At 45.1% G+C, this 69,695-nt stretch overlaps 13 protein-coding genes across 13 annotated transcripts; 7 read left to right on the top strand and 6 right to left on the bottom strand.

The window, feature by feature from the left end:
• Positions 1–3,542: 3,542 nt before the first annotated feature.
• Positions 3,543–4,577, bottom strand: PtA15_1A364 (uncharacterized protein; the record flags this gene model as incomplete). The annotated part of the gene is made up of 2 exons (XM_053165384.1): positions 3,543–4,191; positions 4,261–4,577. 2 exons carry the CDS (start codon positions 4,575–4,577, stop codon positions 3,543–3,545), a joined length of 966 nt encoding a protein of 321 aa, XP_053016581.1.
• Positions 4,578–5,579: 1,002 nt separating this feature from the next.
• PtA15_1A363 (uncharacterized protein) lies at positions 5,580–6,182 on the top strand (the record flags this gene model as incomplete). Its single annotated transcript, XM_053165383.1, has 2 exons — positions 5,580–5,805; positions 5,875–6,182. The coding sequence occupies 2 exons, from the start codon at positions 5,580–5,582 to the stop codon at positions 6,180–6,182; spliced, it is 534 nt and encodes a 177-aa protein (XP_053016580.1).
• Positions 6,183–6,955: 773 nt separating this feature from the next.
• On the bottom strand, positions 6,956–8,606 carry PtA15_1A362 (uncharacterized protein; the record flags this gene model as incomplete). Its single annotated transcript, XM_053165382.1, has 4 exons — positions 6,956–7,185; positions 7,291–7,783; positions 7,851–8,435; positions 8,538–8,606. The coding sequence occupies 4 exons, from the start codon at positions 8,604–8,606 to the stop codon at positions 6,956–6,958; spliced, it is 1,377 nt and encodes a 458-aa protein (XP_053016579.1).
• A 5,088-nt stretch (positions 8,607–13,694) lies between these two features.
• On the top strand, positions 13,695–16,365 carry PtA15_1A361 (uncharacterized protein; the record flags this gene model as incomplete). The annotated part of the gene is made up of 9 exons (XM_053165381.1): positions 13,695–13,782; positions 13,878–14,353; positions 14,442–14,554; positions 14,640–14,999; positions 15,076–15,158; positions 15,250–15,336; positions 15,430–15,894; positions 15,959–16,016; positions 16,110–16,365. 9 exons carry the CDS (start codon positions 13,695–13,697, stop codon positions 16,363–16,365), a joined length of 1,986 nt encoding a protein of 661 aa, XP_053016578.1.
• A 1,264-nt stretch (positions 16,366–17,629) lies between these two features.
• Positions 17,630–21,384, bottom strand: PtA15_1A360 (uncharacterized protein; the record flags this gene model as incomplete). Its single annotated transcript, XM_053165380.1, has 7 exons — positions 17,630–18,604; positions 18,693–19,202; positions 19,259–19,367; positions 19,434–20,246; positions 20,309–20,744; positions 20,841–20,975; positions 21,045–21,384. 7 exons carry the CDS (start codon positions 21,382–21,384, stop codon positions 17,630–17,632), a joined length of 3,318 nt encoding a protein of 1,105 aa, XP_053016577.1.
• Positions 21,385–31,469: 10,085 nt separating this feature from the next.
• Positions 31,470–35,982, bottom strand: PtA15_1A359 (uncharacterized protein; the record flags this gene model as incomplete). Its single annotated transcript, XM_053165378.1, has 9 exons — positions 31,470–32,154; positions 32,253–32,793; positions 32,869–33,277; positions 33,382–34,978; positions 35,046–35,123; positions 35,199–35,300; positions 35,404–35,497; positions 35,589–35,757; positions 35,830–35,982. 9 exons carry the CDS (start codon positions 35,980–35,982, stop codon positions 31,470–31,472), a joined length of 3,828 nt encoding a protein of 1,275 aa, XP_053016576.1.
• A 672-nt stretch (positions 35,983–36,654) lies between these two features.
• Positions 36,655–38,104, bottom strand: PtA15_1A358 (uncharacterized protein; the record flags this gene model as incomplete). The annotated part of the gene is made up of 2 exons (XM_053165377.1): positions 36,655–36,676; positions 37,914–38,104. 2 exons carry the CDS (start codon positions 38,102–38,104, stop codon positions 36,655–36,657), a joined length of 213 nt encoding a protein of 70 aa, XP_053016575.1.
• Positions 38,105–38,363: 259 nt separating this feature from the next.
• On the top strand, positions 38,364–39,222 carry PtA15_1A357 (uncharacterized protein; the record flags this gene model as incomplete). Its single annotated transcript, XM_053165376.1, has 6 exons — positions 38,364–38,478; positions 38,570–38,599; positions 38,762–38,779; positions 38,875–38,888; positions 38,998–39,082; positions 39,170–39,222. The coding sequence occupies 6 exons, from the start codon at positions 38,364–38,366 to the stop codon at positions 39,220–39,222; spliced, it is 315 nt and encodes a 104-aa protein (XP_053016574.1).
• A 790-nt stretch (positions 39,223–40,012) lies between these two features.
• On the bottom strand, positions 40,013–43,581 carry PtA15_1A356 (uncharacterized protein; the record flags this gene model as incomplete). Its single annotated transcript, XM_053165375.1, has 19 exons — positions 40,013–40,140; positions 40,236–40,335; positions 40,417–40,545; positions 40,614–40,680; positions 40,745–40,876; positions 40,948–41,054; positions 41,122–41,257; positions 41,328–41,499; positions 41,560–41,711; positions 41,807–42,147; positions 42,230–42,347; positions 42,413–42,501; positions 42,582–42,669; positions 42,760–42,867; positions 42,961–43,045; positions 43,131–43,162; positions 43,243–43,340; positions 43,455–43,485; positions 43,565–43,581. 19 exons carry the CDS (start codon positions 43,579–43,581, stop codon positions 40,013–40,015), a joined length of 2,130 nt encoding a protein of 709 aa, XP_053016573.1.
• A 179-nt stretch (positions 43,582–43,760) lies between these two features.
• On the top strand, positions 43,761–44,939 carry PtA15_1A355 (uncharacterized protein; the record flags this gene model as incomplete). The annotated part of the gene is made up of 3 exons (XM_053165374.1): positions 43,761–44,284; positions 44,391–44,617; positions 44,869–44,939. 3 exons carry the CDS (start codon positions 43,761–43,763, stop codon positions 44,937–44,939), a joined length of 822 nt encoding a protein of 273 aa, XP_053016572.1.
• A 197-nt stretch (positions 44,940–45,136) lies between these two features.
• PtA15_1A354 (uncharacterized protein) lies at positions 45,137–51,037 on the top strand (the record flags this gene model as incomplete). Its single annotated transcript, XM_053165373.1, has 6 exons — positions 45,137–45,183; positions 49,459–49,642; positions 49,849–50,007; positions 50,121–50,157; positions 50,288–50,794; positions 50,922–51,037. The coding sequence occupies 6 exons, from the start codon at positions 45,137–45,139 to the stop codon at positions 51,035–51,037; spliced, it is 1,050 nt and encodes a 349-aa protein (XP_053016571.1).
• Positions 51,038–55,260: 4,223 nt separating this feature from the next.
• PtA15_1A353 (uncharacterized protein) lies at positions 55,261–55,982 on the top strand (the record flags this gene model as incomplete). Its single annotated transcript, XM_053165372.1, has 6 exons — positions 55,261–55,267; positions 55,308–55,335; positions 55,428–55,523; positions 55,609–55,686; positions 55,770–55,866; positions 55,941–55,982. The coding sequence occupies 6 exons, from the start codon at positions 55,261–55,263 to the stop codon at positions 55,980–55,982; spliced, it is 348 nt and encodes a 115-aa protein (XP_053016570.1).
• Positions 55,983–57,542: 1,560 nt separating this feature from the next.
• Positions 57,543–58,822, top strand: PtA15_1A352 (uncharacterized protein; the record flags this gene model as incomplete). The annotated part of the gene is made up of 4 exons (XM_053165371.1): positions 57,543–57,805; positions 57,944–58,103; positions 58,168–58,338; positions 58,436–58,822. The coding sequence occupies 4 exons, from the start codon at positions 57,543–57,545 to the stop codon at positions 58,820–58,822; spliced, it is 981 nt and encodes a 326-aa protein (XP_053016569.1).
• Between the last annotated feature and the right edge of the window lie 10,873 nt (positions 58,823–69,695).

The raw sequence follows: 69,695 nt of genomic DNA, 5'->3' as shown, positions 1-69,695 counted from the left end.
GTTCAAACTCCTCTCAAGGTCCAGTTTTTGTAGTTATCCAGAGTCAACGAAGGGTAGTTACGTTACGTTGCGTTATCCGCGCAATTTTGGTAACGTAACTACCCCCGTTATCCAGGGCCCCCCGTTACTTTACTAGTAACGGGGTCATTTCAGGCCCCGCGCATAACGTAACGGGCCTCAAAAATGAGGCCCGTTATCGCGTTATCCCCCGGATAACGCGATAACGGACCATTTAAGGCTTTTTAGCCTCATTTTTTGCCCGTTCTCAAGGGCTCTGCGCGCCCGGATAACGCAACGAGCATAAAAAAAACTGGCTCAACGTGTTGCAATAACGTAATCGCACTGCCGTTACGCATAACGCGTAGATAACAACAAAAATTTTGCTACATTACCGTTATCTACGCGTTACGCGTAGCGTAACTACCCTTTGTTGCCAGAGTGCATTATGTTTCACTTGATCATGACTGTATCATGTATGTGGTGAGTTTTTGTCAATGGCCAGGACTGACCAGCCGTATACAAGAGTATAAGTGTATTGATCAAGATTCCATTTATGTGGCAACCATTGAGAGACCATAGGGAGGTATTGTTCTTTTGACAGATGTGATTGTATGTTTTGGTCAAGTCTTTAGGAGAGGAAGAGAGGATCTGTGGAGTGGATATCTGGAGGTTCTGGATCCAAGATGGTAGATTGCAGGATGAGGAAGCAGTCTGGGATCTCCAGGCTCTTGAACCTTGAGAGTGCTGCATGTGACATGTACGTGTAAGCTATGTACATGAAAGCCTGCGCTGCGGAGCCCGTGCCATGGCTCATAACACTGGAAGGGTGTATGTATTTGTACTGCTCTGGGCATGAAGAGTGTATATGTAATTTCGGATCTGCAGATATTGATTGTGTAAGGAAAAACCTGGAACAGCACAGGAAGCTGTCCATCTGATATGTGAACAAGAGGATCTACAGTGGTGAAGATGATTTTAGTCCTTTCAAACCTCATTCTTCTTCATTTTGTCATAAATTCCCAACCATCATCTTGCACCAAGTGACAACAACACTTTAGTCTATCCAAAAAAACAACATTACAATGAATGAAAGGAAGGAAGCAAAATAATTTACAGACTCACTTCGCACACTGTGCAAAGCTCTTCGCGCACTGTGCAGTGCGCGAAGTTTGCAAACACTTCACGCACTGCGCATGAAGGGCGCAGCTTTTTCAAATTATTTTTTGACCAATCAATAGAAAAGCTTATTGTTGTCCTCTGGGAATTTATCTGGAGTTTTTTGAAGCTTCTCTGTATACTTAAAAATTCCACCAATAAAAAGAACAAGTACAGTCACTTGGGGACCTGGAATCCATATTCCCACCAGTCAAAAAATCCAAATAATTTAGTGAATCATGATACATATGAATTCGAACTTTCTAGATTTTTTTGGCCACTTTGTGCAAGAATAAGGCTTTCACAAATTAGGAAAGTTCACCACTTACTGGCGCATTTTGGCATATCTTGAGAAAAAGTTACTGGTTTTTGAAAGCCTTGTCCTTGTACAAAGTGGCCAAAAAGTTCTAAAACTTTTGGATACATATTTAATATGATTCACTAAATTATTTGGATTTTTGGCCTGTGGGAATATGAATTCCAGGTCCCCAAATGGCTGTACTTGTTTTTTTTATTGGTGGGATTTTTAAGCATACAAGGAAGCTTCAAAAAACTCCAAATAAATTCACAGAGGACAATAATAAGCTTGTCTATTGATTGGTCAAAAAATAATTTGAAAAAGTTGCGCCCTTCACGCGCAGTGCGCGAAGTGTTTGCAAACTTTGCGCACTGCACAGTGCGCAAAGAGCTTTTTGCAGTGCGCGAAGTAAGTCCAAATAATTTATTAGAAAACCCCACAAAAATCAAAGAAAGGGAAAAAACAGGATAGAAAAAGCTGTGGATTCAGTGCTGTGTAGAACTTATTTTTTGCTTGTTTCAAAGCATAGAAAAAAAAATCATTTTTGAAACCTTAAATATTGTTATTTTCACTTTTCCAGAAAAACCAATTGTCCCTGTATTCAAATAGTCCATCCTCCATTGAATCTAAAGCTGATTTTGGTTTTCTGTCAGCTTAAATCCCCCTTTCATTTTAATCTAGAGCCACAGCATGCATACCATTGCATTTATTTAATTTGAAGAACATCCTCAAGCTAGTTGATTTAACCTATGGCCTAGATCTGGCAAATACTTCATAATTTTTGAAGTTGCCAAGTATGCTAGAAGTTTTGAAGCATTGGGAACACCTTTTTTTGTTATGAACCAATTTGACAGTCTTTGTGGTGTAATTTTGATGGCCCATTTGATCCATATTGATTTTGTCTTGGCTTTGTTTAACATGCGATTAATTTTCTCTGGTGTTGCTTGTTTTTCAAGTTGCCTCTCTATTTGTAAACGCAGGAACTTCTGTAATTCTTGTCGAAATATTTGCACTAAAGAACACAGCAGTTTTTGAAGAAATAAAATCTTGTTAATTTGAAGAGAACTTCCACACTTCCTGGCAAACTGTTCACCTTATGGGTGCATTTTTTTATTTTAAAGATTAGATAAAGAACCTTACTTGGAAGAATCTTTTCTGAATCTGGAATTTTTTTAACCAAATTGTTTCCAACTGTTGAATATTTGAGACCTGTTTTAGTTCTGCTTTTATTACTATCCAGAAGAAAAAATCAGTGCACACCTAAAGCTTGCTTAACTGTTGCATCTGAGTCTTTTGAGGAAGGAACTCTAGATGCCAAATTTTGACATGATTTGCATATTCCCTGGGGTGCCTTTTCCTTGGGTGAAACTGAATGGGAAAAATGATTAAACAAAGTGATTTAGTCCCTCAGCTCTTGCCTCATGCAATGATTGTATTTAGACATCTTTTCTAACTAACCAAAACGCTCAGGCACAAAGGTTTTAGCCTTATCATATAGAAAGCTCCAGGTATATGATGGGATGGCCTTCAGTCTTGATAAATATGAATCTGATAGAGAAGCTACATATTGAATGGTCAATGATGGAATCATGCATGTGCAGTTTTATATTTTGTTTCCCAAGCTGATGAACAGGATTTCTCACCATCAATTTCACCCACATGGTGGACTGAAAGTGCTTCTTTTCCACTTGAATCATCAATTAGTCCCATTTTTTTGATCAGAGAAGGAATCCCTTCAATAGACTCAAATTTTCTATCAATCAGTTCCACTTTTTCCACTGGAGCAGGAAACAGTTTAATGGCATCAAAATTTCCGTGTCTGTTGTTTTTTACCTGTTCCCCAAAATTATTTGAAGCTGTTGTCAAATTTTAAAGCATGAGTTAACAAAATCAGAGCTTTATTTTCCCTATTATTATTTGATACTTCATCTTAGGAGGAATATTTATTCACTGACCATGAACACGATGGAAGTATTGTTTGACTTGTGTGAGGCGTCTTGCAAAAAAGTTATGAAGTTTTTTGAATAGTTGCTTGAGTACTAGAGATCCCAGATCAAGACAGGAGTGCTCAATAATCTGAATCTCAAAATTATTTGGAGTTTCGATTTCGAAATGAATGCTCACAGTGTTTATTTTTAAGATTGCCTTTGAAAGGTTCAGATGGGCCCGAGTGCTCCAGCTTATCCGGAGGCTCGGGTTTTGATGATCTCATGACTTCATCCGATATGGCTTTCTGATTCTGCGATGGAGGTGGTTTCAATTTTCTGGATGGGTTTTCTTCGGTCTCCAAAGTAGAGCTCTCTTTCAACAGTCGATAGCCTTCTGATCCTGAGGCAGGGACCGGGTTTTCTTTGCCAAGAAGGATTGGTTTTCTCAAGTCATTGGGGGCTAATTTTGATGTTGCTATTGAGTTGGATCCAGAAAGTTCGATATTTACGGCTCGCACATCAGAATAGCTTTGTGATGCTTCAAGGAAAGTCGAGTCTGGGAGACCAACGAGCGACTTCGGATTGAGTGGAGCTGCCCTCAAAAATGCTGGGACAATCCATACGAACCAAATCTGGAATATTAGTAGCGAATCCATTCCTTCACAGTTCGGGGGGCAATATGGAAGGTGTAGGCGTAACCTTTGAATCAAAGAGTAGGAGACAAGAGCTGGGTCCTGTCTTTTGTCTCTGCGATGAGAATTTGCCCTGATATTTTCACTCTCTTGACAGAGGGAGTGATTGGGCAAGTGTCTTTGATGAAACATTTCAAAGCTGTACACATTTTTCAAGGTGCCGGATGTGACATGACACCCGAAGTACGAGGTGCCCTCAACGAAGCAAGCCACGGGGCCACTTTTTCCACAGCCGAGCTCTTCGAGGGTCTTGTCAATCTTGGGAGTCGCAGCGATTTCCAGTCGTTTTTGTCGCGTCGGAAGTGTTGGAAACCGCTGAACTTTGGCTCTGGCGAACTCTGTCGCGCCTAACTTGAAGACGACGCAAGTCCCTCGAGAACACATTCCGATGGCTTGTGTACAACGGCCATCGGCCAATAGCCGCGAAGAGGTTTGTAAGCCAGGAGTCTCGCAAAAGTGGGACTCGAGATTCAGCCCGATTGCTTTGCACAAAAAACTGTGCATGTCGAGTTGCCAATATCCAGGGCAAGCTTAGAAAAACGTTATGTACTTTTATTGTGGCCCAGGTGCTCGAGTGACAAATAGGATGATGATTGACAAGCTCTCAGCCCGGACAAATGTCCGGGATGAGGTGAATACTGTGGAGAAGCAAACGGGCAACACTGCAGGCGGTTAACTACCGCTGCGTCCGGTCCCGGTTTCCCAAATCGGTGAGGAAGGGAAACCGGCACCTCGCGCGGTGCGTCGGACGCATCTTGGACACTTTGGGGGGAAGGAGGCCGGTGCACCGGTTGCCCCAGTGGACGATGAGTGAGTCAAGTAGCCCGAGAAGCTCTGTCGACGCCTGGACGCAGTGCAGGCTGATGGCACGTGGAAAGGCATCATCAATGACAAGAGCAACACCATTGACATCCATCAGCTGAGCCTTTTGTGGGAGAGAGAGAAAGAGGACGGACGGACGGCGCCCCTGATGGGGAGTGCGCCAGCCCACTAGTGATTCAGTGCACTCTTGCTACGGGCGAAAGTCAGATCGCTCGCCCACTCATCCAAGCAGCATCGGCAGCTGGCTTGAGCACATCAATGAGCGTCAGGCTTCGCTCCCTGCTCTATGCCCTTAAAGTTCCTTGATTAATTCTTGTTTAACCGGCCAGTTTCTTATGTGAGGCATCGCCGTCCTCCGAAAAAAAGCGGGCAAAGTAGGTCAAACAATGGATGTCGTCCTGCGCTTTCGACCTGGACGCATGACTGATGGGGGAGGAGAGGCACTGTCGCCGTACCAGCTCAAGCTAGCAATTGTCGGGATTGATGCAGCAAGAGGCTCGAGATGAAGGATCAGGCCAGCTGGGTTCTCCGAGCTCAGCCTCTCAAATAAGGAACCACCCCATCAGCATCCCTCATCGCTCATCCTCAGTCGGACTTTGTGCTCCAGCAGATTGACAAGTATAATTGGATCCATCATTGCACCTTCTCGACCTCTTCCCATCCCTCACATATCATCACCACAAGATGCCTCATAATTACATGTTTCAAGTTCAGTCTGATGTTGTTGCAAACCCCCCTCCCGCTCCTGCTCCCAATTCAGACACCCTCGACGCCGCTGCCTTGCTTTTTGCAGGCTCGGTGTTCAACAGCCAGACACATAACCTCACTTCTTCCCCGCCAACACTTCAACTACTCGGCCAAAACCTCCTCTCCATGTCCAGAATTGCTAAACGGAAGTTGGAAGAAGAAGGTGAACTTGTCCCCCTCTTCTCTTCCCTTTTTTCCACTTGCTGACTTATTTTCTTTTTCTTCTGTCAAGACCCACGCGAGCCTGTTTCCCCAGCCCTTCGAAAAATTTTGAAAGACCTCGAGAACAAAATGGATGATGGATTTAAAAAAGTGGACGATGGCTTGAAGAAACTGGACCGGCGGTCAAAACGAAGGTTCGGAAGGATTGAGAAAAGGCTCGATAAGATCGAGGGTATCCTGAACGACCAGATTGAACACGTCAAGGACCATCCGTACAACAACCTCACCCGCCTGGAGCCCTCTCCCGCGCCTGGTGGTTCCAGCGACGCTTCAACTCCTTCTTCGTCTCTCTCGTCGGCCATGGGCTCTGATCCTTAACCTGCGCCATCGTTTTTTTTCTTGGTTTTTTTTTACCCATTTGATAAGCTCAATTCCCCATTTGTTGGTTTCCTTTCATACTGTTTCTCACACATCCATCGCACACACATTACAACATAGAAGGTATTCTGGATTAAGTCTTGTATGCTGCGGTCCTGTTTGTCCGTTCGATCACTAAATTAACGATTCCACTTGCTTACGATTTGAAATGAGATACTGGGTGGTGACTCCATCTGAGCTCATCTCGGCACACTAAACAGCCACACTGCATGTTTTTTCTGCTGATCAACATAATCTCGACATGTCTTTTGCTACAAGAATAAATGGGAGAAATCCACAATTTCTTTCATGTTATGGCATGTCTGTATAAAGTACCTCCGCGGGGCTAGAATTCAGGATTAATTGAAAGGCTTGGGCTGGTCTGCATCACACAAAAATTGCCCAAAATGGCACAGAAATTGAAGCGGTGGTAACCAACGGGCAAATGGAGAAGGTAGAAAATGAGGGATTTCTCTGGTTACATATTGCAGAAGAAAAAAACGAAAATCAAATTTTGAATCACATGAAGCACGTTATTGCAAACATGGTAATATCAATTGATTTTTGTGGAATTATTCTCACATCCAGCACAAGAACAAAGATGAAGATGCGTATGTTCAGGTTAACAGACATAACTGTAACGAGTGGAGAGAGAGCGAGATATGGAGCATTATCCAAGGGAATGGAGGTGAATGTTTGAATGCAGAACGATCGAGATAACTTGAGGAGCAGATTCATTTGACGCGACGAGCGGATTTGCCAACGGCTTTGAAAGATTTGGAGCCTTTCTTCTTAGCGCGAAATAAGGAGCGATTGTACCAGGATTTCTTGACGACTTTCTTGGCCAAGGAGGCGTTCTTCTTAGCGCTTTTTCCCAGTAACAGGTCCCAATCTTCGGCAGCTTGGGCCTGATCTGCTTCATCGGTCGGACCGTCATCTGAACTCAAGCCTGCCATCTTCAGAACTGCCAAGCAAAGGATAGCAAAACACATACACATCCTGGTTAGTCTTTTGTACTTGCTTTTCACGAAGGATCAGATGGATCAGGGAAGAAAGAAACGGCACAAACATATGCCTCGTTTGGACGCAGGCCAAGAGTCCATCAGAGGCGCGATTCCGGAATTCAAACTTCCATCCTCATCCCCGCTGTCGTCAATTACAACGCCAATATGCTTTATTTGGTCTTCCTGGGACGCCAACAGAAGCCTTGGCTCTTCTTCTTGGTGAAAACTTGAGCCGGATTCGATCGGGTGGATCGTCGATTCATCTTCCCATTCACTAAGATCTAATATCGTATTCTTGGCTGAACTACAGCCTGCGCTTTTCTTCCACTTATCCCCATCCTTAGATGTCGATGCTTTCGCCTCGACCCCTTCACCAAGCTTTGTTGTTTTCGCCGGCCGAATGATCTCGATTGGCGAAGAAGAGAACGGTACACAATCCTTGGGTAGCACTTCTTCTACTTCTCCCTCAAATGCCAGCTCAGCTAACAGTCTTTCTCTTTTGTCCTCTTCGTCATCTGTTACGTCTTTCGGCTCTTCACAGTTATCCATTTCGCGAGCCTTGACATAGGAAAAATGATATGAGAGATCTCTCTAGCGGGTGGGTGTGCAGAGAGAAGCCACATACTTTTCCTTTGGCTTTATCCGAGCTATTCACATGACGCGAGACAAACTTGGGTGGAGAAGGGGAAGAGTTGAATAGTTTTTGCTGAACGGCATCATGATCATCGTAAAACTCATTGAAATCGCGTTCTGGTTGGGGGTCTGAATCCGAGTGAGCTTGGTGAATGTCTTCAGAAGGATAATAGGGGAGCTCCTGAGGCGGCGAGTCAGTCGAATCAGGCACTAGTACCCGACTTGTTGGCTCGATTTGAATACAGGGGGAAGGTGGCTGTCGAAGCGGTTTCCGGACAGATTTCCGGCTATTTGGGATTGATCCTAGATTTGGTTTTCGGATGGAAGATGGGACGATCGAGGGAGAGACGGTGGTTGATAGGCGTGTTGAGGCTAAAGATCTTATTGGGGAGGAAAACTCCAAGGGGGGTGGGAGTGGAGGTGGTGATGAAGTAGAGATCGATCTGACAGGGGAGTAAGCGTTGGGTCTAAGGGTCGTGTTCGAGCAGATCGGGCTTCTTGGGGCGCTAGTCGAATAGGGATGTAGACGGCTTGGCTTGGTTGACCGTGCTTGTTCCTTGGGTCTTCTAGGTATCGTCTCAGCCCAGATCCGAGGGGTTGTCGGTGTCTGGTTGATGGGTGTTTCTGTTCTGGGTGTTCTGGTTCTGGCTGCCGTTGTTGTTATTGTTGATGGGGATGCGGTTGATGGTTTTCTAGTGATTGGCTTCCTGAGGAAGAAATCGTCGATCAGGCTGCTGTCTTCGTCCATCGCCAAACAGTTTCGAAGTTGTTGGTTCCCCTTGAGTCTGCTCTGAGGCTGGGTGATGGCCTATGTACACCGCGGGTGACCACTCGAACGGGGGTCCGGGGGACCCGCGCGGAGCGCTCTCCGTAGCTCAATTCCAGTCGGAGCGGAAATCATATTCAGTACATATAAAAAAACAGCTCTCCCAAGTTGTAGAAAGGGATTTTTTTGATAAAAACTACGAATAGGCAGTCTTGTATCCTTGATCTCTGCGCACATTTTGCTGGCTCTTCTAGCCTCCCAGTCAGAGAACTGCACTCTCTAGTACCAAAAGTGTTAAGAGGTGTTGAGGAATTTATGTGAAAGCAGCAAAACAAAATTATAGATCATGGGTATAGTTTGGACGTATTTTCTGCCTAATATTATATTTATGTGGTCCATATGTGTATTTATCTCTTCCCTCAGCTCTAGATTTGAGTGAGTCTCAAGAGGATTGAAGGCCAGAGGGCTTGCACTTGCAACTGAACTGCCAATAAGAAATGTTGCGGCCGCAGAACTTGAAGCGGTGAGGCCACAGTCTTCATCAATCAGTAGGGACTGAATGCTGGAAAGTGGTTCACAGAAAAGAGTGGAGCATTAGGGGGGTTCACATTAGCCTGATTTTGGCTGCTGGTCACAGATGGTTTCAAATCTAATGCACCCTTCCTGCATAAAATTAAAAAAATACTGCATAAGCATTCCCTTCAGCAAGGCTTTTACAGGGGAGTTCTTGCTGAGAACTCTATTTATTTTCTAGAATATCCTTGCATAGACCTGCATGAGCAGCCATCAATTTTTAGCAAGGTTTTTTGACTGATTTTGAAATCAGGCTCCCCTATTATTTGAACCAGATGCAGTATCTCCAACATGTAAAGCCAGCAAGTACATGGATTCACAAGCAATGGACCCTTGTGAATCCCAGTGCAGATCATCTTCTTTGGAGGTCATTTTTTAGAAAATTTATTACAAATACATTATTGGTGATGGAGAAATTCTGAGGAGACAGGAATGTAGAGGAGATACCAAAGATTTAGAAAGCTGTGGTTCAGACCTATAGGGGGGCTGAAGGCAGAGCTATTAAAAAGTTGAAAAAGCTTACAGACAAATGGTAATTTCTGCTCCCCTATGAAATTGTGGGATAATATGCAAGTCCCTCCCTGGATGGGTGGTGCAAGAACCAATGGCTAGCTCAACCACCAAGACTCAAGAGATCAAAGACCTCTCTTCAACGTTTATCAAATTTCAGAAGCACTGAAACCTAAAAGCCGGGCTTGCACACCACATTATGATTCAGGACGTACTCAGCAAGAAGTTTCTAGAAATCCCGCATCCAATCTTCAACCATGTAGAGGGGATGAAAATTTACAAACTAGACATCAATAGCTGTTTCGAAGAAGCAAATTTGTTTGATCCTATCAAGACTCAGGCTCTCTTGTGGGAATGGTTTACAAGGAAATGTAATTTTGATATCTTCTACAACACCATGGAGCTATTATAATCATCCCATTTTTACATCAGGGAAGGCAACCCACAAATGAGCTTCATTGGATTCACACTTGAAGACCCAAAAGCATACTCAATCTCAACTTCATGCCTCTAATACTGAAGGATTTTTAACCGGAGGCAAGCGAGGCGGAGCGGAAAGGGAAAAAGTCGGCTTAGCCAATAGCAGACAATAAGTCTGAAAAGGACCGGATTACTCACTCTCAGGGGCTTAAGTGCCTAAGTAGGGAGACTCGAGGTGGGGCTAAAGTGCCAACTTGAGGAACAGTTTTGGTCAGGACTGATGACTTTGATTTCTTGGAGTCTAGCGGTTTTAAGTAGACTACATACAATATGATTAACTTGTGGGCGTGGATTTAATCATAATGAATGAATAGAAAAAAAGGCACATGCATGACAGACAAACAAGAAATGGTGACATGTTTGTGTCAGGGAGGAGAAAGAAGATTGGGAAGAGAAAGAGCAAGAACAAGTGAAATTCCAACAAATACCACTTCTAGATGCTTCTGAAGAAAATGAAATACTTCCAACAAACAACTTGCAGAGCTTCTTGTGATCAAAATGGACAAAATGAGGAAATCACAAGGCTACTCTTCTCTAATATTTTTACAGGGCTCTAGTGACTTACTCAGCCAGTCATCAGGCTAAGTAGGTCCACCATTCTTCCTCTATCCTCTACCTTTATTGGCTAGGCCACTGACCCAAACTATTATTCCTAGAATTCTATGTTTTCTTTACAGATTTCTTCTGGTATCATCATTTTTCCCTGTCCATTTTTTTGATTACCAATCCCCGCTGGATGTATGCAATTCTTCATTCTTTTGCAAAGCCATGCCACCAGGAAAAATAAGTTGTCAATCAACATAGGGTGAAATTGTGCAACTTTGGAGCTGCATCCACTCCGCTCTTCCCACCACTTATGCACCTCAGCAGCCCTGAAACTCCCTCTTGGTTTGGTTGTTACAAGCACTAAACCTGCTAGATGACTGGCCCTGGTCTTCAGCAGCCCTCCTCATGCTCATTTCAATATTTCTCAACTCAAACACTGCTATTGAAGAGACTTAAACACTGGGTTGGGAATTTTCAGAAATAGATATTGACATTAAGTATAAGAAGAGAATTGATAATGTTGTCCTGGATTCTCTGTCTCAATGTAGTGACCTAATGGTTCTAAAGATGGTTAAAGATGAGATACAAGATTCTGATTGGCCAATGATTGTGCCTTAGTTAAATTTTGGACAGAAGCTTCCCGCTTTGATTCCTGATGCTAATTTGATTCAGCAAGAAATTGTCTTGACAGAATTTTTTGAAGTTGGCGGGGAAGAAGAAAACCTGTTTTATGTTGGACAACTGGGTAATGGTGAACATTCTTCTTTTATTGAATCAACTTACAACCATCATTTGTTGAGGCAAGTAAGTCCATGATGATTCTGGCCATCAAGTCCAGGATGCAACACTAAACTTGTTATATTGTAGCAAGAGAAAGTGACCAGGAGTTGGTCCACTCCTCTGCAAAATAATCATTGAGTAGAGTAAAAATGTGCTTGATTAACGGCAAAGCCAAGGAGATTAAAAACTCATCTTAATGTATGTTTTTTGCTGTTCATCAAGGAAATGAAGAACTCCCATCAATGACCATTATTTTCTGGTCATTATGACATAAAGGTGGGTAAGAAATACCTTGAACATCAGTTCAGCACTGGTAATTGAGGCAATTAAGAAACCCCCTCAAGACTTGACCAAATGGCATCTATCAGTGTTTTGCACTGCATACCTTTGTTTAAATAAATTATGGTGTTCAAAGTTGGTTTGCATAATTTTATGCATGCATAAATCATAAAATCATAAAATCTTTTTTGCAGGGGATATGACTGGCTGATTATGTAATACAAAATTTCCTCACCAAAATGTTTGTATGATTTTATGATTTATGCATGCATAAAATTATGCAAACCAACTTTGAACACCATAAATGTTTGGGGTAAAAAAAATGTTTTAACCCTGTTGCTGCTGGGTGCATTTTTTGGGGGAAGACAGGTACAGAACCCGGGTACCTCTTGCACCTAAAAGGACTAGGTGGCAGGTGATGTGAAGCTAAATCCAGCCTTTAGGCTTTACTCCAACAATTCACTGAGGGAAAAGTGGCAGAACCCCCTGATGATGACAAAGAGGCCATTTTTATTCAAGGGTAGTAATTTTGAAGTCACCACTGGACTTTCAACATATGTTACTGAATGTCACCCAACACCCACTCATTTTTTTTTTTTTCATGGTGTTGTCAAAAGAGCCAAAAAAAATTCCCCCAGGCTCTACATTAGCACTACGGAATAAGAAATTCCTATATGGACAACACTGGAGCACTTCCCGTCGGCATTTAGAGAGCTCTAGATGCCCCTCTAACTCCAAAATTAATACCTCTACCAAATCAACAATCAGTGCACATGAAAGTCATGAGCTTTAGGGTTAGGAAAACATTTTCCCTTCTACCAAAAATTAAGATTCTGGGTGTGTAAATTGAGATCTGGGAGGCTCCTAGGCTCGACGGGAAGTCCTCCACTGGGCAGTTACAATATGTTACATCATTGGTTGTATGTTTGTATTGTAACAATTCCCATTGGTTACAACGTTGGTACAGGGAGAACGGTGGGGAGTGAGGAGATGAAACCAGTGCCAAATAAAAGCTGAGGTGTACAAGTGTCATTTGGCTCTGGGGCAGGTCCTTAGGAGCTGAGAGGGAGGCTGGCTTAATATTTTCCCTCCGGCCATTGGCCATTTCTTTCCCAGCCACGCAAGTCAAGTCCCTCCCTGCGGGAGGGGCCGCTTCGCGGGCGCCACAGCGAGCCTCCCAGCAGGAGGGAATTGTGTTGAGTTAGGGGGTAGAGCCTTTCACGCTACTTTTAAGGACCTCGCAAAGCTCTTTGGGTGGGGGACTAAAACTGAGCCGAAGTCGCGCGAGTTGGGTCGAAGCAGTGGTCCAACAAGTTCTGCAATGTGTGGGGTCCGGATTGCGGAACCCTTCGGGCACACTCTTTCCGACAGCTTCCCGGACAGTCTTGTCAGAGCAGTGAGTTGACGTTGTGCAGAGTGTCGACTCACTGCCTGCCATCAGGTAGGGAGGTTCAGATAATTATTGTGGTTTTTCGAGTTGTTCTTCCGAAGCCATCCTGTCCGTTTTCGATAATTCAGTGTGCTGCAGTTACATTTATGTATTTATGTAGATGGCCGTGATCGCACCAGGCACAAACATTGGATGTTCTTAGTGAGAACTTCGGCCCAGGCCCAGGGGATAACTCTTGCAAATAACCAAGAGGGTACTCGCCCACACCCTTCCGGTTACCGTCGTCAGTTGGTGCCAGTGGATTGAGCTCAAATTTCTCAAGCTCATGGTTCAGCAGCATTTGCGTTTTCTTCAGTCATATGATAATATCAGAGTTCAGAGGCCACCATCGACTCTCCGGTATTTTTGCCTGCACTGTAGTGGAAAGTACATATCTCTTCCTGTTCCTCGATTTCTTTTTTCCATTATCCACATTAGAAAGAGCTAGCTTTTCGCCGTAAGGATTTCAAAAAATGTGCTCACCTCAGACAGTCTACTTGCACGAGTCAATCGAAACCATTGATCCGGAAGACTTTTTCGACGTCTTAATAATTGGTGCAGGTAAAGTTCTGCTTTCCTTGGATGATGAGTTCTGTGACTGTAGATTTTCACAAATGTCCCGAAATGCTCACTATCTGCTTCATCCCGTCCACAAGGACCTCACGCACTTGGTTTGGCAGCACGATTGAGGGAACCTCGTCCAGCAGCGCTTTACACGGATATAGAGCACTCCAGATTAGCATTCCTGCAGCGACCGGATGCCGTCAAGCTGCCCCGTCAACCGAAAAAACCTTATAACCTTCGAGCTCCCAATCCCATCAAGCTTAGAGAGCAAGCGGGAAATCATTTTGATGACGATTCTTTTCCGCGATTATTGGCACTGGATGGAAGCTCCCCAGAATGGCTGGGACGATGGAACGGTTTCTTCCACCATCTCGATATCCCACATCTAAGAAGCCCCATGTTTTTTCATCCATCTCCTGCGGATGTGGATGGGTTGGAGGCATTCGCTCGAAGGATGGATCGCGAGAAGGAATGTGTAGATTCAGGCGGAGTAGAGGATGTCCTACCTACTGTGGGTCAATCAAAAAGAGGTGGAGATAAGATACGCAAAAGGGCAACTAGAAAAAAAGTCGGTCATCTAGATAAATTCATGCTGATGCATAATAAACGAAACCCATCTGATTGATTCTTCCTCCACTGACCATGTTCATCCGAAGGGTTGTTTAAAGTCTTCGCTTGGCGCTGAAATAAATGAACGAGACCGCAGTTCATACGCGAGACCTAGCTCTGGAGTTTTTAGAGACTTTTGTAAGAAAGAATTGGTGGAAAGGTGATTTTGCATCACGACGTATATGCGTTTCCCCCAGATCAACAAAACTGAAGCTAGTTTACTTGATTACTTGTTGAATTACAAGATATCAATTAGATCCAGTGTTACGACAAGAGACAGTCGAATCATTAAGTTTTGGTGATCTGCACATTAGGACAGAGGGACGTGGACGTGGGTTCCGGGTGATGACCAAAGAAGGAAAAAGATATGGCGCCAAGTTTGTGGTCATGTCCATTGGAGGTCAAGAGTGTCCAGCGATACCGAAATGTATCAGTGAATGTACTGCCCAACTGGAAAGCTTGACCGCAAAACGTCACGACTCTCATCAAGGTCCTGGATGGTGCCACTCCAGATGTTTTTCTTACGGGGGTACCAAAGAGTTCAAGCAAGCCATCAAGGCGAGTAAATCAACAAACCAAGGCACCATTCTCGTGATCGGTGGAGGGTATGTTATCTTGGTTGACGTATATGGGCGTAGCTGGCCAGTGTTTACTGACTGATCAGTTTCGGACTGGTTGTAGACTTACCTCTGCTCAAATAGCAGATCTGGCCATCCGAAAGGGCGCCGCAAGAGTAATCTTAGTTTGCCGTGGCTACCTGAAAAGTGAGACTTGTTACTCGTTTTGTTATCTTTGATTCAATGTCACCAGTGATGATGGCTGAAGGGTGACTTCGATTACAAAATGCTTTGAAAGCAAAACATTACGATTTCCCATTGTCTTGGGTGACGAAGTACAGCAACCTGGAAAAGATGTCGTTTTGGCAAGAGGATTGTCCGATGGGTGAGTGTAATCTACGTGGAAAAGAGGTATCCTTCCTTTTTGGACCCCAGACTTTCCGTCCATTGACAATTTCATATTTCCCTGATTCTATAGCACGCTTGAAGATGGTTCGACAGGCAAGGAATGGAGGCTCGGTGAATCCATCGACTTTGCTTTTGTTGAAAAAACGCATAGCCGAAGGGACCCTCAGTTTACGCACGCACACAACTGTTACCCAAGCGATGTGGGACAAAAATACCGGACGCTGGACTGTTCACTTAGTTCATCACCCAGAAAAAGCTGCCGATCCTGTGGAGAAACCCAAGCCCGAGATCCTTGAGGATGTGACATTTATTGTAGCTTCGACGGGCGGAAAGTTGGATTTCGGCTCTATTCCGTTCCTTTCTCCGTTGCTGCACCCCGAGCACGATCAAGGCAAACAAGACGACCACCCGTCAAACAAAAAAACGGCCAATGTACCAGGAATAATTGAAGGTCTTCCTTTACTGACGGAAGACCTTCAGTGGGGGAAAGAACTTCCTTTGTTTGTGATGGGCGCATATGCTGCATTGGAGTTAGGTAAGAAATTAACCCATTCAGGCCTGTTTCCGAGAAGTAATGCGAATAATTTCCTTCAACTTAGGTCCAGATGCTGCAAACCTCAGTGGATCAAGGGGCGGAGCCGAACGGATTGGATCAAAGTTAAATGAGTTGTTGGAGAATCCATGGTTTTTGGATTCTCAACTTACTCCATCACTTCCTGCAAACCACCAAAAATCAACACCTCAATCTAGAAGCACGAGTAAGCCGATCTTGTCACCGGAACCACCGGCCGACAGCTCACCTGAAATTGAATCGACACTGAAAGAATCTGAAGTACCTACCGCCGTGAAAGGAGTAATCGAACATCATATGCCCGACATTTTCCCGGAAAAACCCCCGAGTTGTTCAACTAAGCGAGGTCGATGTGCTTTCAAAATGGGTGCTCGAGAGCGGAGAGCCGGAAATGTCGGTGGCTGGTATGCTGGATTGGAAGAAGTTGTGCTTTGAAGGGGCAACTCCCTAACCTTCATTTCTGAAAACCCGTTTTTGTGTTAATTTCGCGTTTTGCATTCTGCACTGTTGTTATCAACATTGAATGTCTTCACACCCAACTGATTGTCATAAATTACAACATAAGGCTTAGAGAGAGGACTGATGAGAATGATGTGTCAAGAGTTTCCCGGGTCATCTAGAATTGGAGGACTGCCGTTTAGACCCGAAAAGTCTAGATTTTCACAGGGAAATCTAGCTTTTTGGGTTCTAGATCACTTCTGGGAGGCCCGCAGATCTCGACAGGAAGTGATCCATTGGAGAACTTCCCGTTGAGTCTGGGAGCCTCCCAGATCTCAATTTACACAACCAAATTCTTAATTTTTGACAAAAAGGGAATTGTTTTCCTAGCCCTACAGTTCATTACTTTCATGTGCACTGGTTGAATTTTTGATAGGTGTCTTAATTTAGGATTTAGAGAGGCATCTAGAGCTCTCTAAATGATGACGGGAAGTCATCCATTCTATATTTCCGAAGGAAAAGCTACTTTTGAGTAAGCCAAGTTTCACTTTGGCTGCAACAAAGCCCTTCAAGAGGCTTGACTTGGGCGCTGTCCCCCAGGGGACGGGACCCGGAGGAGGACCTACGGGCTATGTTGACCCCGCGGGAGCCTTTTGGCAGGGACTTAAATCAATCTCAACCATGAGTGCCTGCATCATTTTTGCTCATGTTTTCATGTCTATTGCCTCCGATCGATGTACAAGTCCCCCTCAATCAGGGGCAGGCGGTGCCACACGAATCCAGCCTGTTTGAGAGGCACAAGATGCACTCAACCCCGGCAGGCAATACGCACCAGTGGCGCTGATGAAGGACTCATGAGGAGTTTGACCTGAGCTATCAGGACAATACTCACAGAGAAAAGAGAAGAGGGCCCATCGTCAACAGGAGGAGGAAAAAGGGTGTATTGAGAGATAAAGTAATAAAACCAGTGTTTGAGAAGTAAAAAAATGGATTACAACATCATCAACAGGGCGAAAGAAAAGAAAGAGAGAGAACAGCAAAAGAAGATGATGAGTGACGAAAAAAGCAGGCTTGGTCTGTCTGCCAATCGTATCTTGCTGGCAAACTCGGTCGTTCATTTGGTTAGTAAAGTGTTTTTTTATGGTGCTGTTTTTTTGTTCTCTCTTCTAAGTGTATCAGTAAAAACGGCGGCCAAAAATAGTCACTGGGGGATTTTCGGTTCTTCTTTTGTCTTGGAGTCAAGTCGTTTAATCTGAAGAGATTACTGATTGAAGAATCGATCAGATGCAAATGTAAACGGGTCTTTGCGATCATTCGCACCTTGTCCGCCTCCAGAAGCCCCGGTGGGAGCCCCAGCGTGATGGGAATGCTGATGATGTCCGGATTGACGCGAGACGTGTTGCTGCTGAGCTTGATGGTGGTGATGGTGGTGATGGGCGTTGTTTGCCGAACTACTCATTCCACCACCGCCTTGTTGAGTCTGTTGTGGATCTGCGCCGTAGCCGCCATAACCGCTTCCGTAATACGCATGTTGTTGGTGCATCGAGCTTTGCTGTTGGCCAGTTGGCATCCCACTACTGCCACCGGATCCCACCAAGCCTGAATTTCCTCCGACGATTCCTTGACCAGCTACTTGCCCATTAGGCATTTGGCTTGCGCCAACGCCTGGTTGCGAAACTTGCCGGAAGCCAGCGTTGTTAGTAACCACACCAGCACCTCCGAGACCATGTTGAGACGCATGTTGCTGCTGGTGACCATGGGAGATCGGCATGGAATTCGGAGCTGCGGCCACGTTATTGCCAGGACCACCTTGCATTGGATACTGAGATTGGCCTGCCCGGGCGTTTCCAGCTTGGTACTGTTGCGAGCCCTGAACCGAGTAATATGGTGAAGGGGCTTGCAGCGCATATGGGTATGCCGGGTTTTGATAGTTCGGCGGCAGTTGACCGTATTGTTGATAGTAGGGATAGTACGGGTAGGGCATCGGGGAAGGCTGCATACCGGGGTACTGTTGGGCGGCAGTACTAACAGATGTTCCAGCAGGCTGTTGTTGTTGTTGTTGAGTTTGCTGGGGCGGGTGGTGTGGATGATGATGTCCGACTTGTGGCTGACTTGGAGGCGGGGCCGTTGGGGCCGCAGCCGTAGGTTTCGACGAATCATCGGCGCCACCATGAGGAGAGCGGCTTTGGAAAGCGGCTTGAGCGGCTTGAGCATGAGCATACGAGTCATAGTATCCCTACAGCCCAGGCGGATCAGCGACGGACAGTCATATAATTAACAAAATAAATGATATCGGTACAGCCTGGTATGACAAAACCACTCACCAGAGATCTGAGCGCTTCTTGGCCGTAAATTGCTGCATAGTCCGGTACCGACTGGGGAGCTTGGCCGAAGGAACTTTGGGCGGGTTGCTGACTTTGTTGTTGTGGCACTTGCTGATTCATGTGATTAAACGTACCATATGCCGCAGGGGATTGGCTGGCAGGGACTGGACTGGTCGAGTGCTGAGCGAGGGCTGATTGCTGCTGCTGCTGCTGCTGCTGCTGCTGCTGCTGAAAGTACGCCGCCATAGGGTCTTGCCTAAATCCGGAATAATGTGAGAAGGCGTCCTGCTGTTGTGGTTGAGGAGCTTGGGAGCTGGCGTTGGCTGGTTGGGCTGCACTGGGCTCTGGGGCAGCATACTGATTCGTAGATTGATATCGCGAGTTGAAACTCGAGGAATGAGGTTGGGAAGTTGCCGTTTGGACTGGAGTAACAGCAGGTGGGTTGAGAGGCTGAGGTGGAGCGTGTTGCACGGGTTGTGTAGGTTGATGACTAAGCTGTTGAGGCACCGGCTGTCATGAAGAGTCAGATGATACGTATTGATAAGTAAGAAAAGAATGTTACTTACAGGCTCTTCCACCGCTGGAGGGGCCACTGGGGGGCTCGGTGACTTGACTGGCTCGGCAATCGCCTGAGGGGCTAAGGACTTTTCGATCTGGCTATCATCACCTTTCATGCTAAATAATCAGAACTGTTAATTTTTGGCCAGGAGGTTACCATTTAAAAATTGCAAATCTAAATACCTGGCTTCCTTGACCAACGGCTCCTCTATGGCAGGTATAGGAGGGGATGGTGCGTCGAGGGCCGGAACCTGTGACGCTTCGGCCGATTCAGCGGTGTCACCAAACAAGCTGAGACTGCCAAATTTCAACCCCATTCTATCCATAGTGGGAGTTCCACTGCCCGGCATGACAACTGCAGCTTCTTGGCCCTTTCTCGTGCTGGCCCGTTTGGTCAATCCAGGCGGTGCAAGAATGGAGCTGGTGGGAGGGGGGTTGGACTGATTGGAGCCTGTGGATAAAAGTGATGCTGGCTCGGGTACTTGAAGGCCGCGATCGGTAACATTTTTCGGTTGAGCCATGGTAGTTTCAAGGACTGGAGCTGTTACTGACGGCGTTGTCAACTCGATGGGTCCAATGTTTGGTGCGTCAGAAGGAGTGAGCACAAGTTTACTGGCAGCTTGCTGATCGAAAATGCTAGTGGCGTTCTCGTTCGGTTGTGCAAGAACAGCTTCAGCCCACGCCTCACCAACACCAAGAGGCTGGAGGACAGGATCGTCGTTCCAGACGTTGGGACCAGTGCCAGAAATGTTGGCTGTCAGTTCCTCAATAGCTGGTACTGGTTCGGTATGCCACACGTCCGCAGTCGCATCCGGGATGCTTATCGACACTTGGCCATCATGTAGTGGGGAGTCGACAGCGGTTTGGGTGGACAGCGTGTCCGTTGGTACTGCTTTCTTTGTGAGATTTGAATTGACATCGGCCCCGGATAAGATAGCGATGGATGGTTGTGCTGGCACAACTGGGACGACGGGAGGCTTAGGTGGGTCGAGCGGTCTGTGGCGACAAGAACTGTCAGGCAAGCGCAGAGAAAATCATATTGAGGAAAATAACGAAACCTGGCGATTTGAGCCCAACTCATTTTAGTCCCAGGTGTTATAACACGACTCGCGGGCTTCTGGGAGAGCTCAGCCATCAATTTCGGCGGTTCGACTACGCCATTCTGGTTCGCCTCGTGAGTTGGTTGGCTATTTTCAGACTTAGCCTCCGCAGATGGCAATGTGCCAATGGATTGACTAGTGGATCCCAGGTCAAGCGATTGGCCGAAATCGTTGCCGATGGTAGCCAGCGAGGCGGACGGACCAGACGGATTGGACCAGTCGTTAGAAGGCGCGGTGACGGCTAAACTCCAGCTCGAAGGGGTTGTTGTAGCGATTGACGGGTCGTCAGCAGTAGGATGGATGCCGCGAGCAAGGTTTGTGGACGATTGACCACGTCCGGTACCTCGAGGGGCTGCCCCGCGACCGCCACCGCGCGATGAACCTCGAGGGACGTCTGAATGAAAGAAAGAAAAAAAATCAGCCAGCAAGCACCAAGTACGATGAATGTGGAAGAGGCAAGAGGGGCCAAAAAAAAAAAAAAAACACTCGCCACTTCGACCACGACCGCCACGACCATCGACAAGGTTGCTAATGGCAGCGCCATGACCGCGAGAGGAAGGAAGGACAGGCGAGCTCGTCTTTTTATCTTTTTTCGTCTTAACCGAGCCCCATTTTTCTGCAAGGCCTGGAGATAGTGAAAGACCCAGTCAGTGTTGCCCAGTGGAGCGAACGAAGTTTGAGAGACAGGACTGACCTTCACTGATGCGAGCAGCTGCCAACTCTAGGTCACCAGCAGCCTCGTTGAGGGCCATGAGTAGGTCCTCATCAGTCCAATTGGGAAACAACTCTTTGATGGTTGCAAGGTTGTGGCCATGCTTTTTTCGGATGAGCTTGAGTTCTTCGGGTTCGTCGACAGCCGAGGACCTTTCGAGAGGGGAAGCGTGTCCGTTGATCTTGTGCTCGAGACCGTTGGCGACGGCCGAATGAGAGCCCGAGAGAGCCGAGTTGGATGCCCCACGCCCACGACCCCGACCTCTTGTTCGGTGAGGAGCACCACGAGGTAGACCACCTCCGCGAGAGGTGACTTCGGCCATTTGGATTTGGAGAGTTGAGGAAAGGGAAGCTGGATGGTCAAGAGGGAGGGCGAGCTCAAGTCGGCTGGGGGAGGAAAGGGCTGTGTAGCGTGTTAGGTCAGGATGGCAGCAGGCCAGGGGGCGGGGACGGTCAGGAGGAAGGCTTTGTGGGCTGGGTAAGACTCAGCGGGGTGTGGGTGTCAGTGGAAGTGGAGAAGCTAATTCAACCGAAGACCGTCTGGAAGCGATGACCGATCAAAACTGGCTGACTCTGCTGCAGGATATGGCAGATCACAGAAGATATGGGGCTTGGCCAGGCCGAGGAAAAGTTTCGATGGGAAAAGGGCACGATAAAACCAATTTAATCGGGGATTTAAAACGATTTGGTTTTGTCTCGATCTACACACACCCCTTGGGATGTCAGTTGGGGGTTTGTTTACATCTTACAGGCATGTACAGCTAACCCAGGAGAGCTTGCAACTTGGCGCGCAAACTCCGAGACTTTGTGCCGCAGCGGCCAGACTTGTCCGCAGCTCCAGACATCCGTGCGCGCGGACCGTGCCCGGGGGAACCCGGGGGAGGAGCCTGCAGGAGAGCTGCCTGCCGCCGACCCAAACCCTGCCTGCCGCCACCACCAACCCACCACCCACCACCGCCGAATCGACTGCCGAGCGACGCCAGCCTGCCACCGCCACCAATTTCATCCATCCCCGTTGTCCATTCCATCCACCGCCGCTGTCGAATCCAGCCACCACCACCATCATCAAACCCAGCAGTCGCCACTGACATTGCAGCTTGGATTCTCTCACAGGTATGTTCCTATTTGATTTCCCTTGAATGTCACAAAGCTGATCCCTCCTCTAGACACCATGTTTGTCAAGTATTCAGCCTCCTTCAAATTCATCGTTGTTCGGGCAGCCCTTGATGGAAAACCACTCGCCGAAATCAACGCGGCAAATGGATCTGAGGTTAGTTCTGATTCCCTCCAACGGTGGTGTGTTCTATACGAAAAGACTCGTTCGGTTGTCGTTGATCCCGAAACGTACGAAAAAAGGGGGCGCCCTTTGGCTCTCAGTGAAGAAGAACGATTGTTTCTCTTGGAGCTAGTCACCGACAACCCAACGATCTACCTACAAGAAATTCAGCAGGCACTATCCACCGAATGCAACCTCCAAATCTCAGTCCAAACCATCTTGAACGAGCTTCATGGACGCCTCCAAATGAGTCAAAAAACTATGCGTAAGGTAAATCCGAATCAAGACCAGACTCAACGAGCCAAGTACCTCCTTTTGATGGCCAACTTTGAGCCTGAATGCCTCGTCTTCACTGGTCAGTTTTATTTCTTCTCTCTCTGAATTTTTATTTGTATATAGTAGCTAACACCCTCCCTCTCTGAAAGATGAAAGCGGGGTATGTTTGGATGCAGTGATCCGCACTCGGGGTTGGGCTCAAGTGGGTGAGAGGACGTCACGGCTCCCGGTAGCGCGGGCTACCCACCGCTTCAATTTAATCCCAGCGGTGGCCCTGAGCGGGCTGGTTGCAGTGATGATACAGTCTGAAACTGTCAAGCGAATCAATTTCGAGACATACTTAGAGCATGCGTTGGTGAGTAGCTTGATGGATTCTGCGCGCAGCATCCTAACTGACCACTTTTTTTTTTGAAGCTTCCAAATATGAATCCATACCCAGGACCCCAAAGCATCGTTGTGATGGATAATGCGCAAATCCATCACAACGGGAACATCGACCGCATAGTCGAGGATCACGGCTGTCTGCTGATCTATCTTCCGGCCTACTCCCCCGACCTGAACCCAATTGAAAAGGGTTTTAGTGTGTTAAAATCATCACTCAGACAATATGGCGAACTTGATGGGGGCAAAACCGATGGGGAGGCAATCAAGGCCTTTGCAAGGCTTGTTTTCACCGACGAACTCATGCGAGGCCTGTTCCGAGGGTCTGGTTACACCGATTAATGGATCCCCGGACTACCGGCTGCCCGTTTTTTTGACTACCGGCTGCCCGTTTTTTTGTATTGATAAACAACTTGCTCAATTCTTTGTAACATTACTTTGTAATCAATGTGCTCGATTCTTTGACTTAACATTTGGTTTTTCTGCATATTTATCTGACTCCGGATGTAATTAACCACAAGATTGAGACTTCATTGGGAAAACGGGTCTGCTGAGATCCACCACAAGATTGAGACTTCATTGGGAAAACGGGTCTGCTGAGATCCTCCCGTTCCAAGAGACCCATGTGATGCGCAAACTCATCTTGGACCAATCAAATGGACTATTGATTGCTCCTTCAAATGGACTATCGATTATAACAACGTTAACCAGTTTTATTTACAAAAAGAGATGGTCGGAAGGAGGTTAGAATTTACATAAAGAGATGGTCGGAAGGAGGCTAGAATGCTGGAGCTACAATGTATTGATGACTTTGAAACAATAAGGAAAAGGAGTACATAAGAATGGATCGGGGGAGTAAGATACTTATTGGTTTCTAGAACCCTGGTTTCTAGAAACCTTCATTAAGTGATGCGCATATTTCTTTGCAGATGAGACAATGGATCGGGCGGGGCCTTCGGGGATACCTCTGCTGGCAAGCTTGTCAGAACTGAAGGACTTGAACATAGTCCAGTGAGTGATCCCAAGGGTTCCGATCCCCTCAATGACTCCGGGGGAATCTGGATTGACGTGTGCAAATTCAAGGAAATCCTCGAGGCTGTGGTCCTCGCCGCTTGGAGGGGTTATTGGTGACAAAGCCCAGGTGGGATGTTCTGGGGTGCTGGGGCCGGTCGGGCCGGTCATTGAGTTCGAGGCGGCCAGTTGCGAGGCGGCCAGTTGCGAGGCGGCCAGTTGCATTGGGTTCAAGAACACTCCCGGAGGCATTGAAAATCCAAACTGTGTTGGATATTGGAATCCGGCCGACGTTGTTGGATACTGAAACGCGGCCGAAACGGGAGCTGGAAGTGTGGGGTGAACTGGAGCTTGAGGCGGCGGTACATCCTCCTTGGTCTGAAATTGAAAGCTGTCCGATTTTGGGGGAAAACGGAGGGTGACTTGGCCGGGGTTGGTCTTCTATGAATCTCATGAGCAGTCAGATCAGATCCTCAGCCATACATCCCAAGGGAATAAAGGGAATAGAACACACTCACAATTGCTTTGGCCCACATAGCAATTCGCTTGGGAGTCATCTTGAAAAACTCGTTGGGGTTCTCGGGATTGATGAACACGCCGACCTCGTGACTTCTAGTCAGGTGTTCAGCGGGTTCGTGGATACAGCCAAGTTGCTGCACCAAGTCCGTGAGGGAAGCCGCTTCCTGTGCACCTGCGGAGGGCCCATCGGATGGAGTTTCTTCAGAGCTGGGACCGGCATGCATGGTCCTGAGGTGTTTGTAGGCAGATTCTTTCTAAAATATCACACAAAATGAGGTCAATGAGACATTCCGACTGGGTTGAGGTGGACAGGAAAAAGCCACTTACCTGAGCTACAACTATCGGATCTTTCTGGACCAAGCGACATATAATCTGGCGGCTTTCCGGAGTGCCCTCGGCAACCAGGAGGAACTGGGTGAATATCTCATTGGAATCAATTCTTTTTTTTTGGGCTGCTGAAAACACGCGTCCATTTGGGATAATTGCATTCCAAACAATGTTACCTTTTAGAGCTTGGGCTCGGGCAAAGAATCCAAGCCCCTCGTCTTCGCTGTGTTCAATCTCATTGATTGCCGCAGCTTTGAAACTCTCGAGATTGTAGTTGTGAGTGTCCCAGTTGATCATCAGCTTGCCAGGTTCCGATTCGACTTTATTGTATTGGGGGCCAATGGAACCAGCTAGGCTTCGTCGCTTGCGGGGGTTTGCAGCAGGAGGTTTGGGAAGGGGCGTAAATAGGATGAACTCGATACTTATGGGAACCTCAGGGCGGCCCGAAGTAGATCCTGCACGATTGGGAAGTGCCTGGCTGTGTTGTTGAGAGTTGGTAGCCAATGATTGAGATAGTATCAAGTCGCTCGATCGGCTGGTGGCTGCGCTCGATCGGCTGGTGGCTGGTGAAGCTGGAGGTAAGCCCAAGAGTGATGGGTCGACGTGAGACGGTCTTTGCTGGCTTCGTATGAAGGCGTCCCGGCGGCGGTTGCGATCCGCGACCAAGTGAGCAGTGCCATCAAAAAGCGAGGGCACGTGTCTGTTGGCAGGCGGCGTCAGTGGGTGGTGGAACCATTCGCGGTATTCGGACGGTGAAACTGAACGATAACGGGAGTTATTGTCCATCCCGAACCTGCTACTTTTACGGAAATGATCAATTGCGGCATAGAAATTAGTTCGTGGTGAGAAAAGGCCCACACATGATGATGATAAACCAAAATAACTCACGCGTGTTGGATTGTTCCCCAATGGCACAATGGTTCCAAAGGACCGTTGGGGTTGATTTTACTGGGGGTGGCGGTGGCGGGGTTGATGGATTCGGCGGTGGTGGGTGGTGGGTTGGTGGTGGCGGCAGGCAGGGTTTGGGTCGGCGGCAGGCAGCTCTCCTGCAGGCTCCTCCCCCGGGTTCCCCCGGGCACGGTCCGCGCGCACGGATGTCTGGAGCTGCGGACAAGTCTGGCCGCTGCGGCACAAAGTCTCGGAGTTTGCGCGCCAAGTTGCAAGCTCTCCTGGGTTAGCTGTAACATGCTCAGCTTGGGTGCACCCCAATTTCCAAACATCCACCACACTTGAAACACATAACAACCAAACTGTACTGGGGATCGGCTTGTCAAGGGTTGAGGGTGCGTTTCAAGTACTGTGTGTGTATGTATGTATGAACCCCAAATTCACTGGGGGCTTACATATTTATTGTGAAAACCTGTGGAATAATTGGCATGTAGGTCCATTATGAAGATAATTGGTCTTGTATTGATTACAAGCCAACACAGTTAAGGAAAACAATCAGGAAAAAGAACAAGTGGATAGAAGAGGAGAGGCAAAAACTGATATGAGAGATGAGTGACAAAGGGGAGTGGATGTGAGTGAGGAGCTGGTGAGGATTGAAGTCAAGTGCTGAATCTTGAAGTTGGAGGTTGCTACAATGTTTGAGATTGAAGGAGAAGAAGGAAGGAGGACTAGGTGAGTCAAGCTGAGTGAAGCAGAGGAGTTGACACAGCCTTTGCCCGTTTTCTATGTATTGTCTTTTCCAAGAAGGTTGGACCCTTTCATTTTTTTTTCTTTGGGTGTATGGATTTATTTTTTATTTCTAGATTAACTTCTAGCTGGAGTATCAATTGAAAAAATAAAATGCAATACAGGTATTGTCCAATACTGTGTGTTGTACTATTTTTCCAATAGCCCGGTTCACATTGGGGCATTTTATGCCCAACTAAAATTGGTGTTGCTGATCAATAAAAAAGTAAGCTTAAAAACTTAAAAATGGCCGTGGGAGTCCGACTTTCAGCAAGAGCTGACATTAAACGTGCATGATTGTAATTAAAATCTTGCTAGTCAAAGCCCAATGTGAACTGGGCTAATGCCTAGAACTTTATAAGATGCATTGTAGCAAAAAATAGATACAATACCACATATTGTATTGAAAAATAGTTCCACTTTCTGGCCAATCTGGGCTGAATCCAACACCCCTTCCCAAAGATAAAACCAATATTTAATGCATTGGCAATCCAATACACAAATTTTGATACATGTGGATTGTAGTCTCTTAAGTGACGGGCGGACAAAAGGTTTAGGGGAACTTGAGGTTGTAATTTCAAGGAAGTAGAGAAATAAAAATTTAATAATAAGAGAAATAAGAATAGAGGATGATTATGTATAAGCTTTTAAGCTTGAATTTGATTCAGATCACAACTCAAAGTTGGATAATGTAAGCTGAGTAACACTCGGCCTCTTCTTCAAAAGAAACTGGAGAAGTTCTGATTCAGGTAAACCTGTAATCAGCCCACATTTTTTGGGCTAAAGGAAACTTAGCCAAGGATTTTTATGGGGAAGCCCATGTGGTTTGCAGGTTGTACCACCAAACACAAAGAAACCAATCATATGTAATGTATTTTTAATGTAGATTTGGTTGTGTAAATATGTGCGCAATGCGCGTAATGAGAGGGAAGGAAAGGAAAAGGGAAAAAAGGAAGAAGAGGGATTAAGTCATAATTATGACTAGGAAATAAGAGAGAAAGGATATTCTGAATTACCCAGAAGGTTACTTACTTGGAGGTACTGTGCGCGGTGAGCAGGGTAGCTGGGAGTAAGGCCTTCAAAGATAGTGGATGGAAGCACTGAGTAATTTTAGAATTTCCAGGTTCTGGTCTAATAGAGTAGCGCTAAATGTAACAATTCAATTACAAGTAACAATTCAGTTACATTTAAATGTTTAAAAACACTACATGTAATCTGTCCTCTATGTAGCCCGCAGCCATTCATAGCCCAAGTGCGCAAAACTATCTTCTGGCGCTCCAGAGCTGGCAAGGTCAGGCCAAAAAAACTCATGAAATTTGAACCCAGTCAAACATGACCCATGGTGTACACTGTACAGTGGGTGCGCCAAAGTTTTTGGTGCTGAGTGAAAATGGGTGACACCCCAGGTTCACCTGAGGCTCACATGGGATGTGTATTGCCTGTCCACCAGCAACCTCACATCTTCTGTCAACAATCAACACAGTCAACACCCCAATCACCTCAACAAATCCCTCAGAAACAATGCAATGGACATTTGATCACCACCAACCACAATTAGGTCCTGGCTCAAGATTGGATCTGCATTAACTATTGAGGCAATAATCTGTTGGTCAAGAGATCAAAACACTATAAATACAAATATAAAGACTTCCACAGTTCCATTTCCTACTCATCCTTCTCAAATTATTCTCCATCCCCTCCTATTTCTCTCATATTTTTCAGAAATTTAACCAAGAACTTGGAATTTGCTGAAAATTTCATAATTTTTGATCTTTGCTTCTACTTGCTATGTAACTGAAATTGTTCTTTCAACCTTTTCATCAGCCCTCTGGGACCTTTTGAGCAAGAAATTGGAGCCCCAGCAGCCTGACTTGACCCTCAAAAATAAAAATATAGTGCAACAAAAATTATAGTGCACCCACTGTATATGTAATTGTGAGCCTGTGTCTCTTGTGTGACAACAGGACACAAGGAAAATGGGGGGATTCTGGTTGGATTTCTTGGGATAAAGAAATACAAACAGAGAGAGAAGAAAGAAAGAGAGTAAGAGAAGATCAGGCCTAGACTTTAAGTCTTAATTAATTGATCTGGGCTATTCTCAACCTGGAAAAGTTGGATGCCAGCTGTGCAAGGCCAAGAAAGAGTGCAACAGCCTCCACTCACAACAAGGAAACGTTGGTGGGATTCAGAAGCAGGGTTACTACTCTGCTCTGGTTTTGTAGGTCTTAACCAGAGATAACCTTTTGATCTTTTAAAATTGAAAGAGTTGAAGAAAAGAAGAAACAATCAAGAGCAACAGAGTTTCACTCTGGATAAGCAAGGTTCAGAGAAAGAGTTTACTTACTGTCAATATCCTAGGCGCCTGTGACGGTAGGTATACTGGGAGTGTGGTAATCTCTTTGGTGGTGATCCTGGGTTATCTGGGGTGTGGTTCTGGTGTGCTGAAGTCTGTGGATCCTCCAGCTGCATGGGGGATCCTGACTTCGAAAATTTTCAAAGTTGGATGACATAATCACACATGTACATGTGGTTGGGAGCGCTCAGGCACGACTACACGGCGCTGCTGCGCATGTGTGTCACAAACCACAAACTCTATGAAGGAGTAGAGATATTGTAAAGTGATCAGTGAAAACTAGGGTCAAAATTGCATGAGAAATCAGAATCTGAAGTCAAAACAACCTTATGTCTTAAGGTTAAAAAGATATGAGCACATTTAGGTATAAAATGGAGATAAAAGGCAGTTTTAGGTCAACTGTGTTGACTCTAAGGCTGACAGTAATCCAGTACAATCCTGGTTACGTTGAAGTTCAGCTGTATTTATGTGAGTGAGTGAAAATTTCTGATACCCAGGTACCCGTATAGTTTTTGGTAGAATCTTGTTGGAGAGTGAGCTTGGGAGAATCAATGCTTTTATTACATAGTAAGAAAATCACACAGATCAAGAGTGCTGTGACAGTTGTAGTAGTCAAGAACTACATACATGTCACAACAAATCTCAGACAGTGCCTGACCATCCCTATGCATAGATTGTAACTTTTACAATTTTGAGATTCAAGTTTGGAGAGTTAATTGGACCTGGGGTGGTGGGCTCACCACAGGAAGGCATTGACCAAGGCAAGCAGGTCATGGATGCTGCCATTGGACCTCAGCAGCCATTTCACATCCTGCATAGCTATTTGTACAGGATGCAAGGCTGAAGATTATGGTGGTGTAAAAAAATCTTGTAAATGTGAGTGATTCCCAAAAGCCTCCTGGGATATGCTGTAGTTCAAAGTTGAAATCACAAATTTTTAATACATAAAATCATAAGACTTGCAAGTGATGATTTTTTATGTACCATTGTAGAAATATTGCTCTATTTGGATTCTGGAGTGAGTGTTTGGATGGTAGATACATATTAGGGGGGTTCACAATTGAATTTTACTAAAATTTGGAGCCAAATTTAAGGCCTTTATGAACAAAGTTTTAAAATTTTGGGAAAATGCACAGCAGCAGGTGATACTGATCAATAGGGGGGTTCACAATTGAAATTTGTAAAACTTTAGGACCCATTTTAACCAAACTTAACACAAGTCCCCTGCTGCGGGGTGCGCCAGCCATTTGGCTGGCTGGTTGGTTTGCGAAGCAAACCCCCCCACAGGGGGGACTTGCGCCTTAGGTTGGCAAACCTGTGTGATGAGTTTCCCACCTTTTGGTGGGAGAAAACTTCAGCCTCAAATTACACAATGTCCTCAAAACTTTGAGGATGTCTGAGCAGAGTTTATGGAAGAGCTGCATCTTCCTGTTCATCCAACCCAAACTCGAAAACTACATAACCTTGTGATTTTATAATGATTTTTATAAAATCACACTTTGAACTTTTTTCTGCTCAAACGAGCGGTTCAACACACCAAAACAAGTCCTCAGGAGCTGAAAAAAGACAGTTTTCAAAAATAATTATAAAATCAGTGAGGACCAGTACAACATGATACATAACACCAAAAGAAAGACAAGAAGCAGGCCTTCATTGTCTGCCAAGGAGATTAGGTGGATAGGATCAAGGAAGCGGGTACAGGAGGAGGAAGTCAAAAAAGAGGGTTTTCCCGCGAAATCAAAAAACTCATCATGCGGGAATCCCGACTTACGGTATAGGCCTCCACTGGTGTGGACAGCTCCGCTGCTCGCTCCCGCTCCCGCCCGGAGGCCTAGTTAAGCTTGCATTTTAACCTGTTTATGAACATATTTTTAAAAAGTTGATAAGTTGCACTGATTGATCAGTCCCACCTTTTGCTGGACATCTTGCCAAAATTTTAAAATTATGTTCATAAAGGTCTTAAATTGACCTCCAAAGTTTTAAATAATTCAATTGTGAACCCCCCTAATCAGTGCAATCTATCAATTTTTTTAAAAAATGTTCATAAACACCTTAAAATTTGTCCCAAAGTTTTGTAAATTTCAATTGTGAACCCCCCTATTTTTTCAGCTTGAAACTTTATGATTTTATGGTGTTATGATTTTATGGTGTTATGATTTTATGCAAGTCAACTTCGAACACCCACGTGTTTTCATATGCAAATTACAAATGCAGCACATTTCTACATGGGCCCAGTGTCAATGGACGCGTGGGATCCCAGTTTTAGAGGGAAATTTGACCTCAACATGTTCAAAAAGGTGCCGAAGCGCTCATCGGAGCTATAAATTACATCATCAGTGCAAGTAAGTGAAGGAACAGAGCTAACAAATCGAACCCAATCATGTAGTCGTACAGAACCAAGGCATGTTTATATGTTTACAAACGATAGCAAGCCAAGAGCCACCGGTGCTTTCCCTCTCAACCCTTTCACAAAAAGCAAACATGCGACATAAGAGAAAAACACACCAGCTACAAAACCAAAAAAAAAGAGCCCTGGGGTATAGAAGCAGACTACATGTTCCGGGCAAAAAAGGCAATAAGACGAGAGAAAGCTACTTGAAAAACGATTTAACACTAGAGAGCCCAGTAGAAAATGTAGATTTAGCGGCTTGTTGTTGTGCGATGCGTTTAGCTTGATTCAACATATCATTAGAGGCCTCTGCCATGTCATCGAAGCGTTCGTTAAGGAACCTGAGCCGATCCGAGCGTTCATCCAAGCCGTCGATATTCTGAGTGAGCTGAGTTTTGGTGTCAGTGGCGCTCGAGCCAATCGTTGTCGCCGCCGGCTTGCTAGCCCGGTCCTTGGAAGAATGGTCCTTAGAATGAGATCGGGGTTGGTTTGGGAGAAAGCTTTTCGACCGGCTTTGTTTCGCCCGTGGAGGCTGGGGCACTGTTTTCTTGACTTCTGGTCGGAGTGGGCCCGCAAGAAAGGAATCTAGCTCCGCGCCCGTCACTCTGCTCGTTCCGCTTGCCCCGCCCTGAGCTTCGGTCGTATGTGAACTTTGACTAAACCAGGAGGCTATATTCAACGTTAGATTCGTCGTCATCGTGGTTAAGAGCGAGGAGTACGGTCTGGGTGGATCGGGCAGGGTGATGTTCGGGTCATAAAGCTTGAGCGCCGGCGAATAGATCAAATCTCGACCGAAAATCAGGGTGGACAATTGAGTGGTTGATAAGTGTGATTGATCTAGCACATCCGCAAAGCCATCAATATAAAATTTGTCCATTTGATCAACCCTGCGCAGGAAGGGACAAGAGGTAAAAAACAATGACAAGGATGCATTCAAATTAATCGGCATGATCATTTTTGCGAGGAAAAAGTGAAATCAACTGACGGGTTCGAAGTTGGCAAGCACGTTCGACAAATTAGTTCCAACTTGGGTAAAGATAGAATGTAGCAGGATCTTTTTTGGTCGATCAAAAGGAGCACATGAGAGCCTTGGTACGATATGGTCGAAGCTTGGACGATTGGTTCAGGAGATATATCAGCTCGACAATTGAGTTGCGGCCCATTCAAGTTCATCCTAACAATGACCGATTGAGAGCAAACGATGACCAAAACGGAGTCTAAAGATACTTTGGGCGATGCAACCGGGTCATCTTCAAATACTCCTTTGCTACGCGTGTCCTGAGACAGTGCATTCCTCAGACTTGAAAGATTTGCTACTAAAGGATGTCCATCCGAGTCAAAGAGGAAAACTGAGATGGGACAGTTCAAGGGGCCATTTTTGTGATTTAGATCACATCTGAATGTATCAGTGGCGTTCGATGATGCAGTCCAATTGTCAATTGAAGCCATATCAGAGGGAGTCAATGTAATCACATTAAAGAGCCCGTTCGCGTAAGCAACTATTAGTCGAGGAAGAGTGGCGGAATCTTTGAAAGGGAAATAGTTAATCAGACAGGATAATTGAAAAGACATGATATATTCGAGAAAGTCGGATTGCTTACCCGATTCCGTGCGGGCGATGGTCCAGTACATACAGCATATCGCACTTTCTTTGCTTTTGCCTTTAGATTTACTTTCATGCCGAATCACATCGCTAAATAGGAGCTTAGACTTCCTCAGGTCAACAACTTTGATCCACTCTTCCTGAGGATGGGCGATCGCAAGAAATCCTATGTCCGTCAGAGCATACTGGACACCGCTCTGACCCTCGCCCCGATCATCGATACAAGGATTCTGGGCTTCTGACCCAGTGATTTGGATCAATGCGATCGGTGAAAATCCGCTTGAAAGTACGCCGAGCTCTTCAGATGAACTCAAGGCAATCATGGCGAGGCTTTTGTCTGCAGATCCTGCTGGGTTCCCTGCCAGCTGAAGTAGGTTTGAAGGTCGCGTACTGGGAGTACCCGGTGACTACGAACAACCCATTGATACAGAGAAATGGTTAGCGAGACGATTCACGGCTGAAGAATGATACTGAGCACGGGCTTGGATAGCAGATGGTGCTAAAGAATTACCTCTGGAGGTCTATCTTGACTTAAATCGGCATGGTGTGATTGTGAGTTCATTGGCTGGGCCGATGGACTTGAAGAGGGTGGTGTATCTAATCCTGTAGGATACATTATTGGTTTAATGGAAGCAGATTGTTGATGGAAAGTATACAGCAGAGAGTCTCTGTTGGCGAGAATTATCAATAGATCAAGGCTTTCTGGATTTAGCTGTAGTTCAATGGGCGCGGCCAATTTGAAACTGAGCGGGCTACTGGATGAATGTCGAAAGAGAGCAGTCATATCAACTGTCAGATGGTCCAGCCGGCGAGGGAAGTCAGACTTCAAGTCAAATCCATATTTTCGCGTGCCACCTTGTTCTTGTAGGTCATCCAATTCAGACGAGCCGTGTAACTTGGGTAATAGCAACGCCGGACTAATATCCCAAAATCGAATTTTATAATCCACATGTACAGTGACGAGTATCCTGTACTGGAGAGAAAACTCAGAAAGCACAGCAGAAGTTTGTTGGTATTGGTCTTCAAGGGAGGCTGAGATAAGAGGTGACACATGTGCTTGGCCGCCGCGCAAAGGTAGATGATCAAGGTGGGCAGTTTGGAGTTGGGCAGAGGTATTCGCATTCGAAGATAGATAAAATTGGTAAGCGAGCTCTGACAAGTCGAATAGCTGACTGAGAACGACGGTTTTAGAGCCGATCCAATCAAATGAACTAGGCAGGAAATACTCTTGGGTTTCCTTGTGGGTATCGGGGGGGAAAGTATAGCCGTGCACAGTGCGACTGGAAAAACGCAAATTATCGTCTTCCGCAGCGGGTCCCGAGTGAAGCCAATCATGTTTCCTTCTGCAAGTAGAGCTGATCAAGATTGCCAGTGGATCTTCAGCGCCATCGAAGTACGGAGTCTTTCTCGGTATCAGAAGGAAATCGTCCGGAATCTCATCCGTCGGGTACAAAGAGTGCCCAACAGACGAGACTGAGTCTTTCATGGCACCCCGAATGTCACCATTGCCTTCGGATGTTGTTTTGCTGTGCGGATAATACTTTGGATAGTGTAATACATGAACGCCGATAGGATCAATGACTAGGAGACCACCAAGGATAACTAGTTTTGTACCGTCTTTCGCCAGGTCATTCTTATCGGATTGATTGGAATTACTGTTTTGAGCAACTGGAGAATGGCTCCACGCCAATCTGAATATAGGTTCTCTGGTCTGGGAGCCGGGGGCTGATACCGTCTCAGAGATTTCCGTATCCGGCGCCTCTTGCCAGTCGAACGTGGTAACATTTTCACGATCTATCGTTCTGACCAACAGGGGAATTTCGCCATCATCGATGGACCAAAAAGCCAAACAGCCATCTGAATATCCTGCTGCAAATATTAGCCCATCAGGTCGAAAACAGATACAGTTGACATTGGGTCGGCGCTCCTCGAAAACGGAGGGGTGATTAGGATCCGAGTTTCCTCCGATTACTCCAGGTGGAATGATCAGTTCAAATCTCCGGACAACGAGTTCTTGCTTCAGATTATAGAGTGAGATCCCGCCTTCGTGAGCTATCAGGATCAGATTGATATCATTGGGATGGATCTTAATATCTGTACAGATTGGACTGTCCAAAACAAAGGCAAGGATAAATTTGAAAACAAGCCAGAACTGAGAGTTATTGAAAGTCTCACATGTGACGTGCACTGGGGGCTCCCGGAGCACCGCTTCTCCGGTAAAGTGCTTCTTGCTCAAACCAAAGATTCCGAATTCTATTGAAAGCGGTTGAAAACTTAAGTATCTTGACAGTGTAGAAATGAATACGGATGGAGTAAAGCGTGAAATACCTGTAAGGAGATACAATTCCACGTTCAAGGTCAAAGCATTCCACCGTGCCATCTTCCAGACCTAGGAACATGTGCGAGTGTGCCGGTGAGACATCGAGGCATCTAGATGATAAAAGCGGTTTTGAGTTTGCAAGTTGTGGTGAGAAAAAACAAAACCCCCGCAGATGGAGACTGATGACTGGAAATCAATGAGAAGGATGATCACGTTACGGTTGATCGTATTGAATGGGTAAATTCTCGAAGTGGCCCTCCGTCTTGAATTCTCGATAGATTGTAAACCGTCAGGTAATTTTTGACATCTGTTTATTTATTTATTTTGACAGATGGAGGATTAGTTAAGAAATTTGTTGAAGGGTTGCAGCCAAGGATTTCAAGAAATCTTAGACTAGCCTATGGCACATATCAGAGGAGACCCAGACTTGAAGTTCAAGAATTTGATCGAGTGTGCCGGTCGATTTTGCCAAGACGATGAAACTCCGGGTGATCCCCAAAGATGAAAATGGCCATCCGCTGTACCGACAGCCAGAAATGACTGGAGAGGGTCGTAGGCCATTGCAGTCTAGATGTGACACAAAGCTCTTGTTAGTAGCAGACTCGTGCTCAGGTAAGCTCAAGTGGAACCAAAGCTCACTATGGTGGCTGTTATCCCATGTTCGAAGGCCTTGGAGGGGGAGAAAAGATCTTGACCATGCTCGAGGACATGGTGAGACCAGTTGAGTTGTTTGAATAGGTTCCCAGTAGCCTCTTCGCGATGCTTCTTAGCCAGAGGTTTGAAGAAGGACATCCAGAACGTCGGATTCGAATTGCTTGCGATGCCCTCTTGGGATGTGGGGCGGGTTGTTTATGCAGATGGAAGTTGATCCCGTTGAGTGAGAGCCAATGGGCATCGAATGCTGTTGACTGTTGTGGTGGAGCACAATGGCCGATGATTATGTAATCCAGCCACTCCGATGAGCCCATCCAACCGACGCACCCCAACCCCACACTCGGCAACACCCCAGATTAACAATGACGCACTGAAGGAACTAAATATTTAAATATACCCAGACCTGGGCCACATGAAATATCATTATCATCACTTGGGCTGTCTGCATTCCATGAGGATAAAATCAAACAGATGCAAGTCACAAAAGCCCCCAAGTTGAGCGCAACTCACGGACATAAAAACCAAGAAAAATATGGAAAGATTCTCCATGCTCTTGTGCGTCTTTTCTTTCTGCAAAAATTATTCACACAATGTGACATGGTGATGTTAACAGGGACTGAAGCAAACCAATCTCCACACGACTTGGCGCAGAAGCCCCCCCTTCAAGAGGAAATTAAGGCAGGCGTAGACCTGGGAAAGAAAAATCTGAGCCCACAAGGGGATTCAAATTCGTAAGGTCTTTTGAAGAACCCCTCAAAATACGATATTTTTAATATCTACCCGATCCCGTTCGTCTGTTGTTACTGCATTCTACAAGATACATGCATTCATACTACCCATGTTGAATACAAGTCAGGATGGAAGAAGCCTGGCGGTTTCGGAGGGACCCACTCCAATCGATCGACCTACCACTACCATCAAATAACACCAAGCCGACGATTGACTTCGATGCATTTAGTTTTGACGGTCAAGCGGAACGAGTCGAGAGTACGAGTGTTGCGAACGGTTGGCGGTGTGACTTGAGGGCTGGTTGGGTGATCATCCACTTCATCCCAAATGTCCCCAAACTGGTTAAGCATGTTATGCAAGACAATACAGCAGTGCACCCAATGAATATAATGTTTGGCGCTGGCAGTTCGAGAGAAACGTATTTCGTTTAGAGAGGCCCATCTGGCTTTCAAAGCACCGATGGCCTTCTGACTCCGTGTATGCGATTTGGCTAAGCAATAATCGAACTCTTCATCCGTTTTCGACTTCGGACCCGGAGCGTTGGATGGTGGGATGACAGTTTTACTCGGGCGATAGGCGGAATCGGCAATGAGATATTGGCCTGAAATGAAAAAAGGGTCGGCTGCGATTGAAAGGTATCAAGCAAAGTGATGCAACTCTTACCTGGATCAAAGAACTTGGTAGGGTTTCGGTGCAGCGATGATTTCTCGTATGTCAGGCTTCCTCTCCATTCACCAGGCGTGCCGGTGAAGAAAGCAGTGATCCGTTTGTTAGCATCACAGATAATCTGGGCGTTCATAGTTGGGCGTCCCGTCTGACTATGCAGAAATGATTTGTCGTTCATCGGATATGACAAGGGGATGGTTAGATCGTCAACTGAGCCTACACAGCCCTCGAAGCCTTCTAGCTTCATGACATCCGAAATCAGCTGTCTCCGTATTTCGTTCGGCCAGGTCACGTATGTGTGTGAAAGGGCGTTGATTGCTTGAACGGGGCCAACGATAACTTTGATAGCATCTCGTCGACTGATACCCAACCTGGAGGCCAGTGGACCTGGCAATCCGTCGTGCCCATTGGATCCGAGTAATTCGAGTGTTAGTGCGAGTTGTTGGGCAATAGAAAGCTGAGGTGTGCCAGGTCTCCGGAAAATGGCGTTATCCTTGATCTGGTTGAAAATCCAGAGGAAGCTAGATTTCGACATTCGAGTGGCCTGTCTGAGCTCGTTGTCAGGCAATTTGAAGAGCCAAGTCAGATCCAGTGGCTTCTTGGTGCATTCTTGGTCGGAGTCAGCCTTCTCATCCTCCTCCTCCTCGAATTCCTCAGCAAATTCGTCGTCAAACTCCTCATCATGCTCCTCATCTCCATCTTCCTCATCGTCCTCATCGCCTCCGTGTTCTTCACCACCTTCATCGTCCTCATCGCCTTCATCTTCCTCGTATTCTTCGAATAGGAGAGCGTACATAAGGGCGAAATGTTCGAGCTCGTCATCATACAGCAAGTCGTTTAACGGGAAAGGCATACTGGGGAACATTGTGTTTGTCAACGAGCTGTACGGGTTGTAAGGCATTGCCATTTGAGCCTCCTGGTCGATAATCTCTTCGCTTGTCCTAGTCAGTCGCCTAGCGAACTGGTGGGGTCTTCTGGAAGATGATGCTAGTAAGTAAATAGATGCAAAACTGAAAATATAAACAGATCCCACCGAGCCCAGTCCCGGACTCCCAGTGCGGATTGTCAACAAAGCTGTCACAGGGTGTGTCACGCGTCTGACACCACCAGTCCAGCCGCACGGGATGAGACGGCCCGGAATTCAGGGAAATCTCCCTGCCGACTTGCAACCACCGACGGAAACTATCAGTATCCATGGCTTCACGATTACCGCCGGGAAGAGCCTTGGGCTTATTGATAGTTGGTGAGATCCATTTCATGACCCCAGCCCTTATTCCCTGTCACAAAATACCGATATTCTTGCTGAGCGTGGTTCATCTTGTCCATGCAGGAACTGGAATGGGATGGGGTATCATGAAACGTGAGCTTTATGTATTTACATGGGATCATCATTAATCTACCTATTGAACTTTTCGGAATGATCCGCAAGGTTTGCTATGTCCTCTTCCGGCCCGCCTGGCCCAAAAACTTTCATCGGATAAAATCAATTGACCTCACGCTTGTTGTTCCTCCCTGTGAAAAGTTGCCACGCCATCTGAATGTCAGTACGACACACAAGCTTATTGATTGAAAAATTGATCAAAAGAACTCGGCATTGATCGGATCGCGGCTTCATATTGAACTTTTCACCCACAGCCCAGTTTTATGACGTACATAAATTCCCACAATTTGCGTTTGGAATTGAACGCGATGACGAATTATTGACCAATTTTGTTTTCATTGTTGTCTAATATGGATGATTGCTATGGTCGTACTTAGGAGCTTGCGCCCGATTTGAAACGCAAAGTTGATGAACGTCGGAAGGAATCGGCCGAATGGGACAAGTTATATGGCAACACGACCGGTCTGTTTTCCAAAACACGATCAAGTTACAAGGCCACAGAGGCGGATTCACTGATTTGCTTACTTTTTCTATACTTCTCCCGAGTAGTTGAAGCCCAATATCAGAAAGCCGTAGAACGTGAAGGGCCAAAGAAGGTCTAGACCTCGCTATCAACTCATTTGAAATCCATTCAAAGTTGTAGATGCATGAACCATCAAGACACCTACATTTTATGAGTCGAGAACCGCCATGTGCTTGAGTGGAGAACAATTTCCTTCACCGTAGCAACTCCGAAGTGAATCTTCTGCCACTCTGGGCCGTTGGGTTTTGGTGGAGATATCTTCATCAGTAATTACTCTTCAAGTAAAAAATTGAAGGGCAAACAACTCAAATAAAAATGTTTGGTAACTTGAGAGCTTACGGTCAGGTTGCCGCGCGTCTTGAAGCCAGGCGCCGCTCGATCGGAACTAATGAACAGTATGTAAGGTTAACAATGAAACAGGTGAGTGGCAAGCTTGCCGCCTCAATGCATCGATAGTAGGGCGAGCGGTTGCCCAGCTCGCACTCAAAATGTACCAGGACTATCAATTGCTTCTTGAGAATAACACGAATAATAAGTTAGTCGCGAGTTGGGATTGAAGTCTATATAGTAGTTGCAATATTTGAAAAAATTACTAAGCATGATGCAGTGTTACAATGTTACCATCAAGTTTACATTCCTACTTCTTACAGCATAATAGATTTTGTGAGCTTTTTAAGCTTAATACAAGCAGATAGCATCGAAAAGAAGCCTTCTATGGAATTGTAGCCGATGTCTCCCAGCTGATAGTCTTGATGATACGCATGATAATTCATAATTTCAGTTTAAAGCAATCAAGTAGTGTCATCCCGAATCCAGAGAAATAAGAGAGCCATCACTCACGCGGAAGATACGAATGATAGATTATCAAGTCATTCAACTTTGGCTTTCAGCTTCAAGCTTTCGTCTGGCATCGCCTCAGCGTCTTGATCAATTTTCCGGAATTGCCAGCCAAATTTCACAGGATAGAGGAACGGTCTCAAATCAAATCGGTTATCGTCTTTGAGGCCGTAAAATCAGGAAGAAACACGAAGTCAGCTTGATACACCAGGGTGGACTCTAGCGTTTTAAAAATACAAAGGGTGTGAGATTGACCAGGTGAGTAAGTTTCAGCATGATAGCTTGGAGTAAGGGTGGTCATTTTGTGTCGATTTTTTGCATACTCAAAGAAGAAATGCTTCACTTTTCCAGCGATCTGTTTTTTTAAGGAGAGGACTGTGGATCAGTATTCCAAACCATCTCAACACCACACGATCAATGTGAAAAGTAAACTCACCTCGATAGGGCTCAAGAACGAGCTCCAATCTTGTACCAGCCGCCTGAACATGCTGTACGGCCCACACTTCTCTACCTTTCTCAGCCGACCAAAAATCGACAATTCATCATACGTCATACCCATGTCGACCTGGGAAAAGGGATTCATACATTGTTCAATTATAACATTGGGTTCAGTATATTGGTTTTGGAACTTACTTCATCTGCTTGCACATAGTCGCTCGTGATTGGCTCCAATTCCGCCGTTGGAACAGCAGTTAAGAAACTGCCGCATAGAGCTTTCAGTAAGCTGTTTCGCCAAATGAACAACAACACAAGTTGAGACCTACTGCTCTAGTATTGGCAGATCAAACTTGGTTTGGGCGTAGGCAATGAATCGCTTCAGGTCAGTCTTGCTGATTCCGCCAATCGGGTTAATGTCTGCGCTCGAACAATCATATTTCGTCATATAGCCTCGTAAACTGTAGAATAGTAAGAAATTGATATGAAAACTAAGAAAACGTTTGCACAATAGAAGTGGAAAATGATTGACCTTTCGTCCACATTCGCACTGCCCAAGACCAGGAGACCACCATTGAAGCCCCTGACCCATGGCGACAGCTGTGCAAACATGTAGCTCAGCAGCATCCTCAATCGTGCCTATACGAACGTAAAATCAATATGGGCTTCATCGTTCAGCTCTTGATATCGTAAGGGTGGGACTGACTTGGATGTTCTGAAGTGCTAAATTCTCAGTTTGAGTCCCGCCGTGTATCTTGAACAGGGGGGTTTTACCGGTCGTCACAGCGAATAAGGTCCGGATTGAAGTAACAACTGCGTCCATATTGAGATCAGTGTGATATCTGATTATTTCGAAAGAAAAAATGCAGTCAGCTCGTGATCCGAGTCTAAGTTGAGAAGTTGGTACTTTACGATCCAATTGCCTCAGCAAGATCCTTGGCTCGTTTGCGAGTTTCTGGGCTCGAATTCTCAGTCCCCATGTAGCAGGTGTGAAAGATTTTGTTGCAGAACTCGCGTGCATCGAGTGGGACATAGTCGTTTTTTTCGCCGGTGATTCGGACAGCATCATCAATGACCTGTTGGTCTATTGTGGAATAATTAACAACCGGATTCAGTGATGTCGACAGAAAGGGTTCATGCTTACTGCCTAGTCGAGCTTCTTTTGCAACCAATGTACACATTGAATAGACAATGGTAGCGGTCGCGCAACTATCGATACCGCCACTTAGGGGAACGAAGTATCCTTTCATTCCACTGCGCCTCAAATAATCCCAGAGCCAACAGGCAGGTCCAAGTCTACAAAGAAAAACAGAACCGTTCAACAAAGCTGTCAGCCTGAATCCTACAATCCTACGTTACTCTGTGATCAAGAGGATCGGCTTGCAGCTCACGCGATTTCTTCTTCTGGTGTATGATAAGTAGCAGGAATGGGCTGGCCGACTGCAACGGGTGCCGGGAATCTCGTGAGATCAGCCGCGACATAAACACGCTCATAACCACTGGCGGTAGGACTGTTCGACGCGGCCTGTTGATTTCGACTATTTCTTCCAACCCGATGGGTGCGAACGGTCTCGAGATCGACGGTTGTTGTGATCACCTCGACATCTTGCAAAGAGAACTGGGAGCCTTGGCATATCAATTTCCCGTTAAGAGATATTAACGAGCAACCATCGTAGTATATTCTATCGCCATCGCAGCCTTGTTGATTGGCATAGACATAGACACCACCTGCCTGTGAGATGCATATATTTCCATTTCAATATCAAGTTCAGTACCAATCAGAACGAAAGGGCAGCAAACAATGCAAATCAAACCTTCTCAGTGGCTTCCTCAATCAATTCAATCCTGGTGTGTAGCTTTCGCAGTTCATGATGCGAGGCAGAAGAGTTCAAAAAGATTTCCACTCCTTCTAAGCTCAACTGTATGTGAGGGCTGAATTGAATCAAATTCTCAGCTATTGAAAGCTGGTTGGTAAGATCCATTAGATATTTACTGACGAATTGGGTGTGAAGAGCTCTTCACAAGTCTCTATCCCTATCGAAGTATCGTCTGTCATGACGATGGCGAGTCCAATGGGCACTGAGGTCTGATGTTTGAACCGGCAAACTTGCGTCACTGGAAGGATAACTTCTGAAACGAATAAAATGAGGTCTTTACGAGACTTACTTGGGCAGTAACCAATCGAAGCTCTCTAGGTAGTAAGAGTTGTTCAATCTTTCTATCTTGCCTCCAAGAGCTAAAGTACCTCAGCTCCCTAATAAAGTTAAACGAGAAAGTCCGTCCAATATAGAATCATCAATATGATCGCTGTTGTGTCAAAAAGCGAGAGATGTAAGTATCAAACCTGTAGTTTCCGTCATTGGCCATCCACATTTTAGGCCTGACTAAGATGATTTTGGTGTTGTAAAACAACACTCGGCAATTGTAAAGTACCCCCCTGTGGATTACTGGCCTAATGATCAGGGTCCAAGTCAAAGGAGGACATCATCCAGAATCAATCAGCCGCCTCTAGACGAGGATGAAAAATAAAATCATTATACTCAACATTCCAACATCGCATAGTATGTCTAAGGTTTCTGGTGATGCCAGCAGCTTTGCCAAAACCTCCCAACAATGCGTGACCGTGTCCGCTATGGAGTATTCCGTCAACGAAAAAAACAAAGATCAATCGCGATTCATCATTTTGAATTGTTAGGAAATCTACATTCTCCTTACCTTCTAGAAAATGGTCAAAACAACCATACCCACTACGAAAAAGAGAAACACAACCATACGTCAAGAGATTAGATTTTTGAGGGCGATTAGGTCAAGAGAGTAATGTACTGACCAGATCTCAAGTTCGGGCCCAACTCTGATGGAGGCGCGGGCTTCTTTGGCCAACTTGATCGATTGTAAAATCCTCTGGTGATTGCCATCAAAGTCGAGCTGTAAAAAATATAAAAATGTTGCAAAGAGATTGTTTAGTCATCTTGTGGTTCCACCTCGTTGTTGTCTTGTATAACTTGTTCTGGATGGTGATCACAGATATGATATACTGACAGCCCATTGGTTTAGGGAACAAGTGGCGATTCTGTTTATTTCAGGGTGGTTAAAAAAGATAAGGTATCAGTCAAGATATCAGTAGACCATTGTCTTATGGTATGACTTGCGTGATTGGATGGGCCATCAAATGTATGTAGCAGGTCGAGGTTGGTCGGATGTCCTTGGGCTCGAGACTTTGAGTCTGCTCCGTGCTTCCTTCGCTGTTGAGGGCGGAAAGTGCTGCGGTGTGGCGGTGAAAGTCACGGTCAACCCTCGCAGCGCAAGTTCACATTTGTCAACCACACTCTTCACTTTCAACCTACCATGAACACCCACGGAATACCAATACACGCACGACGGATGATCAGGACCGGAAGAGTCGAATGGCATATCACCAAGCCACTCGCGCGTTTATACTCGAATAGCCCATCGGCCGGCTCCCGACGATTCAACAAATGGGAAACGATAGGCCGTATTGATGGAGCGGAAAACCAAGTGGGTTCACCTTGTTCGCCCTCGAACCTCCGGCCGATCCGTTACTTTCGAATGAGCAAGCTTTCCAAGCCTATATCACCCTCATCACCTGCACCATCTGCTTCATCAAGCCCAACACATTCCTCAGTCGATCATTATCCAAAAACAGCACCTTCCCACTATTCCCTAAGAAGTTTTTTCAGTAAATTTACTGATCAGGATCATTCTCATCAACAAGACCAAAAATCATCAAACTTCAGCCACGAAGAACAATCCTCCCCCGTTGGTTTATTTGGCAAACTCAGACAACTGACGAAGCTCTATGGAAGTGCTGCTCTGGTTGTTTACGGTGTACTCGGTGGAGTCGACTTTGGGTGAGTAACCCACTCACATCAAATCAAAACAAAACACAAGAACTGTCTGCTTCTTGTAAGGAATGATAAAAAAATTGATCCAACTATGGTGCAAAAATAATCTCAGGTTGTCATTTGTAACGATCTACCTAGTTGGCGCCGAACACGTGAGGAAAGCGGAAGACTGGTTACTCGAACAATTGAACTGGAAACGAGCCCATTCTACGCCCTTGCCTTCAACTACACCCGTCCCCCAAGGCGCTGAAACGGAGAATAATATGCTATGGACTACTGCTGTGGTGGCTTATACGATTCATAAGACAATCCTCTTACCATTTCGCATCGGACTTACCGGTACGTGTTTTCGCTCATTTCTAGCCATTTTTTTCTTGACTTTTATCGGCTTCCCTTGACCTCATGCTTCATTGCTAAATCAAACATGCGCGTTTCAATCCCTCACGTACATTCATCGGAATTAATACGGGTCACATACCACATAATTAAAAAAAAATCGCATTCCACACTTCTAAAATTTGACCACAAATTCAATCATCAATAAAATGTGTGAATTTTCAAATGGCTGGGCTGAATTCGCATTGTTGTAGCTTGGATGACCCCACCGATTGTTAGACTACTACGAAAACGAGGATGGAAAGTTGGGAGAAATTTAGGTTGATGACTAGATTTCACGTCTGCTACATATCCCGCCCTACTCCCCAAACCCTAAGTGCAACCCTCTGGTTGACCGGCTCATAGTACTCTAATAGAAAAAAGCCAGACCATTCTTTTCAATCATGTAAACCATTCAATACGCGAACGGGGAAAACTGAGTTAGGTCTTGTTCTCACCGGACATGACGAAAGAGCTTTCACGATGAATGCCAAAGACATTCAGCTCAAGCGCGAAAACCACTCGACAGTGTGAGGTGTTACTGGTCTATTGACTTTCTTCAATTTTCAGCCTGTTTGAACTTGGACTAATAAATTCAAAGTTAGCCAGGTCCAACTTGCATGCACTTTTGCAAGTTGGTGTTCAAGGCTTTTCTTGAGCACCAACTTTCAGAGAAACATTCAAGAAGGTTTGCGGGGCAAAGTACTGGCTTGCATGCACTTTTGCAACTCCATGTTCAAGATCTGGCTTGAATGCCAACTTGCAAAAGTGCACAAGCTGCACCTGGCAAACTTTGAAACCCCATAATTTTCATTGCAAACAAAACTTATGATGTAGGTGTTGCAAGACTTTTAATAATTGCTGGCTATGTTGGACACCACCAGGATACCTGAAGCCACCCCCATCACTTTTGGTGTGCTTGCAAAGCAGAGCTTCCCACTAAACCAAACCATTCTCTGAGAATATGTGAAGGCCAATCAAATGAGGTTTGACTGCACATTTCACAATCAGCAGCAAGTAAACCCCCATTTCAATTGAGGGAGATTCCTCGCAAGATCTCACCACTTGCTCTAAACCCATGGGCCCATGCTTTTTTACAACTGATGTTTGGTGTTCATACACAATGTTTCACGACTCCCGCTCAGACAAGCAAGGTTTTTGTTGCTGATGTTTGGTCTTCATAAACACTGTTTGACCAGTCTTTCAGAACAAGAAACTTCTCACATTCATATTTGGTGTCCGCACTCATTAAAACCCTACCTGGTAGAGACATACCATAAATTTTTCTGTGAAAATATTCATCTTTTCCATAGGGTTAAAAATTACAATCTCACACCTAGCGCAAGTATTTCAACCTTGACCAATATAATGAGCTCTTTGCAGATGCTCATTTTCCTTGCTCTGTATACCTTAAGATTCACTCAATTGGCACTGAGTAGCCCAGTTGAATCAATAGTAAGCAGGCCTATTAGTATGTACTTCTTTCCTTTTCTGTCTATTTCACATCTTTTCCATGCTTGAATCAACTCTATCCTTCTTCTTACTTGGTAGCTTGTCCTGTGGAAGGATCAATCAGTCAGAGACATACTGGCCAAGATGTACAGTCTATTTTTAGAGGAAATAGTAACTTAAAGGAACCAAAACCTGATGATCTTGCAAGATTGAGATCCACCATTCTGCAAAACAAAGGTACATTTGTCACTGCACAAGATTTTTCTAGAATCCAGTCACTTGATTACAGCATTATGCTGAAATTTGTTCTTTTTTTGCAGAGGAACTTGAATTGATGCAAAGAGATGGAAGGCAGATTGCCAAGCGGATCAAATCACTAAAGGTTCAAGCCCAATATCAACCACCAGTTCAATGTAAACCTCAAACCCAAGGTGTTGTTGGGGCTCGAGTTCAAATTCAACTTAAAGTTAAATTTGGACCTCGATCTTTTAGTGGTCAGGATCTTGCTCTTGATTTGGATGAGATTTTTAAAAAACTGACTCAAGCTAGAATATATGAGCTGTATGGAGGTTCAGTTGAGGCTCTCTCTGTCTCACGCTGCTCAGAAGGCCAAACAATGCACAGCAGTAAAATTCTGGTTCCAGAACCAAAAGCTCAAAATTCTGGAAAAAATTTGGGAAAGGAAATCCAGACTCAAAATTTACAAATGGCAAATTCAGTTCTTCTTTCAAAAACCAAAAAGTACCATAAGAATGAAGAAATTTCAATAGGAAAAAGAATTGTGGGGAATATGACCGGAAAAAAGAGGCATCACAATGGGACTTTCAAGAAAGCTGAAGCTAAAGGTGAATATATTCAATTGCCAAATGTGCTACTTTCCAAAATAAAACATGATCTTATATTAGCCCCATGGGTTCAAGTCAATTGGAGATTTTTTTCAAATAAATTCAAGGTTTATTTGTATAACAGCCCAGAACAACTAACAGCCCAGTTCAAATTGGAAATGGTAGAAACCTGGTTTCTGCTGCATGATTATATCATCAATCACAAATTGATGCCACCAAAATTCATTGAAGATATCCGCACTTCACAAGCTAAAAGTCTTTCTTCAGTGGTCCAGTGCTACATTGGATGGAAGCAGTCTAAAACAGATGAAATTTGTTTTATCCCTACACTAGAGTTTTTAACAACTAACATGTCAGTGCGATTCCTCCACAGAGCTATCATAGGTATGTTTGGTTTTTGAATGCACTGAGTGTAAATTCTCCTTTCTTTCAAAAAGTAAGAACTTACTTTTGAATATTCTTTCCTCATATTTTTTGGGTGATGAATATCAATCACTTTCCAATGAATTAATCCAGAACTTCCTTATGAAAATCAGAAGCAGGCTGTCTATGACTTCATTCACGCCATCAATAAAATTTCAAAATCTGATCAGCTTAGGAAATTCTTTCATAAGGATTTTCTCAAGGATTTGGAAGCTCTTTATAGGAAGTTAGTGGATAACAAGCAGGAATCACAGGATAACAATATATCTTCTTTAGTAAACAATGCCATCCAAGTTATCTTGAACCCACCCCATCCAACTGCAAAATACCTTCCCAAAAAAAGATCCAAATTAATAACTGGTCATGCAATTCTTCATTTCATGAACTATTTTTATAAGCCAATTGTAACCAATTTCAAACCAAAAGAGATTGATCTACAATCTCTTGAAAAGAAAATTCAGTTCATCAGTGACATCCTCCATGCTCAAAATCAACCCAGTCATCATTCAGATATCACAGATATTAAATCAAACTATTCACGAAGAATTCTGAAAGAAATGAAAGAAGAACCTGGGATGACAGGATGGATTGAGAAAATTGTATTTCTCATTTTGGGTTGTTCAGTATCACATCTGATACCAAGTCTGGGAAAAGAAGTGAAGAAAAATTAATGGCACAAGTTTTTAACTGCAGTATAATTTTTTTGAAATTCTAGGATGAATCCTCTTGGTTCTTCATTACCAATCTCAATTCTCATTTTCACTGGGTGTGTATATACACACATACATGCATGCATTTGGCCATGCCCTTCCCCTTTGTCACTGCATAGCTGGTGCCACCAATTCTCTCTTTCTGATTGTTTTTTTAATTTTCTTTGTCTTCTTTCTCTTCACCCAATCCTCATATCATTGTTAGGATTCTCAAAGAAACCTCAAAATAGGTTTATGATACGACAAAGTGCAGAAAGAGAAAAGTGTGTTGATCAACAGTCCCCTCACTTCAAATTTCAAAATGTTCAGATTGATTTGCATGTACTCATGGCATTGGAGTAGCACTTGATCTGCCACTTACCCCTGATTTATCTATACCTTTTCCGAATCCAGATGCAATATTTTCTTACAAAAACCGACAAACTTGAGATGGCAAATCCGGCCTTCAGATTGCAGGCAGGTTCTGTCCGACCGGAGCTGGGCTTCACGTCCAGACTGCAAGATCGGCTCGACAAAACCCACTGCTCAGACCGGCTTGTCCAAACTACTGTTGCATACCGTTAAGTGTGTTTGTTTTCGCATCAAACGACAATTCCCTTAGAAATGGTATTATCTACGTAAATACATATTTTTGTGGTGGATGTTGTATTTCGCTGCAAACTGCGGGGGATTGTGGTACATTGTGGTTCTGGTAGCTCTAGGTTAACCCTTGAAGTGACCATTTGCTCTTCTGAGACGTACAAACGAACTGGAATCATCAGCTCCTTGTTCCAATGAACAGCCATCTGGGCCGCATGTCTTGTGAAGATAAAAATGCCCTTGCTAGGCTCCTGGGGTTATATCCTGCAGCAACTCTCTCGGCTTACTCTAGCTCTCAATCAATCAAAGCCTCCCGAACGGAGCGTCCTCGGTCGGCGCAACGCTGCAGCCGTTCGGCCCAGGGGGAGAAAGGCCGTTGTTTCAAGCGCTAGCTTGGCTTTGTAGTGATGTCTGCGAAGGATTCCGTGCGCTCAAGTCATGGCATGTCCCGTTTATCTGTCGGGGAGTAGTACTAGGAACGGCGGCGGCCTTGGAGGCTGACCCCCATGAGCAAAGTGACGCCCTCTGGCGATGATAAGAATGTGCTTTTGAGACTACAATACAAAGTTGAAATATGTTTTTGGACCCTAAGCATTGGGGCAGACGGCAAGGGTATCGACGATGATCAATTAAAAATAAAGTGCATATTGATACACTCTCGGATATCATCGAGGTGCTGTTGCTGATGGGCTTGTTGGGTGAGAAGATCGCCGAGAGATCGACTAGCCCGATGATGATGAAGCTTGTGATGTTTGTCCACCTCCCTCCGCTTGTTTGGCTTCTTCCTCAATCCCAGTCGCCCTGCAACGACCCAACGAGCCCCAACGATAACGCCAGCTACATACCATAGCCTTACAGTCTCAAGCGAACCTCCCCCGAACAATCCTTCCAACCAAGCCATGTCCTCAAGCTCGCCTCATAAGCTGTCGACCGTCGAAGGTTTCGTCTCTGGAGCTCTCGGAGCTTGCGTGGCCGTAACAGTTCAGTCACTCATTTCCCCTGTCTTTTGCTACACGCAGTATCCTCCATCAGTCGTTTCCTTTAACTGTTTTGCCATTCGCATTCTCAACTACAAAAAAGAAGGCTCCGATCAGTAATGATATCCTACGTGTAGACATGACGACGCTTGATTTTCTCCCTCTGATCATGTTTTTCTTCTTATTCTTCGATTGGCTTGTCATCTCAGTTTACGAATCCCATGGAAGTAGCCAAGACTCGATTACAACTTGACGGGGAATTGAGATCGAAGGGCAGTCCAAAAGCGTATACCAACACACTCGATGTCTTGAGGAAAACGGCCAAGACGGAAGGGCTCCGGGCATGTCAGAAAGGTCTGGGTGCTGCTGTAAGCTCCCCATACGCTTTGATCGAGCTGGTTGCTCCATACTGATACATTTCTATCCGTGGACTGTTGATATATATTTCCATGTTCGCTCACCATATATTCTCTCGGTCCAGTACACATACCAGTTCGCTTTAAACGGATCACGCTTAGGTGCAGTTGGTTTAATTTTGATTTTTCTAACATATCAATTCACACGCCGGTTTTGCTCATGAAGGACTCAGAGATCTGATATAAGTCATGCTCATCTCTTCCTCCTCCAAAACAAACATCAAATACTTAGGCTTTTATGAACCACTGCGACGGTCGATCGGATCGCTTTCTGGCCAGGATCCCTCAAAGGTTCAACTATGGTCATCCGTCTCAGCTGGTGCACTATCGGGAGTGATCGGCGCGATCCTTGGAAATCCGTTGTTTCTGGTCAAGGCTCGTCTACAGGCATATTCATCAGTACGCGATCAATCGGCAGTGAAGCTCACGGCGAGCTTCAAGGCTCCCACAGTCAACCATTCGATCAAGCCGAGCCTTTCGCCTCACCCTACTCAGCATGCATACAAATCGGCGATAGACGGACTCCACCAAATATTCAAAGCTGAGGGCTTTAAGGGCCTCATGCGAGGCGTTGATGCCGCGATGATGAGGACCGCCATGGGCAGCTCCGTCCAACTCCCCGCTTACAACTACGCTAAGACTAATCTAGCTCCTTACTTCTCACCCGACTCGTTCTGGCTTTATATCGCTTCCAGCTCGTTCAGTGGGCTTTGTGTCTTAACCGCTATGCAACCAGCAGGTCATCATCCATTCATTCCTCATCTCACTCATCTTCCGCTCTCCAATATCTCATCCTACACCTTCCCATATAAAACCCTTGATTAACATCCTCTTTTCCAAAACACTTTCTGATTCTGTGACCATAGACACTGCATTAACAAGGATGTACAACCAGTCAAACCAACCTGGGAAAAGATTATACAAGAATCCAGTGGACTGTCTATGGAAGACTGTTCAAATCGAAGGCTTTACTGGCCTGTAAGAGCTTATGTGTCATTTAATAAATTTTCATCAGTTTTGATCTATCAACCTGGATTCTATCGCCAATCATCAAACCAACTCGATCGCGCTTGAATCTAATCTCATTCTAACTGTTTTTTTTTTTTTTCTGAATTGTTGGCCTGTATAGCTACAAAGGATCAACAGCCCATTTCTTTAGGATTGCACCGGTAAGCCTTCTTTCCCTGAACATTAATTCTCCAAAAAGTTCTTCAATTTCCTGTTGGTTTTTAATCTGATCCGTTGCTTATTTGTTGAACCATTCTTTGGGGGGCAACGAAATCTCCTTGATTTGTAGCATACCATCATTACGTTAGTGGCCAACGAAGCAATCAGTCAATGGTGTATGTTCACCCGATTTATTTGTTATTGTTTCGCTTAAATGGGATTGACTGACTGTCCATATCTTAATTGCGATGAACAAAAAAACACGTCTTTAGGGTGTACAAAGATGTCGGGATAATAAGATGAAGAAGGATCAGTACAGATGGACACTGGATGTATCGCTGACCGACTGTTTAAAATTTCAACCAAGTGCAACATTTTCTTAATTATTATTAAACCTCCACTCAGTCAGCAGAGAAAAAGAAACATTTATACATCCATTTATACACATACATGCATACACTCATCAATATAATCAACACACAATACAACTGCAAATCTATGTCAAACCTCTCCCGTGGTGACCCATCAAATAAAAATATAGAAGGAAGAAGGCTAAGACAATCTGAATACTGCTCTACACCGTTATCAGCAGCTGCACTACACCACACAACAAAGGCACAGGGAGGGGTTGTCCAAGTACTGGACAGTTTACAAGCTGCAAAGAGACATGAGGGCTCATGCAAGTCTCATGATATTTCAGGCAGAATTCAATCTTGAAATTAACGCAAATCCATAAAAACAAAACCAGAAAACTTTTCTTGAATTTAGGCTTGCTTCAAGTGACAAAATTGTCAGCCCTTGACTCCTCAGACACATGTGTGATGGGCTGACACAAGAACTAAACACCCTTTGAGTTTGAATCCAAAGAAATTTATTTCTCCCCAAGTCTAAAATATAAGCTTCTGCATATAGTCAAGGACTTCCCATGGGCTAAATTGCTTAATCTAGAGGGACAGGCTAAGATTTACTGCCTGGTGAAAATTGATTGAGATTGTGTTTTTACCCCCCAACAAGGTTTAGCGGACCCCTGTAAATCAAGCCATGTAGGAAACAGTGTAGTGGAAGAGAGTGGTACCCTCACTAAAGTGTCCACACCACTCCTCTGCAAGATTATCCCGGAGAAAGTTGGGTGATTCAGAGAACTCTGCTCCGCAGATCTGCCAATGTTGTAGGGCTCTGAGCGGGGTAAATAAAGTAAAGCACATAAATAATAAAGCTTCACAAAAGTAAACCGTAAAATAAAGCTCCGCCACATAAAGAAGATAACTCCACCACAAAACTCCGCAAAAACGCAAGGAAACAGCTGTAAAGCAAGCATAAAACTCCGCAAAGCACAACTGTAACACATAAAGCAAGTTCGCAACATAAAACTCCACTCTGCAACATACACAAAGTAAAAGAAGCACAACAGTCTGCAAAGTAAAGTAAAAACCGTAAAAAGAGAGTCTGTGGGAATTATGAGGCAGAATCCTCCCTCCCCCACCGTGGTTTTATAGAGAAAAGAAAGAGAACTAAAAGATATCCTCCGCCTGCCTCCCACACACGCCATCTGCCAACTCCATTCACACGCACACACTTGTCATCTGCCAAGCGCTATGCACACACACACATGTCATCCGCCAAGCTCTGCTCTCACACTCACCCCTGTTGTCTTCGCTGCCTGCCTTTTCCCGCTGTCACAATCCTCTCTCTAGCTTCCATGCCCCTGTCTAGCCTATGATGTCAGGATCCCACACGCCACCTCTGCCCCAGCTACACCCACTGAAATAGCCCGCTTTGGCTGCCACTGCTTCCCCCAATCACCACCTCTGCTAGCCAGTCTGCACTGGCCTGCTCAGTTTTACAGTTCCACTGTTGAGCTCCGCACACCAACACCTTGCCACCTTCAGTTGTGCACACCACTCCGCTCTGTTCTGTGTTGTCTGTACTCTGCAATGATTGCTCCATGGTCAATTTGACATGTGTGCCAGAATTGATCACCACAATGGAAATTCCTCCAGTTTAGACCCTAGATAGTCTCAGTTACAGTAGTTCTGTGGGAGACCCATTTCCAAGAGGAGTGCTCTCTCCTTCCCTTTTTACCCTTAGTTTTTTCATTACCAAGCCTGTCATCCTTTGTTGCATCCTTTATCAAGAAAGAATACAATAACTGGGTATTTTTAGATATCACCCTCTTCTCCTTTTTCAGTTCAGAATCATCTCTATCTCACAGTCTCCTACACAGAAATGAAAGAAAACAGATCTGATAATGATGATATAATCAAGTAGAATTAATGATGAAGACAATGATAATGATGAGAAAACATTATATTATTGTTACCCTGCCATTACAAGTAATACAGCTCCCCATTGTTGCCAGAGACCTTCACAGGGGTATTTGCTCTATCAGCCTCCTGTGCCATGGGGCACAGTTTTAGCCCCTTAGAACACAGGTGTTAGGGAAATGAGGTTACTCTGGCTTAGAATATGAATTCTAAACTTTGTGTTTCCTTAAATGTACTTCCACACCATCTTATGGGAGATGGCTCTGGGATTTTATTTACCCTATAAATGGCACTATTGCACCCATTGGCAGGTACCCGGCACCTTTCAGCAGGTATCTGCATGCCCATGCAGGTAACCATGGCTGGTGTGGAGATAATTCTATGATTTTTAGTACAATTATGGTGTTCAAAGTTGAAATCATAAAATTTTCAATACATAAAATCATAAAATCATAAAATCATAGAACTTTCAAGTGATGATTTCATATGTGCCATTCTAGAAATATTGCTCTAATTTGAGTGCTTGGGTGGAACATATTTTCTTCAGCTTAGAATTTTATGATTTTATGGTGTTATGATTTTATGCAAGGCAACTTTGAACACCCTACATGACCCCCCCCCCCCCCCCCCCCACGGGTCCCTGTAAGAGCACACAGATACCTGCTGAAGGGTGGTAGGTACCTGCCAACATGTGTGAAAGTGCCATCTTTAAATTCTAGCCTCAAGCCTTATTTGCCATCTGTAAACCCCCAAACCTTGTGGGGTTTCACAAAGAGTCTCACAAATCTATCTTTATCTAACTATTTAGCCCGAACTCCCTTCCACTTCCCAGCTGGTAGAGATCACTGCTTGCACATCTCTCCGGCTAGGTTGGGATGTGAGTGAGAGTCTCTCTTGGAGGCACCTTGTTCAATTGGCACTGGGGCCAGAGCAGCCACAGATCCATACAGCTACTCAGGCAGTACAAAAACAGGAAAATGGAAATCACAATAAATTATTGAAGTTGAAGTATACAACCCCTGGTGATTGGTCTAGCACAGAAAGATAGAAAAAAAATTGGGCCTTTTTGCAAGTTTTTTTTTGCTAACAGTTTTGCTCCAGGAAGGTTAGGTAAATGTGAGGGCAAAGTTTTCCCGGCCAAAACACCCCAAGCTCAGGCCAAAATGTTGACATCATTCCCAAGTCCTTCTTTTGGAGGCTCTGGCTCACACTTTGAACAAGGGTTGCTTCGTGCCAGCCCAGGCTACCCAAGTGCCCTCTGAATCCAGCTCACTTCCCATCAGTGGTCAACACAATGTCACCACTATCTCAGAAAACCGTATTGGAAATGCCATGGATGCTTGATTGACACCAACCACAATTCGATCCCAGTTTCAGTGTTTGATAATACACCCCTTTTTGAAGATTCCAAGTAGCAGCAGGGCCTACGGGTGACATATAATCAAGCAAGTGCACTGATTCATATTGGTCATTTTGTTGCATCTCACATGTATATTTATGTCTCATGGTTTCAAGCTGTTTCAAGCCGAGAGTGGGGCAGGGGGGTTGATGGTGTAGCCTAGTATCGAGTGCGGGTGTTAGGCATATGTTTATACCAGGTCGAGGTGTCTCTCCGCTCTTCTCCATTCCCCCTCGGCCACCCGCACCGCCCCACACCTCCACCCAGAATCAACCACACCACTCGTCATCAACATCACCGTCATCAACAACATGCTTCAAACCCTCAGACCTGGCCTTCGGACCCTTCTCGCTCGATCCGCTCAGCGCAAAACCTATGCCACGTAAGCCAGTCCCATCGTCTCATCCTCTCCGACTTTATAGATCGGTCTCGATACCTCAAGCTAGCAACGTCGATACAGGATAAAACTGTCTATCGATCCAATGAATAAGCTGACCAATTCATGATCTTGGCTGTGTTTATTAAAAAAATGAATCAAACAGTGCCGGCGGCGATGCACTCGGTGAGGCGTTTGTGAAAGAACGAGAGGCTATCAAGAGCCACGCCGCCGGTTCCTCGGAGCTTTGGAGGAAGATCACGTTTGTCACCCAACGTCCACCGAGCTATGTATTCGAATCAGCTGATGTACTGACATCATTTTCTTCAACGCCGATCAATCACCAGTTACTATGTTGCTTTTCCGTCGATCGTTCTGGCCCTTGTGAATGCCTACAATCTGGCTAAGGAACACGAACATCATCTGTGAGTATTTATCGCCCACCGTGTGTCCAGTAATTCCGAACAACTAAATGGGCTTGGCGTGAACTATTGATATTCTTCACAAGTGAGCACATCAAGGAGGAAAACGGCGGTGAACTTCCCGAAAGAATCAATTACGATTACTTGAACATCCGTAACAAGAGTTTTCCCTGGGGGAATTACGTGCGTAGCTCCTGTGTTATTTCCAGTGCTTCTGACTGTGATTGGCTGACATTGTCGGGTGTTGTGATGATTAGACTTTGTTCTACAACCCTAAAACTAACATGCCTCCTCCCTAATCATTACAAGATGTATATTCAATGTGATCAATTCAAATCCGATGTTCTTTTTCCCCCTCAGGCGAGGCTCCCGAGCAATGTCGTACTGATCACAGACACCAGCGCCCCGTCTTCTCTTCTGTCACTCGACTACTGCCCAGATCTCCAGCATCATTTTTCTACTTCATCATGCTAAATCACCGTTTTTTGATAGATTCCGATACGCCGACTCACCATTTCGGCCAATGAGCAAGCTGCTTAATTTTTTGCACGATAGACTCTGCTTCATTCAACAGATCTGTCATAAAAACTAAGCACACATTATTATTTTGATCGTTCTCTATCGCGATCTCAATTTCTCTGGGCGATGACGAAAAATTTAACCATAAGAAAAAGTAACCTGACCAATCGTATAGCAAAATAGTAGATCGGAAAAGGAAACTAGACGACGAGAAGATTCGATACGAGAGCCCGATCCAAACAAAATCGCATGTTGTTTGTTTGTTTGCCTTCCCATACTAGACATGATAGAAACCGTCTCCTTTTTTCGAATAAAGAGTATAAACTGGTTTCAACGTGCACTTGTAACGGAACACGAAGGCAAAAAAACCAATGACGCGTGGTTTTTAATGATTGGTGTTCTCTTTCGAATTTCTCTTGCTCGTTCTGGTTCTATCCTTTTCTTTCGATCATATACTTAGTTGCTGGGATGACGGAATTCTTATATTTTTCTAAAGTGTAATAGTTTGCAATCCGAGCCCCCACAGTCCATACATATCTCAAAATATCCATAGATTAAATGTGAACATCGCGCGTGATCTTGCGGTGTCTTGAATTTGATGGAGGGTCCTAATCGAAAGTATTTTGGAAGCCATCTTCAGCCAAAATGTAGAGCCTATCATGATTTCGCAGCTAACTGGAGGACTTCCCGTCGAGTCTGGGAGCCTCCCAGATCTCAATTTACAAACCCAAATTCTTAATTCTTGACAAAAAGGAAAATGTTTTCCTAACCCTACAGTTCATTAACTTCATGTACACTGGCTGAGTTTTTGATAGCTGTCTTAATTTAGGATTTAGAGGGGCATCTAGAGCTCTCTAAACAACCACGGGAAGTCATCCACTGGAGGACTTCCCGTCGGCATTCAGAGAGCTCTAGATGCCCCAATAACTCCTAAATTAAGACATGTACTAAATTAAAAATCAGTGCGCATGAAAGTCATGAGCTGTAGGGTTAGGAAAACATTTTCCCTTTTACCAAAAATTAAGAGTATGGGTGTGTAAATTGAGATCTGGGAGGCTCCCAGACTTGACGGGAAGTCCTCCACTGAGCGTCCACCAACGTATAAAAAAGTGGAGCACCAGGGAATCGAACCCTGTGCCTCTCGCAGATCCAATCGCAACCATGCGAAGCGAACGCTCTACCATATGAGCTAGAGCCCCTAGGTGTAGCTGTGTCCCACACTTTTTTTGATATATACTCCCATTGTTCTAGGCAGACTATCGTCTCAATAAATTCCCCTGAAAGGACATGGCCAACGACGCATCTACAAACCAGCCACATCTCGGGCAAAAGAGCAACCGATGGATCTCGTCGAGGAAGATTACGACGAATGGGGGTACGAACACGAGGAGGAAGATGAAGACGGAGCTGAAGAGGAACATTTCCCGATTGGCTACACAATCGAGTTCTCGCCTGAAGATCGGGCAGATCTCGATGTGGATGGTGATGCTGGACAAGCGCCTCGGGGCGGATTGGGCTCTCAGGCCCTGCCGGTGTCGGATACGCTGAGGGCTGATTGGGATGGAGTGCCTACCGATGGGGCCGAATATCTTTTTACTGTACGGTTTGTGACTCCTTCGATGCTTTTGCTTGGAACAGCAGGCCGATAGATCTCGGGAAGACTGACTTCGTTTTCTCTTTTCCATCTGGCTTTTCTTCTACGGACTCGACGGAACCATACCTACATGCCCGCTCTTTCCAGACGCGAAGCTAGAGCTAGACCCAGGGTTGTTGCAAAAGAGAATCCGTACAAATTACCCAACCGTTCCCTACCTCCCCCCGCACGGGTCGAATGTTCTCGGTCGGGTCCAAGTGATACATGGAGAAAGAAATTTCTCGATAGGTTTATGAACATGCGTCAAGTAAGTGGGTCGCTAGCTTGAATATATCGCACTGGATTAATGGTATCTTGGTTTGCTCCAACAGAGCCTGCAAGCCCAAGAGCCGTGGCATTGGGATCTTGCTGACGACTTTCGTCGACCGCCACCCGACAATGACGAATCTAACTGGAAGATTTTCATTTCGGGCAAGAGGACGAATCTGAAAGATCACCCACCCAGAGTTCCCATACCATTGTTCCTGAAAGCCTTGGAACAGGCAGGTTCTTTACTGGCTCTCAACTCAACACAAAACCCTCCACAGATATTGACGATATTGTGCTATCTTTCCCCTTATTTAATCCGTCCCACCTTAGGCGACTGTTATCGCAGTACTGAATCACTATCAAACTTGGATACAAGAACGGATCAAAGCCCTCGCAACCATGGTCGAACACAACAGTGATACCGAACTGCAGAGCAATACTGAAGATGCACCTGAATCTCAAGAGATCATTCTACTATCGCCCTCCGATGGGGCTTGGTTGATTGGCCTACTAGCCGTACTGGATGCCGTTTTGACTTCAGAAGATGTCTTCAAGCTGCGCGAACTCGCTCGGAGCTGCAAACACGTTATCCGTATCACGAACGCGGCCCTCGAACTGACTCAGAACAGTTCGGCCGAGCAAGAAGCAGGGGTGGCCTGGATGGTCATCGCCGCGGTGGCTGACGTCTGGGGACAGAAGGACCTGTGGGATGAGTAAAAATAGAAAAACTGATTCTCGCTGAAATACACACAATGGCCACACTTGTACTACGTAATTAGGAAACCGTTTTCCTGCCAGATGCATAATGAAAATGCTGATCCTTATGTTTCAGCTACCAATGAGGAAAGTATTACAAATAATGAAATGTTACATTAGCAGACATTAACCTACTACATCGCCATTCCCTTCGGCCAGAACGGCGAGAAGGTACTTACGATGTGGTCTCAACAAAGAATGCATCGCCGGCAAGCAACTGCACCTTGTGGCATTGTCTACCCGCTCCCCCGGGGTGATATCCCTCAACAAAGAGGTATGTACAACGATATTGTACCTTCTTGTGGAAGAATACATTGCCAGCAAGCGGCTCGCCTGCCAGCGACATGAACGGGCTATCACAAAGATATCCCCGCTTGCCGGCGAGGTTTTCTTCATTGGGATGGTATGAGTTACACATGAATCGTTCCCAATGAGGACCTCCCCAGATGACAAGTTGGGATACGCCCGCTACTGATGTGCCGGGGAGGATTCCTCCTCAACATGGACCCTAATTGGGGAGTTTTTGGTGTGTCTGCCACAATATCTCAACCAGGGCTGACATTCATTTCATGATATTGGTTCCAATGTGATCACCAATGATGGAAGGCTAATTTGGGTCAGCTTTTTGCCATGAAAATCCCAAAATGCCACATTTACAGTCTGATGATACTCAAAATATCCCCAAATTGTGTATTTTTGTTGTGTTTCTGCCCCTATATCTCAAGGGGGAATGGTGGCTGTTTCATGATATTGGTGCCAGAATGTCTGGCAAGCTCCAAACTTGAATTTGGCACAGCTTTCATGGATTAAAATTGCACAAAGAAGCCGCTGAAGTCTGATCAGTGCCAAAATGTCACATAATTGGGTGGTTTTTGGTGTGTGTGCCATGGCATCTCCACCAGGGCTGACATAAAGGTTGACGGTGCCATGTTTGGTGCAGGTGCGGGCCCAGGGGTGCCTTCCCCTTAGGCGGAGCATGGCGCCTTTGGCAGGCGGCGCCCCGGCACACCGGGCGCCACCAAATATTTTTTAGGCTTGATTGTGGTTCAAATATTGATTCCATATGTATAAAAGGAGCAAAATATGTACAAGAAGATATAAAGACAAATTGAAAATTGTTCAAGGTGCCCAAATTTTGTCTGGGATCCAGTTGGTTTTAGCAGGGTCTTCTTGGATTTGATCAAGGTTGATTCTGTCATTTTCTGGAGTGGGGTTTTCCCATTTATCAAAATCAAACAGTGTTTCCATGAAAGTGTTCTCCCGCACAGTAACTAGAGCTGTTCTGTTTTCAAATTCTTCCAATTCTGTTGTGGTGAGAAATGTGTCATAAATATTCATGTTTTTGTATTTGGATGTAGAGTCTTTTCTGTCTTTTTATTTTATTTTTTTTCTGTTGTTGAGCAATGAATCACCTTGAAGTAGATGAAGCTTGAGTTGAGTCATCATCTTCAACTTGGTTGTAGACATTTGATTGCAAGATTTTGTTTTAATCACATTCATCATTGAAAATAGGCCCTCAACTCCGGCAGCATGAGGAACAATTTCAAGGAGACTGATGGATAGCTTTTTTAAAGCATTTGACTTGGGTGTTTCAGGAACTGTCATCCAGTAATCCAATGGCTTATCAACATTCTTTGAGTTGTAAGGATAAAGCCGGTTGTAATATTGATTGGTAGCATCTTGTAGAGTAAGAGCCTTGCCTTTGGTGAGCTTGAATTGTTTTGCAATTTGGATGATCATTTGAGTGACCTCTGAAAGGGAATGTTTTTTTGAGACAGTAACACAGCAGTATTTAGGGTGAAGAAAAAAGGCCACAACATAGACATCACATAGACATCATTGTGGTCCACTTTCTGTGATTCTAGTGTTTCAAGACAGTGTCTTTTGAAAGCTTCAAAGCAAGAGTAGAAATTGACCTTTTGGATGGTCTTGTGAGCAATTAGAAGCTCCTTCCAGATTTCAGAAAGAGTAGTCTCTGTACGTTCCAAGCTAGAAATTGAATCTATTATTGGCATCAAGAGAGATACAAGAGTCTGATTTTCTGTAAAGTGATTGCAATTCTTGATGGCTTGAATGACATTGTTTGGCATTGTTGGAGTATCAACTAGTGGGTCTGAAAGTAGTTCAAGGCATTTTTTAAAGCCAGCTTCATGTGTCTGAACCCCCAGGCAGACCTTGACCATTGAGTGCTGTCAGCCTTAGAGATACATCAAGTATCCAAAAGACTGCAATAACTTAGTAAATAATAATAATTATTAAATTATTATTGCAGAATTAGATTCCTCATCATAAATTAAGGGGGGTCACCCACTCAAAGTAACCCCTTATTCCTATTCCTTCATGTACTAATTGTATAAATAAGAATTGGCCCCAGAAAGCGCCCAAAAATAGTATTACATACAAAAATTTAGTAAAACAAACAAAGTACATAAAAATAAACTGTTGTAAATTGATGAGTAATATTAGTTGTGTAAAAATACCCCGTGAAAGTATTATGTAGACTTCTACTGAAGCTCTTTCACATGAAAATTGGCTATAAACATGAGTCAGGGAAATTAGTCTATTACAATACAAATAATTTGCCCACAGCTAAGCCCTGTTCATGGCTACACCTCAGGATACCCCCATAGGGAGAAAAGGACTTAGTGGTTACGCCCACTGAAGTCCCCTCTATAAATAGAGGCCTATTTGGCCCTCAGGAAAAGATCCCCCGGACCATTCACCGCCCAGAAACTGTAAGTTTGCCGTGAATATTCTCCCCTGCTACTATTGTAGCCCCTTTCCCTTATAAACCATCCCCAGCACGTAAAATCCACTGGATTAAACCCTTTAAATCATCAAAAATCCCTTATTAGCATATTTAAAGATTTATCCTTATAAGCAGTTGCCGTAAGACCTCCGCCTCTGTCAAGCAGCCAATCAGTTTAAGCGCTTACCACCTACTTTTACGCCAAATTAATTCCCTGTAATTAATAATCGGACTTACTTTGCGCACTGCGAAAAGCTCTTTGCGCACTGTGCAGTGCGCAAAGTTTGCAAACACTTTGCGCACTGTGCGTGAAGGGCGCAAATTTTTCAAATTATTTTTTGATCAATCAATAGAAAAGCTTATTTTTGTCCTCTGTGAATTTATTTGGAGTTTTTTGAAGCTTCTCTGTATGCTTAGAAATTCCACCAATAAAATAAACAAGTACAGTCACTTGGGGACCTGGAATCCATATTCCCACCAGTCAAAAAATCCAAATAATTTAGTGAATCATGATACATATGAATTCGAACTTTCTAGATTTTTTTGGCCACTTTGTGCAAGAATAAGGCTTTCACAAATTAGGAAAGTTCACCACTTACTGGCGCATTTTGGCATATCTTGAGAAAAAGTTACTGGTTTTTGAAAGCCTTGTCCTTGTACAAAGTGGCCAAAAAGTTCTAAAACTTTTGGATACATATTTAATATGATTCACTAAATTATTTGGATTTTTGGCCTGTGGGAATATGAATTCCAGGTCCCCAAATGGCTGTACTTGTTTTTTTTATTGGTGGGATTTTTAAGCATACAAGGAAGCTTCAAAAAACTCCAAATAAATTCACAGAGGACAATAATAAGCTTGTCTATTGATTGGTCAAAAAATAATTTGAAAAAGTTGCGCCCTTCACGCGCAGTGCGCGAAGTGTTTGCAAACTTCGCGCACTGCACAGTGCGCGAAGAGCTTTTTGCAGTGCACGAAGTAAGTCCGTTAATAATTACATATTATTAATTACATAATTAATCTTTCCTCTGTTACAGAGAGTTCAAACCTTTGTAGTGGCCATATTTGCCACATAACAAGCTTGGTAATTTAAATTACCAGTGTTTACATCAGCACAGTTATAGTGCTGGGGCCCAAAATCCTTATTTTGACGGTTTTTTTGCCCTAAGCTTCATAAACAGAGCTGTCATTTGGGGGCCTCATTGTGTTTTTTTACCCAAAGTACCTGTCAAGGATAAAACTGATTTTTTTCTGAGGTTTTTTCCTTATTTTTAGCAATTATCCCCATATTTTTGCCGTCAGTACTTCAGTTTTTACATAAAAACCAATTAAATCCACTAAACAAGTACGAGTTTTTTCCTTGTTTCTGACATATTGTGCAATAGAGATAAAAAACAATAAAATACATATAAAAATACATAAAACTAAACTGTACAAAACATATATTTTACGTTTTTTTTTTTTTTTTCCTTTTTCACCGCGAGTCTAGTGTCTGCTCCCGTGCCAGCCGCTTAACCAGCCAACAACCACCTGGATACAACGAAATCCGCCGATCCAAAGACCGCGACCACAGACAAGCCAGCAAAGAACGGCGAACAAACAGCCTTGCTATCACTTGGCTTCTTCCTCAGCCCATACCAGGAGAAGAAGAGACCGCACCTGGCAACATTACCAGCTCGAATCATCGAGAAACAATTTGACCCAAAGGCCGCGGCGCTTAGATTGCTCGAAGGTTAGATTTCTTTTAGTCAACCAACGCAAACATAAATAAAAACAAAACTAACACCTAATCCTTGAACATGGTCGATACCAGATCAGGTAAAGACCACTCTGCAAACGCTCCCCCCACCAAAAGAGGCCGAGGAAAAGGAAGAGGGTGAGGAGGACAAGCTCGACATAATAACCGAGAAACCCCCTCAAAGTTAGCAAACACCCCCTCCAAAAACACACAAGCCGACAAATCTATACTGACATTGCTCGGCCCCAGTCCTGAACAAAGCGCAGGGGGATGCAATAGCGATCTTCAAAGCGACGAAGGCCGCTTATCTGAACACAAAGGATTACGACAAAATGGACTTACTCAAGTCCTACCTCAAACAAGTGATCTCTTTGTTCCGGGTTGTCCAGAAATTTCTCCCGTGGAAGGAAATCTTAACAAAGCACTCGGACGGCTGGAACCCGTACACGGAGCGCAAACACATCAGAGTCCTCAAAAACAACAAGAAGGATATAAAGGTAAACAAAGAGAGCAAGAACAAGAAAACCTTACAATATTCTGAATATCGACCACTCCAAACCAAAAGCGTCGGACTCGAAAACATATGAGCAAAAACCGAAGAGCGGCGAGAACAAGTGGAAGGAGACGTTCAGAATGGCTTGAGTATTAATGGAAGTCAAAGACACCATTGAGGAGTAGACCAGGAAACTAACCAGCCTGACCCCATCACCTTGTCTTCCAACTTGTTTAATAACACTGAGCCTGTTGCACCGTCTGACCCCGTCCATATACCTGAACATGTCCTACACCCTGATCCCGTCTTATTGTCCGTTAAAGAACTTGCTATTTCATATACTAAAGAACCTGTTGTGAAACCTTCTACTATAAAGCCCTATCCACAAGCGAATGAGCAACATAATAATAATGTTAGTAGTCGAGAATCACATTTTATAGTCCGAGAAAACAATAGTATTCCTAAACAGAAACCTAAGACAGTGCGCCAAGAAGTCCAACGCTTAAACAAGCAGGAACCCACTGAGAAACCACCCAGAGAAACAAAAGAAAGTAATAAACAAAATAAGACAGAAAAACTAGAGGAACTCATTGACCACAATGAGCCTCTAGCACAAGTAGAAGATTTCTTTAACCAAATTCTGATTGAAATATTGAGCATATCCAAGTATATTAAAGCCTGTGAATCATGAAACCAAAACTTCAAGGGTTTCCCCTACAAATTGACAAAAATCACAAAAAAAAAATCAAGGGTTTCCCCTTTACAAAACAAATGATACAAGATCTAATACCTACAAAAAAAAGATAAAATTGCCAAAAAGTAACCCCCACCAAGCCACCCAACATCAGCAAGCTGATGCACCGTGGCCCACTGTCCATCCCTGTCTAGCAGGGTTAAAAAACAGTGGGAGGATGACCCCCAGCGCGCCGCAAAGGCATTATGCAGAAGGGGGGCCACCGAATGAAGCCCCCTCAGACTGCGCAAGTGCAACAGCGGAGGGGGTTGAGGCAACTCGCGACTGGAATTGCAGCTGGAGGAATTGCCTGAGGCAAAAACTGTTGACTCACCCCCCGTATTTATATCCCGCGCTCTTCATCGCCTCAAGTTCTGGTGCATCCCGACTATTGCCATGACACACTCCCCACCTCGTCTCACAAACTCCATGAGTATGTGGCTAAACCAAACATCACTTCGTCGGCTTCTAACAACCATTGCCAACATAGAAGCCATTCTTCCGTACTCCCTCATGTTCTAAGCAACCTCTACTGCAACTGTAGCCATTGCCGAGTTCAACCCCTACACGTACATCCCATCAAAGAGCAGGCTGGGTGAACCAAGCATTTTCTAAACTTGTCAGCCACAGCGTCATCCAACCAGGCCCCTGCCCACCCGTGCGCCACACCATCCTCTCCCCAACTAAACTCGTGCCAATTGGGGTTTGGATGAAGTATTGGCTTCACATTGCGATGCGCCGCGTAGAATCCTAGCTGGCGCTGTTGTTGCCTGTGCTGCTCGCCAAGCTGAGCCAGGCAAACAGGTGGACCCTGCCCCACCCGCTCCATGAAATTCTCGTCAGTCACAGCGTGATCCGACCAGGCCCCTGCCCGCCCGCGCGCCACACCATCCTCGCCCTGACTAACTCGTGCCAATCGGGGTTTGGATGAAGTATTGGCTTCACATTGCGATGCGCCGTGTAGAATCCTAGCTGGCGCTGTTGTTGCCTGCGCTGCTCGCCAAGCTGAGCCAGGCAAACAGGTGGACCCAGCCTGCTCCACCCACAATGACATTCTCCTTGGCGCCTGCCCTGCCTGATGCTCAGCGGCGACAGAAGCACTCAAAAACAAATTGTCTGAAAGAAACAAACGCAGAGCCACTGGCAGTGATGAGCCCTAAGAAACCAACCAAGCGAACTCTGGAATAGATAGGGCAATCGGGAAATTGGGAAAACTCAGCGTTCTTGCGCGCAGAGATAAGAGAGATTTCATGTGTAAAGTTCATTCTTTTCATGTGATTGGCACGTTACACAGGGGATACAACAAATCAACCAGACGGATAGATCTCCTAGCGCGGTCCTTGCTGTCGCGATGCAGCAACTTTCGCGAGGTGGGCGAGGTGGTGTCAAAGGTAGCCTTCAAAATGTTCCTGGGCTACTCGCCTCATGCCAGCCGCAACCCACAAGTGACAAGCGGCTTGCTTGGATTTACCCTCTCCTTCAACAAGAACGTCCTTGCTGAGTTTGTCGAAGTTCCTGAAGACGCTCTTGGTGCACAAGTCAACCCCGGACCTGCCGCGGTCTCAGTTGGCGGCATGTGGGACAGCCAGATTTGCTGTGGGTTCATCAGAGGAGCACTAGAAATGGTCATCATTGGTCATTGTCAGAGTATCAAACCCGTCGCACCTTCATCGAAGCGTAGCAAGGGAGATACAAACTATCTTGCACAGCAAGGTAAGCAGTATAGTCTCAGATTCTGTGCATCCAAGAGATGTTACTAATCCTCAGCCTCCCCTCTCTAGATAATGGAGATGGTACGAGCCACCGCTCACCAAGTGAACGGCCCCAAGCCTCGCGACCCACCGGGAACAACGAACGGCCCAAGGCAAACGAGACAATCCACAAGATGGACTTGTGAGTATTTAAGGAGCTGCCATTTGCCCGTCAGAGCAGACCTCAGGCTAATCAGTCATCCCATCGCAAACACACAGCTCACTTGCCCACAGAATCTCATTGCCGTTAGCCACCAGAAACAGTCTTAATTTCATTAAGTACGTTGCAACAGTTATCCTTATAGAACCCCAGAATAGAGCAAGGTCTGATGCACATACTTGAATGTAATAGGCATCGACCAATTCCCTCACCAGCTCAGGATAACCATGGTTGCACGAAAGACTAGGCTATTCTTGTCAACCAGACAGGTGAGAATAATCCACCCAAGCAGCTCTTAGAATGATGTCGAGCTGACGACCAGACAGACAGTTGCATCTCTCCAGATCAATCATCCTTGGTCAAAATCTCCCAGTTGATCATCATCAATCAATAACTTTTCCTTCTTTTTCTCAGTTCATTCAGTCAGCCAAGTCAGGACCTTCTTCGTCCTGCTCTTAGGTAAATTCAGTCTCATGCCTCTCTAAACCAATATCAAACATCAATTCCATTGTAAATGGTTCTCAGAATAGTCATCTAACAAAGAAATATGCTCTTAGTTGTCACAAATCTTACAGATTTACAGTCTCGACTCGACGAGTTAACCTCAAACCACTCAATCAGCAACAAAGAGCAGGACGAACGACATGTCTAGCAACTCAGCCGCAAACAAGAAAGACAAAAAATAAATCATCACAATCCCCACCTTCAACGGGAACAACTATACCATCTGGCACCACACAATGCACGCTTACCTTGAGTATAAAAAGCTGTGGTATATTTGCGAAAAGGAAATTGAAAATCCTGAGGAGGCTACTGAGAAGACCAAGAGCCACATCTTAGAAGTCTGGCTTATCTTCAGTTCCAAAATCATTCCGGAAATCTTCAACAGTCTTGCGACCATCTGCGGCAGAGACCCCTTCAAGATCTGGAAACGTATCAAGGAAAATTATGCCGCGGCAAATATCTACGGCATCTACAGAGTATGGGTCAACTATAGCCGAATAACCTTTGACAATGACTTACTCAAATACCTCCTGAAAGTCAAAGCGGCACTAGCCGAAATCTCAACCATCGGAGTCAATGTAATGCAAGAACTTGTCAGTGTCACAATTATGGAGAAGCTCACCGATCAGCGCCCTGCCCTCATGGAGCAACTGCTTGGCGACATCGACACGCTTAAGAACCCATTCCTGTTGATCTCAAAACTCAGACAGATCACCAATCATGACTTGGTCAAATCTGGCAAAAGTCAACTTTGATTGGCGAGCACCACTCATGGCCTGGCCCTGGCCACAACCGCGCAAAACAGGAAGAGACCCTACGTCAGCTGCAAAGGCGGAAAACACAACCCCGATGCAGCACATGAGGAGAGTCAATGCTGGACGATCCATCCAGAGCTCAGACCAGTCAAAAGAGCGAAAGCCGTGACCTACAATACAACAGCGGCAGGAGCCAATCCATCCAACCCTGGTCCGAGCAAGCACTACACATACCACACCAGCAGTGAGAAAACCAGTCTTGACTCCGTTATCCTCGACTCTGGAGCAAGTCAGCATATGTTCAACTCGCTAGACTTCTTCACGGAATCCAAACCTACGCTTGTCTACATTGTTACGGGCTCTGGAAAAGAAACTGCAAGCCTTATGGCAACGAGGAAAGGCACGGCTTGGCTAATGCTCAAGGACAACACAATGATCACCCTCCATGACTCATTATACGTCCCAAACCTGTCCACCAACCTTGTGTTGTTTGCACAACTCATCAAAGAAAAGGCTGACATCGTAGCTGAAAGCGGCATAATGTTCATCACTCTAAATGGTCGACAACACCATTTGCGTAGACACAAGCAAGAACCTCTTTGAAGTTGTTGGTCTTCAACCCAAATCAGCAAAAGCCCTAGCCACCACCACCTCATCAAGCGACTTCATGATGTGGCACAGAAGACTCGGCCACGCCAGTGCGGCCCGTATTCAATCCATCGTTGACAATCCCATGCTCATGGCCAGTAAGATTCCGTGTGACACCTGTCAAAAAGGAAAGATGACAAAACTGCCATTCAAAGGGCACTTCAGCCCGACTGAACAATCACTTGAAGTCATCCATGGTGACCTAGTGGGTCCAATCAGCCCAGCCACCAATGGCAGTGCCCGCTACTTTCTCACATTAGTAGATCAGCACACGGGATTTATTAACATCAGTCTCCTGTCGGAAAAATCAGATGCCACCAAGGCAATCCTTGACTACAAGACGTTCTTCGAGAAACAGACTGGTAACCAAATCAAAAAGCTGGTCACCGACGGCGGCGGTGAATTCTGCAAGACGTACTCCAGGAGGAAGGCATACAGCACAATGTCTCTCCCCCTTACACTCCGCAACACAACGGCATCGCGGAGCGGGCCAATCGGACGATCATCGAAATGACCTGCTGCATTTTGATTCAATCCAACATGGCAGCAGAGTGGTGGGGCGAAGCAGTAATCACAGCTGCCAACACCACCAATTGTCTTCCTTCCCTCACCAAGAGTCGCTGTCCGCCTATTCATCTCTTTCTCAAACAGAAGCCCAATCCTCACTTCCTCAAGCCCTTCGGTTGCAGAGCATGTGCCCTGAAACCAAAAGCTAATCGCGATGAAAAATTTGACGCTATCGCCTGGGACGGGTCATTTCTCGGCTACTCCAATGAACTCTTGTCCTACAGAGTGCTTCGTCACTCTGATCAAAAGGTCATCTGTTCCAGGCAAGTGGAATTCAAAGAGAACAACTTCCCAGCCTGTCAAGCTCTCAACAGGAGCGTTAACGTTTCTCCCCAAAGGGACAAGGGCACACTCCCAATCTTTCAGTCAGACCTGATACTTCCCTTTGATGAAGTCGAGAAGATCCAAGAAGATGCACAAGCTGAACCAGAAGATGAGACCATTGACCATCCAATCAGCCCTGAGCCCGGAAAACGCTGGGTATATGTTCAAGGATTCAGACCTGAAAAGCCAATAGAAAGCGCCATTGAAGAGCACAACATCATACCCGGAGGCCGCACGCGCCAACAGGCTTGCTACATATCCGTCACCATTGATCCGAAATTGCACAACATGGCAATGATGAGCGCGGAGAAGCAACACTGGATGGAGGCTGAGCTCAAAGAGATCAATAACATGAAAAAACACCAAGTCTGGGTCAAACGACCCCGCAAACCTGAAGACTCACCCATAGCATCC

This window comes from Puccinia triticina, chromosome 1A (genome assembly GCF_026914185.1).
Source record: "Puccinia triticina chromosome 1A, complete sequence".
Classification (NCBI taxonomy): domain Eukaryota; kingdom Fungi; phylum Basidiomycota; class Pucciniomycetes; order Pucciniales; family Pucciniaceae; genus Puccinia; species Puccinia triticina.
This window is presented reverse-complemented; position numbering and strand designations above follow the sequence as displayed.